This window comes from Chiloscyllium plagiosum, unplaced genomic scaffold (assembly GCF_037043375.1).
Source record: "Chiloscyllium plagiosum isolate Xiang-an unplaced genomic scaffold, Cpla_swu_hap1 HiC_scaffold_49, whole genome shotgun sequence".
In the NCBI taxonomy this organism is placed as follows: domain Eukaryota; kingdom Metazoa; phylum Chordata; class Chondrichthyes; order Orectolobiformes; family Hemiscylliidae; genus Chiloscyllium; species Chiloscyllium plagiosum.
Window position 1 is genome coordinate 11,927,410 of NW_028270187.1, and position 72,089 is coordinate 11,999,498.

The following is a 72,089-nucleotide window of genomic DNA, read 5'->3' on the forward strand; positions in this document are numbered from 1 at the left end:
CAGTAAATCACCTATGAACCCTTTCCAAAGCTTCCACATCCTTACTGTGATGTGGGGACTACAACTGGATGCAATTTTCCAAGTGCGGCCACACCAGAATTTTGTAGAGCTGCACCATGACCTCATGGTTCCAAACCTCAATCCCTCTCCCAATAAAAGCTAACTACCGTATGCCTTCTGAACAACCCTATCAACCTGGGATCAATGTACATGTACACTGAGATCTCTCTGCTCATCTATGCTACCAAGAACCTTACCATTAGACTAGTACTCCTTCCAAAGTGAATTATCTCACACTTTTCCACACTAAACTCCATTTGCCACCTCTCAGCCTAACTCTACAGCTTATCTATGTACCTGTGTAACCTGTAACATCCTTCAGCACTGTCCACAACTCCACTCTAATTATGGAGAACCCAATAACGAATGCACTCTTCCTCTCTACCCCCCCTCCCAAGTAACAGGGACAGACTCTTTGCCAGAGACCTGTACCCTGTGGCTTACTGCTGGTAAGTTTTCTCCCTCCGCCCATCAATAGTACCCAAAACAGTATATTTGTTATTAAGGGGAATGGCCACAGGGGCTCCTTCCCCTTCAGTCCCCTGACTGTAACCCATTGGCCATTTTTCTTGTACCTGAGGTGTGACTATGTCTTGGTAACTCCCCACAAGATAACGTAGATTACTAAAGCTGCTCATTTTTCTTTTTACAAGAAGAATTCAAAAGTTTCATTCTTCAAAAAGTTTAGTTTGGCTGTTCCAATTTGCACCACAGCATGAGAGAAAATCATTGCTTCCTCCTGCCCTCTGTAGAGCCACACAAGTGCCCCAATCATGGTGAGCACCATCACAATACAGTGCAGGGTAATTAACACCTACCTTTACTTCAACAATCTTCAAGTGCACTGAAAAACAAATATTAATTATGACCTTTGTCGGGTGGGCCAAGAAGTGACAGATTCAGTTTCATTTCGATACATGTGAGGTGTTAGATTTTGATTCAGGCAAACCAGGGCAGGACTTATACACTTAATGGTGGGGCCTTGGCAAATGTTGCTGAGCAAAGATACTGAGGGGTGCAGCTGCATTTTTTCTTGAAAGTAGAGTTGTAGGTAGGCAGGGCAGTGTAGAAGGCATTTGGCATGCTTTTCTTCATGGTCATAACATTGAGTGTAGGAGTTGGGATGTCATCCGGTGGCTGTACAGGATATTAGTGATGCCACTTGAGATTGCGTACAACGTTCATCACCCTTCTCCAGGAAGGATGATGTTAAACTTTAGATGCTGTAGAAAAGATTTACAAGGATGTTATAGTGATATAGTCATACAGCATAGAAACAGATCCTTCAGCCCAACATGTCCATGATGTCCAACAAACACCAAATTGCATTCATCCTATTTATCTGCACTTGGCCCACAGCTGACTATGCCCTGGTTTCTTAAGGGCATATCCAGATGCTGCTTAAATTCTGAGAGAGTATTCCATCACACTCTCAGCGAGCACAATCCAAACTTTACCCACCATCAACATCAAACTATTTTTCTCAGATATTCTCTAAACTGCTTTCCCCACAACTTCAACTTTTGCCCTCTGGTCTCAGACACGTCTGCCAAGGAGAGAAGGATTCTCACAATCTACTCCACCTGCATCATTCACAATTTAGAATATCTCAGTCAGATCCTCCCTCAACCTCCTCTGCTCCAAGGAAAGCAAACCCAGCTCAAACGGTCTCCCCTTTTAATGGAGACTTTCCAACCCACTGCATCCTCTCCAGCCAATCCCATCCTTCTAATTGTGTGGCAATCAGAACTGCACACAGTATTTGATCTGTTTTATAAAGTTGGAATAAGACTTCCTTGCTCTTATATTCCACAGCTCCAGAAAACATTCTGTATGCCGCCTTCAGCTGCCTGTCTGCCTATGCTGACACCTTCTGGGATCTATAGACTTGTACATCAAGGTCCCTTTGTTCCTCAGTACACCCTCGGGACCAATCCTTCATTGTGTAATTCTTTCCCTTATTAGAACTCCCAAAATGCATTACCTCATATTTATCAGGATTTAAATTCTGTCTGCCATTGCTCTGCCCAATGTCCTCATACTGTAGCCTGAGACCATCCCCCTCACTGTCAATAATGCCACCAATTTTCATGTCATAAAACAAAGAACAATACAACACAGAAACAGGTCCTTTGTACACCAAGATTGTACTGAAATATTTAATACTTCCACACGAAAAATTAATTTGCAGGCTTACTGATTATATTTTCTATATTCACATCCAATTGTTAATATGTACTTAACAAGCAGCAAGGGTCCCAGCACTGATCCCTGTGGTTCACTGCTGGTCACAGGCTTCCAGTCACAAATGCATAATAGTTTTCACCCTGTCTGCAAGCTAATTTCAGCTCCAGTGCACTTAAGACTCCAAGACCCAAGCTTGGACCAGTCTTTTATATGGGACTTTGGCCTTGTCAAACGCTATTGGGGTGGCCTGTATCTGGCCAGAAGTGAGTGGCTCATGTCTGTTAACACAAACTGGCTGAGAAGTGGAAAGTAAAATTAAGCAGCAGACTGTGAAACAGAATGGCAGGCAGAAACTAAGGCATACAGCCGACTCACTCAGGCAGAATGATACCATTGAACAAGTCACTCCAAGGACCCAGCCAGTTCCCATTCAAAACAGTTCTGACAAGCAGACCAAAGGTCTGATAAATGAGTAATTCCAGCCACATTAAATGAAAGGGTAATTGTCCCAGTTAATGAACAATCACCAGGTGCTAGTAACAGCCCATTAACGCCCTACAACAGCCGAGGGTGCAACAGCTTAAGTTATCTTATAGTACTCAGTTTCTTGAATTAAGGAAAAGGTTCTCGTAAAGAGTCTTACCATCATCACCATAGTTTTCAGCATAAAAAAAGGTGCATAATACCAAAGCATAAAGAGGAAAAGAAGCATTTAAACCTGGAAGTGAAGGTTAGCTAGCTTGAAGTAATGCTTTCTCTTATGCCAGTACAAAATAGATTGCTCACAGCCTATTAATCAGAGTGCTAACAATTGGGGCAAATAAATTTACACTTTGTAGCTAACTTTGTATAACAAAAATTAAAATTACAAGTCGATGGCAAGTAAGTCAAAACAAACTGTCCTTTGATTTTTCTTCATATGTTTCCCACTGCCCTAATTATATCAGAGGAGCAATTGAACTTGATAAAATGGAATACAATGAATAACAACATTCAAGCTGTCCTGAGAGACAAGCTAGCCTGAGAGAAACCCAAAGGCGTATCGCAAATAACATTGGAATGTGAATGAATAGAAAGATCGCAAGACCTTGAGATTAGTTTCCATGAAACTGAGAGGTCAGGGATCCTGGGATTTTCCAAAGAAATGCCCACCATTGATTAGGTGTCTCATTGAATAGGGTATGCAAGGTAAGATCATTGTAATCAAGTTTATGATTATAAATTTTCTGATAACAAAACAATATTGCTTTTTATTGTAAAATCAGAGAGTGTCCTGGACCTCTGTTCTGAGGCCAGTCTTAGAGGACAATCCTTTGGCCCTCTGCCTGCGCTAACCAGGTTCTGGTTGAATAAACACCGACCACTTGCTTGAATCCTGCCTGCCTGCCGACTCTTTCATCCCCAGTCGGAGGTTATGCTCTGACAAAGGCCTTACAGAAGTCCGTGTAAACCACATCAACTGCACTACTCTCATCAGTATGTTTCATTGCCAGGATTGGAGGATTTGAGTTATAGAGTCATAGAGATGAACAGCATGGAAACAGACCCTTTGTTCCAACCAGTCCATGCTGACAAGATATCCCAACCCAATCTCTTCCCACCTGCCAGCACCCGGCCCATATCCCTCCAAACCCTTCCTATTCATAAACCCATCCTGATGCCTCTTAAATGTTGCAATTGTACCAGCCTCCACCAATTCCTCTGGCAGCTCATTCCATACCCGTCCCACCCTCTGTGTGAAAATTTAGATTAGATTACATTACAGTATGGAAACAGGCCCTTCTGCCCAACAAGTCCACACCGACCCGCCGAAGCGCAACCCACCCATACCCCTACATTTACCCCATACCTAACACTATGGGCCATTTAGCATGGCCAATTCACCTGACCTGCACATCTTTGGACTGTGGGAGGAAACCGGAGCACCCGGAGGAAACCCACGCAGACACTGGGAGAACGTGCAAACTCCACACAGTCAGTCGCCTGAGCTGGGAATTGAACCCGAGTCTCTGGCGCTGTGAGGCAACAGTGCTAGCCACTGTGCCGCCCACCTAAGGTCGCCCCTTAGGTCTCTCATATCTTTCCCCTCTCACCCTAAAACTATGCCCTCTAATTCTGGACTTCCCAACCCCAGGGAAAAGACTTTGCCTATTTACCCTATCCATGCCCCTCATAATTTTGTAAACCCCTGTAAGGTCACCCCTCAGCCTCCGACAGTCCAGGGAAAACAGCCACAGCCTGTTCAGCCTCTCCCTATAGCTCAAATCCTCCAAACCTGGAAACATCCTTGTAAATCTTTTCTGAACCCTTTCAAGTTTCACAACATCAGAATGCAGAGACGAGAACTGCACGCAGTATTCCAACAGTGGTCTAACCAACGTCCTGTACAGCCACAACATGACCTCCCAACTCCTGTACTCAGTACTCTGACCAATAAAAGAAAGCATACCAAACGCCTTCTTCACTATCCTATCTACCGCGAATCCACTTTCAAGGAGATATGAACCTGCATTCCAAGGTCTCTTTGTTCAACAACACTCCCTAGGACCTTACCATGAAGTGTATAAGTCCTGCCAAGATTTGCTTTCCCAAAATGCAGCACCTTACATTTATCTGATTTAAATTCCACCCGACACTTCTCAGTCCTTTGAGTTATAGGGAGAGGCTGAACAGGTTGTTGCTTTGTTGCCTGGACTGTCGGAGAATGAGGTGTGGCCTTTGTACTGATTGAAAAAATCATGAAGGGCATGATAGGGTGATAGTGAAGGTCTTTTTCTGAATGTGGGTGCATGCAAAAATAGGGGGCACAGTTTAAATTGTGGAAAAAAGATTTAAAAAGGACCTGAGGGGTTACTTTATCACAGAGGATGGTGCTTGCATGGAATGAGCTACCAGAGGAAGTGGAGGTGATGGGTACAACTACAGCATTTTATAGGCACCTGGATACGTGTAAGAATAGGAACAGTTTAGAGGGATATTTGCCAAATGGGACTAGCCATGATGTGGAGGTACCAGCGTTGAACTGGGGTGGACAAAGTTAAGAATTACACAACACCATTTTATCGTACAGGAGCTTTATTTGGAAGCACTAGCTTTCAGTGCATTGCTCCTTCATCATTCTGAAAGCTAGTGCTTCCACGTAAACCTGTCGTAGAATGACCTGGTGTTGAAATTTTTAACTTAAATGGAACTAGGTCAGATTAGGATCTCTGCTCAGCACGAACAACTTGGACCAAAGGATCTGTTTCTGTGCTGGAAAACTGTATGACACTGAAGGCCACACCTTGATATCATTACTCCCAGTTAGACTCTGCACTATCGGAGTTGACTCTGAAGAACAGCACAGAACCTTTCTGTGACAATGTGTTGTGGTTTCACTTGCCTGTGAATCTTACAGACACAAACAGTCAAAGAAAATAAGGTCTTTCCCATTCACTTCAGGAAACATGAACTGAAAACTCTCTCCTTTGCTAACTGGCTGTCCACTTCACAGCAAGCATTTAAACTGCTCAGTAACACAATGCAGGAAGATTGAAGCAGGATCAATCAAGTGTGGGCATCCTTCCTATATCCTGTTTCTTTCAAAAATGTTTTTTCTACATAAAATCAGTGCATGTACACAACAGCCTGCGTAGTCAAGTTTAAATTTTCATTTCCAAGTTTTTCACTAGACAGCATGGCTCTAATCTGTTCACAGTCTGTCACATCTGAGCAGAGTTTTAAAGGACAATAAGCCAAATCCATAGTCCCATTGAATAGCACAGACTGACAGGTAAATAGTAATTTCTAAGCACACAAACCTTACAAGTAAATGGAAGAAACAAGATGAGTTCTGCACTCGCAAAAGAACAAACAGTTGCAGACTGCACCAGTTATTGTGCTTATTCATGTCATGAAGGACTTGAAGGAAACTGATAATTTCTGGACAGAACAAAGAGTGAGATGGTGCCAATACACAGTGGGTACAAAATTACTTGCAACATACAGAAATACTGTCAGGTTAATAGGTCTATAGGTAAAAATAGAAAAGTCATGACCCCAAAGATGTCACAGGTGGGAGAACTAGCATTTCATTAAACAAGTTATCCAGGACAGGGTGACAGTGAGATATGTCAGTCCCAGTGTACAAGTCAACTTCCTATAGAATTAAAATACATGGTATCACCTTGGTCAAGAAGTAAATTCTACTTGTTTCTGAGAAAATACTGAACCTATTGGTTGTTCACAATGTATTCCGCTTAAGTAGGGAAAAAATAAAAATTCAGACTAATTATTCATTCAATTACCTCACCATGGTTTAAACTTGCTATCTGACTCACTGACTATATGTAATTCATGTATCAATTCTTTTTGTCCAAACTGGAGGAACTAAATAGCAGACCACGTGCCAGATTGAAACAAATATTGCAATTTAATTTGTTTCCAAAAGGAGAAAACAGAACACATCTCAGACAAAATGACTGAATAAATACTTTGTTTTCAAGTGGTCCAAAGGAAAATCAAACATGAAAAGGTACACATTTAAACAGATACACAGACATTATAGGACACTGAATGAAAAAACTTTCATATTCAAAGTACACATTCAGACCAGAAACTGACCAATCCAGAAAATAGCTTACAATCAAACCGGGCCATCGAATAAAAGTTGTGGAAATTATCCAAACTGCTTGAGAGTGTCAGAGACTGACAATGGTCTAAAAAGTCTCACTTTCATTTACAGTACATAGAATTTCTCCAGTGCAGATCGAGGTCATTTGGCCCATCTGCCTGCAACAACTCGTCAAAGCGTATCCCACCCGGATGTAGACCCCACCCTAATCCCCATATCCACATATTTACCATAGTTAACCCACCTAGTCTGAATATTACAGGGCAATTTACCATCACTAATCCAGCTAAGCTGTACATGTTTGGACTGTGGAAGGAAACTAGAGCACCCAGAGGAAACTGTTTTGAAGATGTGGGTGTACTGTACCTTTAAGAAAGTTATCAGCCAGTAGAACTACCAGACATCACCAAGTGTTCTGAAAACAAAAAGTAACATTTGGTCGAACGGAAGTAGCTGTTTGCCTGGAGACAAAAACATTTGAATCAACCAATCAGTTTAAATTAAATCCTGAAAATATCAATATCCAATCCAGTTCGAATTGAGTACATTGACAATCTTAAAAGCCAATGACACCGTCCGATGCTCTGGAGGTATAAAACCAGGGAAAATTGAACAGTTGGAAAGAGAATTGCCAAGCCACCAGCATGTAAAAAGACTGCCTGAAAAATAGCTCTCTTAAAGGTCCATTCATCATTAAGTAACCTGTGAAGCAGAATCCCCAAGAAGAACAAAAGACAGGAATACAGAAAAGAACCGAAAGCTGCCTGGTTTTGAGAAAAGAAGTTTTGTTTTGTAAATCTTAATCAGGAGTTTTATCAGACTAGTATTATAGAAGATAGGTTAGAAGAAGGAGTTGTAAATAGTTTTTAGTTAATCACTCTCTGCTATATTTGAAGAAATAAAGTTGTTAATCTTTACTTTACCTCGTTCTTGGCTTATCATTTTTCCACAGATTACTGCATGGGATAAACCTTTTCTGTGTTGCTGGTTTTAAATTAGTTTACCCTGTGCCATAACAAAACCAATGCAGAGGTGGGGAGCATGTCTGAGTGCAGTTTGCACAAGGAGCCAAGGCTAGTACTGAAACTGGGTGCCTGGCAACATAGAGTCAGAGAGATGTACAGCACGGAAACAGACCCTTCGGTCCAACTCGTCCATGCCAACCAGATATCCCAACCCAATCTAGTCCCAGCTGCCAGCACCCGGCCCATATCCCTCCAAACCCTTCCTATTCATATACCCATCCAGATGCCTTTTAAATGTTGTAATTGTACCAACCTCCACCACTTCCTCTGGCAGCTGACGGCATACATTGTAAATATATGACTTACTTATAAATATATGGCTGGCTGCGAGTGTAAATAAACTTGGCATTCGGAAGCCTTTGGGGATGCTCCATTATGCGCGCGCGCAAAACAAGGTCACGCAATGCTCGGTTTCATGCGCCGGAGGCATGCAGGGAGGTCACGTGATGCTCTGTTTCACGCGCTGGAGGCGTGGAAGGGCAAAACAGGGTCACGTGGTACTCCGTTTCGCGGGCAAAACAAGGTCACGTGGGGTCGGGCATCGTGGAACACAAGGAGGCGGAGAATGGAGTCAGATCAACAGCCAATCAGAAGACAATCCCACCTCAGTGATTGCCTGACGTTTTTTATTATATAAAAAGACTGGGTCAGGGACAGAAAGGTGTGGGATTTTCTGAACTGACACACTATATAGTTTGTCAGGGACAGAAAGGTCTAGACCCAGAGCTCTGCATGCTTTATCCACTTACTGCTAAAATAAACTAAAAGTGTGAGACCAAATATCTTCTGCTATTGCTTCATTTAAAGAACATGCAGGACTTGGCTCACACATAGAAGAAAATAAGTTGGTAGATTGAGCCAAAGTCCAACAATTTGGTGACCCCAACGTGATGAAGACGGAGAAGACAGAAAAATAGAAACAATGGACAACTGACGTCTGATGACAACAACAAGCGGCGCTGCATAAAAAAAAGTGAGCAGACACCTGTTTATATGGAAGTTCTGCAATTGGAAATACTAAATTGATTGTTGTCATTATACTGCAAGTGTCCCAGTAATAGTAAGTGGATAAAGTATTGACATAGTACGTACAGGTTTAAGGTCCCTTGGGGTTAGAGTCCCCATAAAAGCAACACGGTACATACGGGTTTAAAGTCCCTTGGGGTGAGAGTCCCCATAAAAGCAACAAGGTACGTATGGGTTTAAAGTCCCTTGGGGTTAGAGTCCCCATAAAAGCAACAAAGTATGACACGTACAGGTTTAAATTCCCTTGGGGTTAGAGTCCCCATAAAAGCAATAAAGTATGATACGTACAGGTTTAAAGTCCCTTGGGGTTAGAGTCCCCATAAAAGCAACAAAGTTTAATACGTACAGGTTTAAAGTCCCTTGGGGTTAGAGTCCCCATAAAAGCAACAAGGTACGTACGGGTTTAAAGTCCCTTGGGGTTAGAGTCCCCATAAAAGCAACAAAGTTTAATACGTACAGGTTTAAAGTCCTGTGGGGTTAGAGTCCCCATAAAAGCAACAAGGTACGTAAATGTGAGGAGGTTTAAAGTCCATTGAGCAGGATCTCATAAAAGCAACGCTCACAAATTGTGGTGTATGATTGTGTTGTATGTTTTAAAGCTTATATTGGGGAATGTACGGAGGGTGGCAGAAAAGCCAGTCGTGTCTTGAAGACAGGGACGGTGGTGTCTCAGCGAGAGAGAGTTGGCAGTGGAAACCTAACGGTGACACTAACGACACTGCTAATAAATCTCGCTGAAAGGGTCAGTTGCTCGGGTGTACTCCATACAAACTGACTGGCCATCGGATTTGTCTCTGATTGGGTTAGTTGCTCAGTTATATTATATCCAAACCAATTGACTGCTAGACGGGACGATTAAAACAAAAATACGTAAAATGGAAGGGGAATTTGATAAAGAGTGTGAGGAATACGGAGGATGTTCTTTCAACTTAATGTTGCCCGTAAAACAGCAGTGAGGTAAAGCTAGAAGTCAGTTAGTTACTGGGCTTGCAAAGGACAAACAAAAAACAATGATGGAGAAGTATGATAAGATTTGGGAAGAATTATAACAACAGGGCAAAGTCCCTAAAGATGAGGAGAGGGAGAAATTGTCACAGTTTTTAGGAAAAGCAGAAGAGCAAGCTAAATTAGAAGTTGAAGAGCACATGAAGGGAAAGAAAGGGTCAATATTAGTTAGAAGAAAGTGGCCAAAAGAAGGCGAGGAGAAAGAAGAGAGGAGGATTCGTTTGCACAACATGACGTTAGCCTGTATGGCGGTAGAAACATTACAACAGAGGGTAGGTGGTGCCTCTAAGACAAAACTGGCAAAGGAGACAGAAAAGGCAGGACTATCCGCGCCATTATATTCTAAATCGTCTGGGTTACAATCACCGCCCGCATATCCTGTATCACAAATGCCACTTATGTATGTTCAAGAAGGGGTGTTAGATGTGCAAGAAGTAGGAACAAGAGAGTATGAAGCAGTAAAAGAGAGACTGGCGGAAGCAGTAGAAGAAAGCATCAGAAAGGTAGAAAAACTAACACTAGAAGCTGAACGGAGAGTTAAAGAAGTGGAGGAGGCAAGCAGGGTGATAGTGACGCACAGCAGAAACAAGGGAGACATTCATTATTGGAAGAGCCAGATGCTCACTCGACACCGTATTGTGTTGAGAGCGGAAGGAGGGGAAGATTACATAGGTCAGCTCAGTTACTAGATGACGGGTTCTCAGACAGGAGAAGGAGAGATTTGAGGGACGAGCGAGATAGAGACAAATTGGATGGGGGAGGGGGGAGTCTGAAAATAGTACAGATATTGAGGACGAAGAATCCCTGACAGAGGATGACCCACACACTTACCCCGTCACTTTGAAAGGCTCACTCACAATGCATACCGAACATGGCCCTCCAATGAAGCCCCTACCTGAAGCAAGTTACAGCCTGCGTCACAGAGACACATTACGACAACCCGTACAGTATCAGCACCACCAAATGCCATTAATTTACAGAGGATCTTATTTGGGAGATGTTTATTAGTCCTCCACATTTACTGACATGAACTGCATCCTGGATAAAACGCCCCCACCCATGGAGGGAGGTGGGCCTTGGATGACTAAATTTTGCCAATATACACTAGGGTACAAGTTAGCTATGGGCGATTGGAGAGCATTGTTGGGCAAGCAATTGAATATGTGGGAAATACAGCAGATTCAAGCGTCTGTGGGGACCACCTTACTACCCGATTCGGAACCGTTTGTGCAGCATGCCACCTGTGTGGGAAGGGCAATGAGGGATTGATTTCCGATTCCACCGGGAGCAATGCACTCGCTCACCTTCACAATGAAGGAGGGTGAGGATATGCCTGCCTTTTTGGCTAGGTGTAAGGGCACGTCGACAGATACTGCGGGGAGCCATCCAGGGTCGGGTCACCTACAGACCACATTATTTAGGAATGCCGTTATGGCAGGGATGCCTAAGGAGGTAAAAGAGGCAATGGAGAGTAATCCTGATATCCCAGGTTGTTCTACAGAACAGTGGGAGATACACTTGAAGCACTACATGAAGCGTTACAGGACAAAACAGGATGAAGATAAACAGAGTAACGAGTCAGCTCAAGTGCAGTTGCTGAAGTTACAGCTCGATGAGGCTAGAAGGGAGGACAGGAATTGATCCGAGGACAGTATGTCCACTCAAGTCAGCCTCTTTTTCAATAGGCTGCTCAGCCTTACCAAGCCACAAATGCAGCTGCAGCCCCGGTGCAAGGAGAGTACCCCCAGACTATGCCGGATGGGCAGGGGTACGAATATTGACGGGGCCCGAGAATCCAGGGGCATGTGGCGTTGGCAGACCCCTATATGCAAATGAGGATAATGGACAAGAATCTGTCTTTTTTGGTTGACATGGGTTGAACTGACTGCAGAACAGTTGGAATGGTATGAGATGCCTGAAGAAGCTATACCTCATCTCACATTGACCGTGCATGCTAACTATCAGGCCAAGGATCTGGGACCTATGTCCAAACGTATGATGGCGCTACATGATTGGGTTTGGACTCAGCTTCCCGGTTTACAATATTCACATCAGAGGAAGCCTACAGCATTATGTATCGGACAACTGACAAGGTACTGCTGGAACATAGGCAGACTGAAAGGTTTTGTGGCAGGGAGAAAACAGACCATCCACAGGCTGCAGCGATGCTTGACACTCTACCAGACATCTTGCGGTCAGCAGGTTCAACGGACGTTGGTCACTGCAAACACGTCACACCGATCACATTCGATTTAATTGACCACACTCCAATTTGGCAGAGAGAATATTCACACAAACCAGAGGCTGAATCCGGTGCTGACACAATTGAAGGATTGTTAGCAGCAGGGGTGCTAGAACCCTCCCAGTCAGCCTGGAACACTCCTATTTTACCTGTAGAGAAGCAGAATACCGGTAAATATCGGATGGCGCATGATCTTAGACGGATTAATAACGTTGTTTCTACTCCAACAGTTCCAGTTCCAAACCCCTACACTGCAATGTCTGTCCTGACCCCTGACCATAAGTGGTTCTCGTGCATTGATTTGGCCAAGGCGTTCTTCTGTTTGCCCTTAGCTGATCATTTGAGGGACATTTTTTCGTTCACCTATAAAGGCCAGCAACTATGTTATACAAGGGTCCCTCAAGGGTTCATTTTGTCGCCGGGGGTGTTTAATCAGGTACTGAAACAGCAGCTGAAGGACCTGACACTCCAAAAGGGGGTGATATTGATCCAGTATGTGGATGACATTCTTTTGGCGGCACCCGACCATGTTTCTTGTCTGGCAGCCACAAAGACGTTGCTGCTTCGTATGTATAAAGTCGGTTTCAAAGTCTCACGGGCTAAATTATAATGCTGCAGACAAACGGTGTATTTTTTGGGTAGAGTGATTTCCATTAAGGGGACAGATGTCTCTACATCCCATAGATCCTCCATTCTGCATCATACCGAACCAGTCACTGTCAGAGACATGCTCTCATTTCTTGGGTTGGCAGGATACAGCAGACGATTTGTTGCATCATATGGGGAGCTCACTTTCCCTCTCAGAGCCATGGTCAATGAGCAAGGCATGAGAAATTTGTCGGCCCATTTGCAGTGGACCACGGAGACAGACGAAAGTTTCATATCTCTTAAACAGGCCCTAACGCGGGCTGCTGATTTAGCGGTCCCGGATTACAAAGAGTCATTTTTTCTCGATATTTCTGAAACATTACACACAGTAAATGGTGTTCTTTTTCAGAAAAAAGGGGGAGGCAGGCAGGTGCTGATGTATGTAAGTGTTATCCTTGACCCAATAGAGGACAAACACCCTCCATGTACAAGAGGAGGGGTAGCAAAAATTCTCCAAAAGGTAGCACATATAGTCATGGGTCATTCACTAACAGTACTGACGACAAATAGTATAGTGGCCTATGTGAACTCAACAGCCTTTACAATGACGTCACTGCGGCAAACCAGGTTAGAGAAAATCCTGAATGCACCACATATAGGAATTAACATGGCTGACAACATGGGAGACGGAGAGCCACACATGTGTGAGGAAAGGATACAGAGAGATGTCAAAGTTAGGGCAGACTTACAGGCAATTACGCCAGTAGACCCAGAAGAAGTGCTGTTCACAGATGGTTGCTGTTACAGACATCCAACTGAAGATCTTAAAGTGAGGGATTTGAGGAAGTGTTGACAGGAAAAGTGACAGGCAAAGAATCAGCCCAGTTGGCTGAACTACAGGCAATGATTGCTGCGTTAGAATGGTCAGAGGGAAAAAGAGTAAATATCTACACCGACTCTGCATATGTGGCAGGGGCTATACAGGTAGAACTCAGTCAATGGATTAGAGCAGGATTCTTAGCAGCAGCAAAAACCCCAATTAAACATGAAAAAGATATGAAAAGATTAGCGGAGGCCCTAATGAAACCTGCGGAAGTGGCGGTGGTCAAGTGTCGAGGACATGATAAAGCAGATACAGTAGTAGCGAAGAGCAATCAAGAAGCCGACTCAGCAGCAAAGAAAGCAGCAGGGTATACAGCACAGTATATAATGGTGCAAACAGAGAGAACAGTGTATGACCTGCTGCCTGCCTGTGATGCAAATGTGTTAATCAAAGAGCAGCAGAAAGCCTCTCCTCATGAACTGACAGTTTGGAGAGAGAGAGGGGCCACAGATTTAGAAGGGATTTGGAGGTCACTGTACGGTAGACCAGTCCTACCCCCAGGTTTGATAGCTTCCATGCTCCAGGAAGGTCATGGGTTGATACATTGTGGAAAAACACAGATGCAGAGGTGTCTGACACATTGGCGGCATCCGTTCCTGCCAGCAATGATTGAAAATTACATCAGAGAATGTACAACGTGTACAGAATACAATGTGAGAACAACAGTGAAACCACACGAGGGAAAATTCCCTCTCCCAAGAATGCCAGGTCAGGAAATAGTGATTGAGTACACTGACATGATAGAGAGAGTAAACGGATACCGGTACCTTTTGGTTGCAGTGGATGCATACACTGGTTGGCCAGAAGCGATACCTGCGAAAAAGGAAGACGCAAAAACAGTGATCAAATTTTGGATAAACCAATACATTCCAATGCATGGGTTTCCCAAAGAGAGTCAGGTCAGATAATGGCACACATTTCAAGAACAAAGACCTGTAAGAAGTTGAAGAAGCTTTAGGACTGAAACATGCGTTTGGAACAGTGTACCATCCTCAGTCACAAGGAAAAGTGGAAAGAATAAATCAGTCCATAAAAGGAAAAATAGGAAAAGTGTGTGCCCAAACAAAGTTAAGTTGGGTGGAGGCCCTACCCTTTGCTTTACTGTCCATTAGAAGTTCAGTAAACTCCATCATAGGGTTTACCCCGTACGAGCTAACAACAGGGCAGCAGTTCCCTGGACCAGGAGCTGGAATACAGATGTTAGAGGGAGGAAGAGCCTCTCTGAGGTACAAACCTTACTATGATCAACTAACAGCTTTGGTGTCAGCTTTCTCCAAACAGGTTGGATTGGAAAAGGGGGACCGACAGGTGCCACCTACCACGGACTGGGTCCTGCTGAAGGTGATCATACGGAAGTGGTCGGAGCCAAGGTGGACAGGACCTAACAGGGTGGTGGAGGGGACACCCCATGCGGTCAGACTGCAGGGGGTAATCATCACAGCAATTGAAGGGAAGGCTCCCCCGCCCTACCAGATGGAGATGGAAACCATGGCTCCGGCAAGAAGGGAAAACTATGTATCGGAGAGCGAATGTGATGTATAAAACTGGTTTGTTAGTCTCATTTTCATGAGACCAAAAGGGGGACTTGTAAATATATGACTTACTTATAAATATATGGCTGGCTGCGAGTGTAAATATACTCAGCATTCGAAAGCCTTTGGGGATGCTCCGTTATGCGCGCGCGCAAAACAAGGTCACATGATGCTCTGTTTCACGCGCCGGAGGCATGCAGGGAGGTCACGTGATGCTCTGTTTCACGCGCCGGAGGCGTGCAAGGAGGTCACGTGGTCCTCCGTTTCATGGGAAAAACAGGGTCAAGAGGTCCTCCGTTTCGCGGGCAAAACAGGGTCACGTGGTACTCCGTTTCGCGGGCAAAACAAGGTCACATGGGGTCGGACATCCGGGAACGCAAGGAGGCGGAGAATGGAGTCAGATCAACAGCCAATCAGAAGACAATCCCACCTCAGTGATTGCATGACGTTTTTTATTATATAAAAAGACTGGGTCAGGGACAGAAAGGTGTGGGATTTTCTGAACTGACACACTATATAGTTTGACATGGACAGAAAGGTCTAGACCCAGAGCTCCGTATGCTTTATCTACTTACTGCTAAAATAAACTAAAAGTGTGAGACCGAATATCTTCTGCTATTGCTTCATTTAAAGAACATGCAGGACTTGGCTCACACATAGAAGAAAGTAAGTTGGTAGATTGAGCAAAAGTCCGACAACATGCATCACCCTCTGCGTAAAATGGTTGCCCTTAGGTCTCTTTCATATCTTTCCCCTCTCATCCTAAACCTATGCCCTCTAGTCCTAGACTCCCCCATCCAGGGAAAAGATCTTGTCTATTAACCCTATCCATGCCCCTCATGATTTTATAAACCTCTCAATTAATGACCCAACCCAAAGCTTGTTTTTGAATGGATCTGTTTTCTTTCCTAATGCACCTGTTGCCGTTTTAGAGCCCACCATATGCCCCACCTACTGTGTGTGGAAGGACATCTGGCTATTCTAATGATGTTGTGACTGGCAGATTTGGTGCATGGTCTAGCAGTGGCAGATTTGGTGCATGGTCTAGCAGTCTGTTCAGCTTCACTACAATCAACTCTTAGAGTATTTAGAGCCTTTACTAAAATCTGTCTTGGAATGAATTAGATAAGATAGCTTGGCATTAGTGATCAGCTCCATCACAGCAAACAGTGTGCCACCATGCTACTCGGACATGGATGGCAATAGATAAAATCTTATTCATGTTGAGCAACAGATTTGAAGTAAAAAGAGCTCCTGCAGTTTCTGGTAAGTGTCATGTTAAACAGAACCAAATATTATAAGTACACTCACTTATTCACAGAGCACACACTGAAAGGTACAGATACTTTCAAATGCACTCATCCATTCATGTAGTTGGAACTCTCTGGTATAGATCGAAAACTGCACTCAAACATTCATATTGGAGAAACTGACAGGTGTAGATTTAAAACAATGTTCTCATATTCCTTAAAAAAACCGACAGGTACATTTTTGATAAGACATATTCTCAGAACAAAGTCTGTGAGAAGATTTGTAGCTCGGGTGCTCGTTGTGGTTCTGTTCGCCGAGCTGGGAATTTGTGTCGCAGACGTTTCGTCCCCTGTCTAGGGGACAACAGAATGAGGACATGCCACAACCCAAAGGACTAGCCACACTACCATACATCAAGAGCATTTCCGAACTGACAGCCAGACTACTGCGACCACTAGAACTCATAACAGCACACAAACCAACAGCCACTCTCAGACAACAACTCACCAGAACGAAGGACCCAATACTCAGCATGAGCAAAACCAATGTAGTGTACAAAATCCCATGCAAGGACTGCACAAAACACTACATAGGACAAACAGGAAGACAGCTAATGATCCGCATCCATGAACACCAACTAGCCACAAAATGACACGACCAGCTATCCTCAGTAGCCACACATGCAGATGACAAGCAACATGAGTTCGACTGGGACAACACTATTATTATAGGACAAGCCAAACAGAAAACAGCCAGGGAATTCCTAGAGGCATGGCACTCATCCACAGATTCAATCAATAAGCACATCGACCTGGACCCAATATACCGACCACTGCAGCGGACAGCTGGAACTGACAACCGGAAACGGCAGAGACAAACCACGATAAATGCCGGAGGAAACATCACAGAAGCACTTCACAGGAAGCTCCCAAGCACTGACGATGTCACCTAAACAGGGGACGAAACGTCTGCAACACAAATTCCCAGCTCGGCTAACAGAACCACAACAACATATTCTCAGAGCTGAGTACACACAGGCAAATAAAAATGTCAGTCTTCTCATTTTTCTTATTGTCTCCTGCTTTGAGACATTTTTTTAAGATTAGATTAGATTACTTACAGTGTGGAAACAGGCCCTTTGGCCCAACAAGTCCACACTGACACGCCAAAGCGCAACGCACCCACACCCATTCCCCTACATTTACCCCTTCACCTAACATTATGGGCAATTTAGCATAGCCAATTCACCTAACCTGCACTGGACTGTGGGAGGAATCCGGAGCACCCAGAGGAAACCCAAGCAGACACAGGGAGAAATTTGCAAACTCCACACAGTCAGTGGAGTTTGCACAAACTCCACACAGACAGTTGCCCGAGGTGGGAATTGAACCCGGGTCTCTGGCGCTGTGAGACAGCAGTGCTAACCACTGTGCCACCGGACACAATTCTGAAAGAAATTAATAACGAGTGTATACCCTGCAATTGCATGACAGAAATGAGAGGCATCACTCACCTTTCACTTTATTTCTAACTTACTTTGTGTGCTCACAGATCACATACTGACAGATTCAATTACAAGTCACCATAACATAACAGGGATGGAGTTAAAAAAACATTCATTTCATCTGAAAGCTAGAAATGTTGAGGTTTTTGCTCTCTCACATGCCAGTGATTGACAAACTGAGTAAAAACAAGATTAGAAACAACAAACTGGCAGTTACAGAATGAAATACGGAGTCAGTTACAAAGCACTAAATTGTTAGGATACAATGCAACTATCCATTGGTGAGAAACTGACATTAACAGTGTAACATCACTCGTAACATTGTTCTTGCCAATTTCTGCAATGTACAAGATATTTCCCCTTACCAAACGCTGCAGTTATAAATATAAACTTACTTTCAATTCGCAGAAGCTGATATTCAAAGAATATGGGTGTGGAGGGGACGGAGTCCTACCTGAGACTGTCCAAAGTGGTGTGTGGTCACACTCAAAATTGTAGATACTAAATGAGATACATTCTTGTGTTAATGACTGACACCTACAGAGTAAAAACAACAGGTTACACTTTAGAAGGTTTGAGTTACAGTCCAGTAACATACTGACATGTAAAGACTGTGAAATAGAGCAAACAAAAATGCTTTACATCCCAGAAATGGATAGGCACAGATTGGAGGAACATTTCCAAGTGGCATGCAAATAGTGTAATGTTTTATCGCTCACATCAGTGTTTGGTGGATACAGAATAAAACCTGTCTTGAAGTAACACTAATTGACTATTACACAGAGGACCAGAGCCTCAGATGTTGAGTTAATGGCAAATATATAAATAAAGACTGGACAGATACAAAATTAAAGTGCCACACATATAGCATGCTAACAGTTGCTGGTTAACAGGCATTTGTATGAGACAGAGAAATGCCCTAAATCTCTTCGTGAAACTGCAATACTCCGAAATAAAAAGTGCAGCAACATGGTTCTGGTACACTGTAGGTACTTGCAAAGCACACATTTACAGAACGGTCTCTGGGCCCACAGTTAACAATCAATTTCTCAGAAATATATCTATCCCACGGTCAAGACAGACATTTTCAATCCGAGACACAAAAAAAAACGCTTTAAATGGGGACTTTTTTCATCTCTCTCCAACTCCGTGCAGTTGAGAACTAGTTCCGTCAACCCAAACCTAGAAAACACTCACATTCTTAGAATGCCTAGTGTAGAATTAGGCACTTCGGCCCAACAAGTCCACACCGATCCTCCGAAGAGTAATCCACCCAGACCCATTCCCCATTATTCTGCATTTACCCCTGATTAATGCACCTAACCTACACATCCCGGGGCAGTTAGCATAGCCAATTCACCTTCCTGCATGTCTTTGAATTGTGAGAGGGAAACTGAGCACCCGAAGGAAACCCACTCAGACACGGGGAGAATGTGCAAAATCCACACAGACAGCCGCCTGAAACTGGAATCGAAGCAGGGTCCCTGGCATAGTGAGGCAGCAGTGCTAACCACTGAGAAAAGTGGCAAGCTCAGTTAATTCCAGCCCAGAGAGAGGACCAGAAACAGACATGTGGAGCTAGAAACACACCCTTCTATTCCCATATCTTCACAACAACGAGCAAAAGGAAAGCGAACCAATTCCACAGTCACTTTCTGTGTCACAGACAAAAAACAAATCTTCCTCAGTCAGGCTGATGGGAACAGAATCACCATCCACTTCATATTTCGTTGCAGATTCTGACAGCTCCACATTGGGTCCCACTCTAACCAATCACAGAAGGTGAGTGTTTGGGAATGACTCCGTGTTAACTACCCAATCAGGAACCAGACTTTCCTCCATCCCTTATTAACATTGATGACGCTGTCAGTCTATAAAAAGGGAGCTCCGAGCCAACTTTCTCTTATTCTGTGTCTGAAAGAGAGCGGCATCATGGCTGATGAGAAGAAAGCACAGCAAACCTCCAAGAAGGGCGCGAAGAAAATCATCAAGAAGACGTCAGCGAAGGGCGGCAAGAAGAGGAAAAGGACCAGGAAAGAAAGTTACTCCATCTACATCTACAAAGTGATGAAGCAGGTCCACCCCGACACCGGCATCTCCTCCAAGGCCATGAGCATCATGAATTCGTTCGTCAACGACATTTTCGAGCGCATCGCGGGGGAGGCTTCCCGCCTGGCCCATTACAACAAGCGCAGCACCATCAGCTCCCGGGAGATCCAGACCGCCGTGCGGCTGCTACTGCCCGGGGAGCTGGCCAAGCACGCCGTGTCGGAGGGCACAAAGGCGGTGACCAAGTACACCAGCTCCAAGTGAGGGACCGCATTGTACTGAAACACACATCCACAACCCAAAGGCTCTATTAAGAGCCACCCACAAACTTCCTGAGACAGCAGAACCATTTCTTTAAACATTTTGTTTTAGTTTAAATGTGATTTTATTTTAACTTTTAGCTTTTATCATTGCTTTGCAATTTGAGATACGGGAATGAAGGGGAAGGGAAGGGGGGGGGGGGGGTGAGGTAAGAAACAGCCTCAAACATCACATACAGCCTCTTCCCTTGTCAGTAGAGAGACAGCAGATTAAGCACCAGAGTCATTTTTAAGATTGATTAGTTCTGGTCTGCATGTGATTCTTGAGCAGGTATTTTTAGTCACATACTATATTTGATTTTATAAGTGAGTTGCAAATTGACGAGGTGGGGAGAGTGATTTCATAAACAGTTCAAATTGCTGAAAGCCCTGTTGGAAGTGCCCACAGCTTTCAGTCCCACTGATGTATTTTCATCTTTGGTGCTACATTGCCAATGCGCAGATTTAATCCGACTTTTCAGAATGTAAACAGCAATACACTTTCTGCTGTCGGTGAGAGGCTTTCAAAGTGAACCGAGAGAACACCAAAACAGCTGCCGGACTGAAATGTGGCGATTATTGCTGATTCTGTTCGAGACCGATAAGGGAGGACAACTTTAAAATGTCGTCGTAAACGGTGTTCGCCATCGATACTGAGCCGGAAGAATGTGTGCTGCTTTATTAGCATGCCGGCGTGCGACTTAAATATGAAGTGAGAAGACAGGTTGCAGACGGCAGTGTTTGGCCCGTTTTGTTTCAGCCTCTTTTCAAGGTTTAAAAAATAACCCACCCAAGATCAGAAATGGACAGATACAGGTGAGCAAATGAGGGAGAGGAAGACTGTGAAGTACACATTTGTAAACTAAAAGTAAATTAACATGAGTATTATTATTTTTTTAAACAGTCAGTTTTTTGCCCTTCATTTTTTAGTGTAAAACACACTTTGTTTGGAAATTGGCGGGCTTTTCAAGTTGTAAAAAAGCGGTTGATGATTTGGCGCTGGTACTTTCCGCCTTCCTCCCCGTGCCCTCCCCCGATTGGGGAATGAGGCAGATATCTGATTGGGAATTGAAACAACGTTAGGCGGGGCTGGACAATGGGACCAATCAGAAATGGCTGCCTCAATGCTGTATTATTGTCATGATTCTCTAGTTATCAATCAGACTCTGCCATCTCTGCTGTGTAAATATGTAAATATATTTACCATATACTGAAAGTTACAGTTTGATAACTACACCCACACATTCACCAAGCCGGAACTGACAGGTATAAACTCTCATATCCACATGGACACTTGCAATAGGTGCGGTCGGAAAAGACCACTGTGTAACTTTTGCCTGCCGAAGCACAGGGGTCTGACGCAGTAGGGGGGCTCTGCTGACCCCCAGCTAAATATGTAGATAGTAATCGTACAGACCTGTATATATGAATGATTATTTTGTCTCTGTATGCCAAGAAATTGAATGTTTACGTATATATGGCAAGACCAATTGTACAGATCATAAAATATTTTATGAATAAAGTATATTTTTGAAATAAAAATATCAGGTGGCCCCATTCATGGAGCTGTTTGGGTATTGTTTAGTTTCTGAATCTCTCTCAACTGGTGTTAGAATTTTAAGAAAAAAAATGGACAAGGAGCAGCTCAGAGCAGGAATGGAATCAGACCTGTGGTTCTGTTTAAATTGCTGGTGTTGAACAAAAAATCCTAATTATTAACTGAATGTTATATTGATGCCAGTCACAACTGATGTTGATTTACATGAGGTATGTCTTCTATCTTCCTCCAGGCAAGTACTCAAAGGACCGATACAATGTAATATTCTCTCAGTGCAGAGCCAAGTGTGACCAGCTGCTTCGAACAAACAACAGGTGTGTTACCACTCACAGCGAAGAACATCCTTTCCATGATCAGAGTGAATTGAGTCAGGTTCACATTGAACTCCATTTCCAGAGAGATATGTTCAAACCAAGAACTAACCACTACCAAGGAAATAGAAGTTTATATTTTTTAATCTATATTCTCAATGCATGCAACCATTTCCAATCAACTTGAATGAATTCTCAGCTGAAATATACACTGCATTAAATCTGAACATCGAATGGTACAGCACAGGAAAGGGTCCTTCAGCCCACGATGTTGTGGCGAACATGACACCGAATGAAATTAATCCCTTCTGCCTGCCCTTGGTCCATATCCCTCTATTTCTTGAATATTAATTTGCTTATTTTAAAGTTCCTTCAATACCTGTATCGTATCTGCCTCCATTACCACCCCTAGCAGTGCATTCTACTCCTACTACTCTCTACTTTAAATAAAAACTTCACCTTAGGTCTCCTTTGAACTTTCCCTCTCTCACCTTATATGTATGCCTCTTAGTTTTAGACATTTCAAGTCTTTGAAAAAGATTCTGACCATCAACCGTAACCATGCATCTCAATTTGAGAGACCTCTGGATATAGGTTTGTTTGCTGAACTGGAAGGTTTGTTTTAGACGTTTTCTACCATTCTAGGTTACATCATCAATGAGCCTCCGGCTGAAGCACTGATGGTATGGCCTGCTTTCTATTTATGTGTTTAGGTTTCCGTGGGTTGTGAGTGTGAGTACATATGCAAATGTGTGTGTTTGTGTGTAAGAGTGTGATGGTGTATCAGCCTGTGAGAGGGTGTGGGCACGGGTGTGTGTGTGAGAGAGAGTGTATAGTGTGACAGGAACCCAACGTCCCGACTGAGGCTGTCCTCGTGGGTTCTGAACTTTAGAAAATATAATTTTCACGTTACAATAGAGGTGAACAAATAGACAATGCTGTTAGTTTGAACAACCATAATAAGTAGATAGTGAGTACAGATATTGAAGGAAACATTTCCGCTATCAGTAACAAAGAAGGACAGAATTAATCTTCTGTCACAAAACTAAGCATGACCTAACCAAAGTCTTATAAAGCTGCAATATGACATCCTGACTCTTGTACTCAATTCCCTGACCAATAAGGCAAGCATGCCACATGCTGCCTTTCAGATACCACCCTGAATACTTGCATGGCCCCTTTCAGGGAGCAATGGACTTGAACCCCAAGATCCTTTTGTATGTCAATGATGAGTGTCCAGCCATTTACTGTCTACCTTTCCTTAACATGTGATCTCCCAAAGTCCACCCTTTGAAACCATGCCGGATTAAACTCAATCTATCATTTTTCCGCCCATATCTGCAAGTGATCTATATCTTGGGTATCCTTTGACAAGCTTATACATCACCCACAAATCCACTAATGTTTATATTGTCTGCATTTATTCACGATAGCTTTAATGTTAAAATCAAGGGGAACAAATAGCTGACGCAATTACTTTGAACAACCATGTGTAAAGTGGATCAAGGACAAATTGTTCTCGAAGGAAACATTTCAACTATCAGTAACCGAGAACGACAAGTAATCTTTTGTCACGTATATAGACACAGCAATCAAACAATATAAATTCCAAGTCCACATTCTACGTCAAAGCCTGACATAGAAGTACGTAACCAAATGTTTCCCCTCTCTGCCCCCACCCCTAACACACAGTGTCTCTCTCTCTGACTTATGATGACTTTCAAAAACATCCACCATCCTGACACACATTACAATGTCTAACAGCTATACTGTTCTATTGACATTGCAAAATGTTACATTCAAAATGATTTCTACCCACAAATCCCTGGTCAGAGAGGCCTACAGCACAGAATCAGGCCCTAGAAAACTTTTGAGTCTGCATGATCAGAAACAACCAGCTAACAATTTTCATCCTGAGCATGCAGCATCCAATTGCATAAATGTATCATGGTAGCAGAGGAGCTGCCATCCCCATCTTTATCACATCATTATTCTCCACTTCTTCATATTGCAGTAGAAGACTTTGTTTTGTCTGGTTCAGTCCAAGCAGAAACTTTTTGTTTTTAGATAATTATGTATTCTTTCAAAATTGGTTGCAATTTTCGACAAAGAGCTCTGCACTCCTCTTCCCCCTCCCTGGAACGTATCTCAGAAAAAGCATGACATCTATCTGCAATTTACAAAATGTATCAGTGGAATCTAATAACCACCCTTCAAAGCAGTGGAGAAAGGGAAAAGAAAAGGCAAAAATTAGTAGGTTTGTAGAACTACTCATTTTATTTTCAAGCAGAGTTGAACAGTGTTGATTGTTCAATAAATTGAATTTGGCAGTTTACATATTGTGCACTGCATACCAAAAAAAAAACTCCTTTTCTTTTCCTCCTTCCTACTATGGAGTAACCCAAAGAGTTGGGCCGAAGGGCCTGTTTCCACACTGTAAGTAATCTAATCTAATCTAATCTACTGTTAATGGTGTGTCATCACACGACAGAGCAGGGTGATGTTCTGTCTCCATCAGAAAATAGAAGTGAATGAATCAATTGTCTTTTCTGTACAAGGAACATTATGGTCAGTCAGCTCCAATGCAATTGAATTGTTTGTCACCTTTTCACTTAGTTGCAAATGAATTCAGTTTACACTGATTGTTAGTTCAGCAGTGTTCAGAAAAGTACATCAATATGCACTGAAACAAAAACTAATGGCATTCTGAAGACGGACATTTTAATATCATTACTGCCCGTTAGATTCCACACTATACAAGATACAAAAGGTTTATTGTGTTTCCGACCTTGACTCTGAAGAACAGCACGGAATCCTCTCTGTTGCACTGTGTTACTTTTTCACTTGCACATGATTCCTACTGGCACAAACAATTAAAGAACTTTGGCTGTTTTCCATTCACTGCAGGAGACGTGAACTGAGTTACAGAGTGGCAGCACAAGAGTAAACTCACTCTCACTCAGCCGCTGGATGCTGAAAGGTAAAGAATAAAATTTGACCTCAATTATTTCCAGATATGAATTGACTCAACATCATTTATCACAACTGAGGATATACAGTGCCCAGCAGCGCATGATAAAGGCTCATGTACAGGCAAGTGCACACACAATCTAACAATAATCTGAGACTGAAATGCAATACAATTAAGCTTCATTCAAAAGAGTTTATTCACAGAGTTTATGCTACACACAGACACAAACACACAACTGAACATAAATGAATGAGATCAAGTAAATCTCCAATGACCCTCTCTAGAGCTCGAGAATCCTCCCTTAAAAAGAGCGCCCAGAACTGAACACAAATGTGATCTTAAAATGATCTGTGATCGAGATTGTGGGAAATATCAAAACTAGCACTATAGTTATTAAAAGAAAGATGACAGCAGAACTGATGTCAAATTGTCAGTATCTATATAGATATTGACAATCAGTCGATAAAGTTCACATTCCCAACAATTACTGCAGAACTGATGCATAAGAGAATGTCCTAGTACAGGCACAATAGGCTGAATGGTCTGCTTCTGAGATGTACCATATCAGTGATTCAGATTTTGGTGAGAAAGGAGATGACATGCTGTTGTGTTGCATATGGTCTAAAAAATACCATACAAAAATGAACTGACATGCAGAATAAAACTCTTTCACAAAAAAACACCAACAATGTCTGGGTACAAATTAAAACTAAATGTCTCAGTGAAACCACAGATCCCAGACTCTCGACCCAAACAGGAAATGTGTGACCATGATTCAAAATGGTAGGCTACTGCAGAAAATACGGAGATATGGCATTGAGGGTGAGTTGGAGGTTTGGATTAGGAATTGGCTGGATGGAAGAAGACAGAGGGTAGTAGTTGATGGCAAAGTTTCTTCATGGAGTGCCGTCACTAGCGGTGTTCCGCAAGGATCTGTTTTGGGACCATTGCTGTTTGTCATTTTTATAAATGACCTGGAAGAGGGGTTAGAAGGTTGGGTGAGCAAGTTTGCGGATGACACGAAAGTCGGAGGAGTTGTTGACAGTGAGGAAGCATGTGGCAGGTTACAGCAGGATATAGAGAAGCTGCAGAGCTGGGCAGAAAGGTGGCAGATGGAATTCAATGTAGCTAAGTGCGAGGTGATTCACTTTGGGAAGAATAACAAAAAGATGGGGTACTGGGCTAATGGTCGGATACTTGGTAGTGTGGATGAGCAGAGGGATCTTGGTGTCCATGTACACAGATCTCTGAAAGTTGCCACCCAGGTAAATAGTGCGGTGAGGAAGGCATATGGCGTACTGGCTTTTATTGGTAGAGGAATTGAGTTCCGGAGTCCTGAGGTCATGATGCAGTTGTATAAGACTCTGGTACGGCCGCATCTGGAATATTGTGTGCAGTTTTGGTCGCCATACTATAGGAAGGATGTGGAGGCATTGGAACGGGTGCAGAGGAGGTTTACCAGGATGTTGCCTGGTATGGAAGGAAAATCGTATGAGGAAAGACTGAGGCACTTGGGGCTGTTTTCACTAGAGAAAAGAAGGTTTAGGGGTGACTTGATTGAGGTGTACAAGATGATTAGGGGGTTAGATAGGGTCGACAGTATGAACCTTTTCCCGCGTATTGAGTCGGGTATTACAAGGGGGCATAGCTTTAAATTAAGGGGGGGTAGATATAGGACTGATGTTAGGGGTAGGTTCTTCACTCAGCGAGTCGTTAGTTCATGGAATGCCCTGCCAGTAACAGTGGTGGACTCTCCCTCTTTATGGGCATTTAAGAGGGCATTGGATAGGTATATGGAGGATAGTGGGTTAGTGTAGTTTAGGTGGGCTTGGATCGGCGCAACATCGAGGGCCCAAGGGCCTGTACTGCGCTGTATTCTTCTATGTTCTATGTTCTATGTAAAATGGTTCTCAGATCAAAGCAATTTCCCTTCTGCCATCACCCTCTCTCCCCCATCCACCCCGACAGACTGACAGTCAACTAAAAGAAAATCACAAAGTGCAGAAAAGATTAAGACCCAGTCTCAGCACTCTCATAACAACTATCACAGAATGTATCACATAGACACAGAGAATATTACTAGCTTCCACTTTGACACACAAGAGTAGAAACTGACAAGTACAGGTTGATAACTACACACTCATTCATGTTGCAGAAACAGACAAACAAAAGATGACGACACAGTTAATGTGATGCAAATGGACGACTATCACTCTCTGTCGGTCAGTTTCTGTTAATTTAAGTCAGTCACAACTGGGTAGTCACACAGTCGCATTGCAATAACTGTCAGGGACAGATTAATAACTATACTCTAATTCACAAAACTAAAACTGACAGGAACAGAATTATAACTACACTCCCAGTTTCACACAGCGTAAGCTGACAAGTACACTGACAACGACACGCATATTCACAGAGCAGAACCTCACAGGTACATGTTAGTAACTGCACTGTTCACATTCATTAACGGGGATCTGATAGGTAGAAATCTATATTTGAATTCACGTATTGACAAGGCAGAGATTGAGGAGCATAGATTGGTAACTGCATTCACATATTGATATAGGAAAAATTGACAAGTACAGATTAATATTGACAGGATCAACTCACAGAAGGAACAGACTGGTAAACACACATTCACATAGGGGAAATGGACAGGTAGAGATTGATAGTTATATGCATATAAAAGGAACTGACAAGTACACATTGATAACTACATTGATTATATAAATGATTAGGAATTGGTGTTGAAGATGTGGGCGGCACGGTGGCACAGTGGTTAGCACTGCTGCCTCACAGCGCCTGAGACCCGGGTTCAATTCCCGCCTCAGGCGACTGACTGTGTGGAGTTTGCACGTTCTCCCCGTGTCTGCGTGGGTTTCCTCCGGGTGCTCCGGTTTCCTCCCACAGTCCAAAAGATGTGCAGGGTCAGGTGAATTGGCCATGCTAAATTGCCCGTAGTGTTAGGTAAGGGGTAAATGTAGGGGTATGGGTGGGTTTCGCTTCGGCGGGTCGGTGTGGACTTGTTGGGCCGAAGGGCCTGTTTTCATACTGTAATGTAATGTAATGTAATGTAATATAATCTCTAAATTTGCAGTTGATACTACCCAGAGAGATGAATGATTGGGAGGATGATGCTGAGTGACTTCACAGGGAGATTGACAATTTGGCCAAATGATCAGAAATCTGGCAGATGAATTCCAATGCAGAGAAATGTGAGGTAATGCATTTTGCTACCTGAAACACAGAGCAACAATGCAGGGTCAATGGTACGTCTTTGAAGGTAGCACTGGAACAGAGGGACCTCGGGGTTCACGTGTATCATTCTCTGAAGTTGGCCAGGCAAGCTGAAACCATTGTGAAGAAGGCTGATAGGATCCTAGTGGTTATAAATAAATAGAAGCATTGAGTATAAAACTGAGGAAGTAATGCTACATCTCTACAAATCATTGGTCAGATCACAGCTGTGTTCAGTAATGGACACTTTATTTAAGGAAGGAACTTCAAGCTCTGGAGAGCATTCACTGAAGATTTACTAGAATGATAGCAGGAATGAAGAATTTTACATAGCAGGAAGGATTAGTGATATCAGGCTCCTTTTCCTTGGAGCACAGAAGATTAAGAGAAGAGCCTTATGGAGGTGTTCAAAATTATGAAGAATTTTGGTAGGGGAAAGAAGAATATTTTGTTACCACTAGTTAGCATGTTCAGTAACTAGGGGTCACAATTTCAAGATTGTCAGCAAGAGAGCAAGGAGTGAGTTGAGGAGAAATGTCTTTAGAATTGTTAGGATTTTGGATTGCACAGCCTGGGATCGTGATGGAGCTAGATTCCATGTGAGGTATGAAAAGAGAGTTGGATGTGTATTGACAGTGATGAAGTTAGAGGGCATTGAAGATAGGGCAGGAAAGCAAGTTATTTCCACCACAATTTCAAGAAAAGATGGAGAATACATTCAATTCATTGGCTCCTCTGCCTGGACCCATTTGCCAGGAAATCAAATGGATGCTAAAGTTAGGAGTGAACAGCATAAAACTTAAAATCTCTGCCATCAATAGTTAGATTGTACTACAGTGGGATAAACTGACACATTGAGGGTTGGGAGAGACACAATTATTCAGATGGTTTCTCAAAACAAGTCCATCTTTGGAACTGACATCTTGCTGAGTGAATTGAGACAAAGCCTCGCCTGGTCGCAGAAGTGTGACATTGCTCTGCCTTCTCTTCCTTATTTGCTGGAAGGTAGGATTGTTATTGATCGATTTGTGAAGCTTCACAGGCTTCCTTCTGTGCTGTCTCACGATGTCCATGGATGGCTGGCATAAGCATTTCCCGCTTTCTCTTAACCTGGTCCCTCATCCCTCCTGTATCTGTGTGCCTCAAGGCGGCATATGTGATGCAGGGTGGTTGCTGCTCCACTTGATCAGCCTGAAAACAGGTCAACACAGAAACGTAGCAGATAGGAGCAGGACCAAATTTGGTGGCATTGTTATCTAAGGTTATCTAAGAGTACAATGGAAATTTGATCAACTGGGCCAGTGGGTCAAGGAATGGCAGAAGAAGTTTAATTTAGATAAATATGATGTGTTGCATTTTGGTAAGGCAAACCATGGCACGAGTTGTACTGTTAATAGCACAAGTCTGGGCAGTGTTTCCAAACAAAAAGACCTCCAAACAAAAAGTTCCTTGAATGTGCATTGCAGCTAGACACTCTGGTGAAGGTGGGTTTTGGCATGCTTGCCTTCAGTGGTCAGAAAACTGACGACAGAAGTTGGTGCATCATGTTTCAATTGTACAGGATATAGTGAGGCCACTTTTAGAATACTGCGCACAGTTCTGGTCAACTTGCTGTCGAAAGGATGTTCTTAAGCTTGAATGGGTACAGAAAAGATTTACAAAGATGTGACCACAACTACAAGGTTTGAGTTATAAGAAAAAGCTGCATAAGCTCTTCTCCCCTGGAACGTCAGAGGTTGAGGGGTGACCTTATAGAGGTTATAAAATCACGAAGGGCAAAGAAAAGGTAAATACGTATGGTCTTTTCCCCAAGGTAGGCGTGTCCAAAACTAGTGGGCATAGGTTAAAGTTTTTTTTAGATTAGATTACTTACAGTGTGGAAACAGGCCCTTCGGCCCAACAAGTCCACACCGACCCGCCGAAGCGCAACCCACCCATACCCCTACATTTACCCCTTACCTAACACCACGGGCAATTTAGCATGGCCAATTCACCTGACCTGCACATCTTTGGACTGTGGGAGGAAACCGGAGCACCCGGAGGAAACCCACGCAGACACGGGGAGAATGTGCAAACTCCACACAGTCAGTCGCCTGAGGCGGGTATTGAACCCGGGTCTCTGGCGCTGTGAGGCAGCAGTGCTAACCACTGTGCCACCGTGCCGCCCACTAGAGGTGAAAGATTCAAAGGGATCTGAGAGGCAAACTTATCACACAGAGGAGAGTGTGTATATGGAATGAGCTGCCAGAGGAAGTGGTAGAGGCAGGTACAATTACAACATTTCAAAGACATTTGAAAATGTACATGGATAAGAAAAGTTTCGAGAGATATGTGCCAAATGCAGACAAACGGGACTCGTTGTATTTGGGAAAACTAGTCGCCATCGGCGAGTTGGGCTGAAAGGCCTATTTCTGTGCTGTAGGATTCTATGAAAATGGATGAGAATAACAAACTTTGTCTGAAAGACAGAGTGTACAGGAGGAACTATAAATATCTGGGGTCATCATACAGACCAATTTCTCTTGGCAAATCACATGATTTGAACAAGCCAAAACTTGACCCTGACAAAGGGTATTTCTCTGTATTTTAAACAGGATGTGGCCATTTCTGCCAAGGTGGGAAGTGGATGCCATACCTAAATGACTAGTTAGCAAGGTTAGATCTCACGGAATACAGGGAGAACTAGCCAATTGGATACAGAACTGGCTCAAAGATAGAAAACAGAGAGTGGTGGTGGAGGGTTATTTTTCAGACTGGAGGCCTGTGACCAGTGGAGTGCCACAAGGATCGTTGCTGGGTCCTCTACTTTTTGTCATTTACATAAATGATTTGGATGCGAGCATAAGAGGTCCAGTTAGTAAGTTTGCAGATGACACCAAAATTGAAGGTGTAGTGGACAGCGAAGAAGGTTACCTCAGATTACAACAGGATCTTGACCAGATGGGACAATGAGCTGAGAAGTGGCAGATGGAGGTTAATTCAGATAAATGCGAGGTGCTGCATTTTGGGAAAGCAAATCTTAGCAGGACTCATACATTCAATGGTAAGGTCCTAGTGAATGTTGCTGAGCAAGGAGACCTTGGAGTGCAGGTTCATAGTTCCTTGAAAGTGGAGTCGCAGACAGACAGGATAGTGAAGACGACGTTTGGTATGCTTTCCATTATTGGTCAGAGTATTGATTACAGAAGTTGGGAGGTCATGTTGCAGCTGTCCAGGACATTGATTAGGTCACTGTTGGAATATTGCATGCAATTCTGGTCTCCTTCCTATCAGAAGGATTTGAAAGGGTTCAGAAAAGCTTTACAAGGATGTTGCCAGGGTTGGAGGATTTGTTCAATCGGGAGAGGCTGAACAGGCTGGAGCTGTTTTCCCTGGTGCATATAGAGGTTATAGAGGTTTACAAAATTATGAGGGGCATGGATAGGATAAATAGACAAATTCTTTTCCATGGGGTCGGGGAGTCCAGAACTAAAGAGTATAGGTTTAGGGTGAAGGGGGAAAGATATAAAAGAGACCTGAGGGGCAATATTTACACACAGAGGGTAGTACGTGTACGGAATGAGCTGCCAGAGGAAGTGGTGGACGCTGGTACAATAACAACATTGAATGGGTATATGAATAGGAAGGGTTTGGAGGGATATCGGCTCGCCGTAGGAATAGATTGGGTTGGGATATCTGGTCGGCGTGGATGGGTTGGACCAAAGGGTCTGTTTCCATGCTGTACATCTCTGACTCTGTGACTCAATTGACTCTGGGACCCTGGTGCGGTGAGGCAGCAATGCTAACCACTGAGCCACTGTGTCGCTTATTGTTTTTTGATTATAGATGACTCCGAAACAGATAGCAGTTTGGTGTACTTAGTTTTCACCATCTCAAAACTAAAATCCAGCCACTTTTGAACATCACATGGAGTGAAGGTCTGTTTCCTGTTCCCTGTTACCCTGACCCCCTGCCAACACCCGTCCATTTGGAGGATAACCTTCGTGTCTGTAAAGTTCACACCAAACCCTCACCATCGCAGTGACATCACTGTTGCTGTGCAGCCTCTCATTAACAACATCCCACCAATCCAACCCAGAATATTTGATGCTGAACTCAAAAGAGCACTCTGCATCCACACTGGAAATTATTGTCCCTCATTTTCACTGCCTACATATAATTGAGGCAAAGCTTCCGTGTCATCCATCTGTCAGTGGCAACTGGGCCATTCACAGAGAAACATCGAAAATACCATTGGGAGGAGGCCATTCGGCCCCTCCAGCCTGCTCTGCCCATTCAATGGGATCATGGCTGGTCACCCAACTTCATCTTGTGCCTCCCCGCACTCTCCCTTTAGCCCCAAAGAACTCAATCCAATTCTTTCCTGAATAACATTCAGTGTTCTGGCCCTGACTGCTTTCTGTGACAGAGAATTCCACAGGCTCCCCACTCTCTGGGTAAAGACATTTCTCCCCATCTCAGTCTTGTCAAGTCTCCTTTAGACAATGACACCCTGGTTCTGGATTCTCCACCTGGTCACCAGGAACACCCTCCCTGTGTTTACTCTGTCTCGTCCTTGTTCAAATTTAATAGATTTCTATGAGATTCCACCTTAATTCTTCTCAACTCCAGTGAATATCGTCCTAACCAATCCAATCTGTCTCCACCAGTCAGTCCTGCTATCCCAGGAATCACTCTGGGAAACCTTTGCTGCACTCCCTCCATAGGAACAATGTCCTTTCTCAGATAAGGAGACCCCAAACTGCACACACAGTTCTTCACCCTGTCCAATTGTCGCAAGTCATCCCTGCTCCTGGACTTTAATCGTCTCACTGTGAAGGTCTCCCTTATCTGAGCAAGGATGTTACACACACACACACACTCTCTCTCTCTCTCCCCACACAGCTGCTGCCAGACCTGCTGAGTTTTTTCAGCCCTTTGTGTTTATAACCTGCAACATTAACTCTGTCTGTCTGTCTCTCTCCCTCTCCCCACAGATGCTGCGAGACGGAGTGCCTGAGGCAATTTTGTTTTAAAGAGTGTTCATGTCAAGTCTTCAGTAGAACCCCAGTGAAGAATGAGCACAGATCATGGATGAAGAATGGATTACCTGGCATCGTGAGGTCGATGAATTTACTGGTCACTTGTTGATCAAGAGACACTTTCCAGTCCCAGCCATGGTGCTGGGACTGGAAAGATTCAATGGCCAGCTCTGTCCTGTCTGAGCTCGAGCTGTAATTCCCACTGGCATTGTTTAAGGCTTTCTGTTGAAAGTACCATTGAAAGTAAGGTCCAGTACCTTGGCTCAGTACACACTCTAGAACGAGATGACTGCCAATCAGGATCTCCATTTTATTGGCTCTGGGGGTAAAGAAATTCCCAGCAACAGGAACTGGAACAAAACAAGACAAAGAAGAAATAAAAGATCAGACGCTGAAATTGTCTCTTTTTTCACAGATGTTATCTTTGATGACAGGATAATAATTGATGGAAAGGAGAAATAAAACAAGCAAGATTTCACATCATTGCAAGGTCTCCCTATGTTGTAAAATCTATACTTCAAAAGGTTTGTGTTAAGAATGGATGGCCAAATCATCCAACCATTGCCTGTTGATGTTCAATGGTGTTACCATCACTGTCCCCACCCCGCTGCACTATCAACATCCTGAGGGTTACCGTCACTGTCCCCATCCCCACTATCAACATCCTGAGGGTTACCGTCACTGTCCCCATCCCCACTATTAACGTCCCGAGGGTTATTGTCACTGTCCCCACCCCCATCTCAATGTCAACATCCTGTGGGTTACCATCACTAACCCCAACCCTACACTACGATGAACATCTTTGGTGTTACCATCAGCCTCCCTCAGCTCATATTGTCTAAGCTCCTACCTTTCTCTGATGGATTGCTTAACAAGTAATTGTAGACTCAGAGGTCTACAGCCCAGATCTTCGGCCAACTGAATCCATACCAGTCAAAAGCAACCAATTCTCTATTCTCTAATACAACTTTCCCAGTCATCGGGTCATACAGCATGGAAATAGACCCATCGGCCCAACGCGTCCATGCTGACCAGGCCTCACTGACAAAACTAGTCCCATTTGTTTGCCTTTGACCCATATCCATCTGAACCTTTCCTATTCATGTATCTTTCCAAATCTCTTTTACCCACTCCTACCACTTTCTCTGGCAGCGCATTCCAAACAGGCAGCATCTGTGTGAAGAAGTACCCCCTCTGGTCACTTTTAAATCTTTCCCCTCTCAACTTATACCAACGCCCTCTAGTTTTGGACTCCCCTGTCCTGCAGAAAAAAACCTTGGCTATTCACCATATTCAAGCCCCTATTTCTGCAGGAAAATACAAGTGAAACTTCAAGGACCACTTAATCTCACTGTAGCATTGGCATCACAAGTGCACATCTAAATCCTTCTTCAACGTGATGAGGATTTCTGCCTCTCTCACCCTTCTAGGCAGTGAGTTCCAGATTCCCCACCACCCTCTGGGTGAAAATGTTTGCCGCCACATCCCTCTCTAAACCTCCTGCCCTTTACTTTCAACGTATGCCCCTCCCCCAGTCATTGATCCCTCCATCAAAGGGGGAAAAGTTTCTTCCTCTCTACCCTATCTACACCCCTCTTCATTTTATACATCTCAGTCATGTCACCACACTCTCAATCTCCTCTGCTCTCAGGAAAACAACTACAGTCTGTCCAATCTCTCTCTCCATCACCGAAACTCTCCAGTTCCCAAGGAAACATCCTGGTAAACTTCCCTCTGCATGCTCCCCCAGCGCTATCACATTCCTCTGATAATGTCGATTTGTATACAAATGCTTAAAAACTCACCGATCACTGAAATGGCGATATATTTGCTGTTCAGGAGAGACTCTGCCTGCTGGTTAGAAACAGCACAGTGCTAATTGCCCTCTTGACTTTTGCTGATGTTGATGATTGTGTGTACGGTTCTGCAGTGGTTGGAGTATTCCCAGTAAATCTCCTCACCATTTTTACAGAAAATATATTGAATTGGGGTCGAACCTAGCGGTTTAACGAGGTGATGTCTCCCTCCATTACCTAATTTCCAGGTGGGCATTCAGCTCTAGGACTGACACAGGGATGCCTGTGATTAAACTAAACTGTTAGGCACTTTTCTAAGGCAGGAACTGTTGTTGTGTTTAACAACAAACGGTACTCCGACTAGAGTCAGGGAGAGACAGAGGGTCATAGAGAGGCAGAGAGAGACAGAGGGACAGAACGTTATAAAGAAACAGTGATAGAGAGTCAGAGAGAAACACAAGATCACAGAGTCATCGACATTAATCAACATCGAGAGTTAAAGCAAGTCATGGACAGTCAAACAGTTACAGAGATAGATGTATAGAGAGAGGGAAACGGAAAGAGACCTCACGGTTTGTACAAAGTGCCTCACTGGGACGGGGAATCTCTCCTGTCCCCCTCCACCCCCCAATAACCACCATCCTGACCCTCGGGAACGGGACATGTTGACACAGTCCGCTCTCCCTCGGCACTTTTCCTTCCCGCGTGGCCCCGGCGCCATTTTAGCTTCAGGCCCCGCGCGAGATGGCGGTTAACGGCCGCCTCGTGCCCCAAGTGACCGTTAGCAGCTGCTTCAGGGGAAAGGCTCTTTAAAGGGACAACCCTTTCAGGAGAGAGAAACAACAGGGCCGGCTCCGGGACTCGCCAAACTCAATAATAATGACAAATACACACAGACAGAGAGGTGGGGGTGAACAAGAAATTGTGCGGCGGCATATCAAGACCAAAGGCCACTCTCCCGAAGGACGGCTGCCCAGAACTCGAAACGTTGACAGATGCTGCCAGGCCTGAAGCACAAACAAGGTCCTCGGGGGGTGAGTCCGAGTTCAGGATCCTATTAAAGTTTGGTTGGCAGATGGATGACCGTGTGGGAGGGTATGCAATGGGATTAGAAAAGTAGAGGCGGAGACTGTTTCCTAAATGGGGAAAGGTTTCGGAAATCTGAAGCACAAAGGGACTTGGGAGTCCGAGTTCATGATTCTCTTCAGGTTAACAGGCAGGTTCACGTGGCGGTTAGGAAGGCAAATGTAATAAAGAACAAAGAAAATTGATAGCCCAATGTGGGATATAGGTGAATTAATGTTATTTCTGCAATTATAAGTTCTGATACAGAGTAAATGAATTCACATTAGTTTGGGATTGTTTCGGACGAGAGCTGACTTAGCAAGAATGAGGAAATATATAATCCGTTAAAAATGATATATCAGCATGAGACGTGATTACAAAACAATGGTAGAAATACAGGCACTAGATAAAATGCTGTGAAGAGAGGCCTGTATAAACATCTGTTTTCCCACTTGTGTGGGGACACAGGAACAAACCCTAATTAAAGAGGACATAAAGGTCAGAGTGGACTCCGGAGAGGAATAAATGCTAATAAAGAAAGGATATGCCTAGCGGTGACCTGCAGTGAGATGACGTCAAACAACCTTATGGGGGCCAGAGATAGGCATTTGTCACGGACAAGGCCGGATAAACAGAAGTTGTGGGATCAGTCATAAGGAAATGAGTGACGTAAGCGGAGGAAGGAGCAAACAATGAAATAAGAAAAAAATATGGGGATTCAAATTGTATAAATTTCGAGAGTTTGTTGGATTTGGTGTGTATTTGTCATTGCCTTACCTGGCATTAGACATTGCACCCACTTGCAAGTGTACAAATAATCGGCTCTACTGCTTCAAATTTTTGGTCTCGGACTGAAATTATTGAAGTGAGTGAGCTTTTGTTTCTCACAATTGGGGGCTGTCCGGGATTTTCTTCCACCGCCAGGGGGAGTGGCTGGCCTTGGACACTGGGAAGACGCATCCTGTTCCCCATAGAGGAGCGGTCTCGTGTCCCGGTTTGGTCTGCTCCCTTGGGTGACTGGTGTGAATCCTACAAGAGAGACATCTGAATCAGACAGTGATAGGAGGTTGATAGACAATACGGCAAAAAGGGGCCAGGCAACTCTGTGCACAGACCAAGGTAAGAAAATTGACTTTTAAGTATTGCCTTGGTGGCCGGGATTGAGTTTTTGTAGTTAATAAGGGCCTAACGAAGGAACTCAATATGGATTGTGCTGTGGATGAGGAAAAAGCCTCTGGGAAAACAAAGTAAGGAAAAGACAATGGAAATGGAGGCGGGGTCCCTTACAACATACTTCCAGAAAGTCCTTTGGGCAGGATGTTGTGGAATTGGCAAAATAATACTTGTACAAGGAAGAAAGATGATTAAATACTGTTGTTTTGTATGGACTAAGGAATCCATTCTTCGTCCCGCTGTCTTCTGGCCAAAGTACAGATTGGACGAAGACTGGGTTTGTAAATATCTGAATTTATATGTCAATGTGCGAGAGAGAGAGAGAGAGAGAGAGAGAATGAAAAGAGCTGTACAGCTGGTAGGAAGTTTAACCCTTTGTGATTTGGTTTGAGTGAACATTTGTTTGTTGGTGATTGAATGTTTGTGTTTTATTCCCTGGAGCTTGAGTTCCAGGACTGTTTTGAATCTGATTTTTATTATGGAAACTTAACATGATTTCTTTTAAGGTTAAGGATTCTATCGAGATTATGAAGAAAAAAAAGAATGATAACTTCTGTTCTTTTTACAGATCATGACTGCCTTACGATCAATTTCTAACTAATCTCTTTTATCTTTACATAAAAGCGATTTATGGAGGACAGTTGAAGTTTCAGTTCAACATTAGATTGTAGTAAAAACAAAATTCTATGGTTAATATCCGTGACCTTGGATTCAGCCATTGTTCATGTATTAGAAGTTTTTTTTCAAAAACTTGAATAGACAAATTCTTTTAAGGCAGCTCTGATTATTTTACGACCCATAGTATTGTAATTGAGCAATGATTGGTCAGGACTATTTAAGAAAACTAATTTTGGATTTAAATTACAGGACTAAAACTGGGTAATTACAGTGAATTTCAAAATTGGGAACTGTATGCATTTTGCATTTTAAATATTAAATACTGAAGAAATGAACGTAAATATATAAATATATTTATAAGTTAGGAACAGGCTTTAAAGGTTAGTCAAGCATGAATTGATGAATTGGTGTTTGAATTTATGGGGAGCTAGAAATATTGCAATATTTCTTTTAAAAGAAAAAGGGGAAGAACGTAACGACTTATCCCCTTCGGGAGGTACCAATAGGGACAAAGAGATTGGGTTTGTAAATGCCCCCCTCACCAGTGGGGAGGTCAGAACATTTAAAAAGGAAATGAAGGTCCTGGTTGAGGATCCGGTGGGGTTGTCTGAACAAATTGATCAATTTCTGGGGCCCAGTCTGTATACCTGGGCTGAGTTAATGTCTGAAGAGAAAATGAGGTCTGCAGATGCTGGAGATCAGAGATGGAAATGTGTTGCTGGAGAAGCGCAGCAGGTCAGGCAGCATCTAGGGAACAGGAGAATCGACGTTTCGGGCATTAGCCCTTCTTCAGGAATGAGTTAATGTCTATTTTGAATATACTATTTACTGGGGAGGAAAGGGGACTTATACGAGGAGCTGCCATTAAAATATAGGACAGGGAACACCCGATTGGAGATGGGGATGCTGGACAGGGAGAGGTGAAGTTTCCCCTCAAAGACCCCCAGTGGGAAAACCAAAACCTGGAGTATAGAGAGGAAATGAGGGAATTGAAAGACTTGATTCTAAAAGGAATAAGAGAGGCAGTTCCGAAGTCACAGAATTTGACTAAAGCCTTTGAAGTTAGACAGGAGAACGATCAGACTCCCACAGCTTTCTTGCAAAGATTAAGGGACTCCATGCCGAAATATTCTGGAATGAACCCGGAGGACCCAGTGGCACAAGGTCTTTTGAAAGTACATTTTGTGGCAAAAGCATGGCCAGACATAGAGAGAAAGATAGAGAAGATAGAAGGGTGGAGTGAAAAACCATTAGATGAATTGTTGAGAGAGGCACAGAAAGTGTTTGTAAAGAGGGAGGATGAGAGACAAAAACGGAAGGCGAAAATGATGGTAGCTACGGTTGATGAGGTAGTTAAGAAAAGAATGGAACCAATAGTGAGCAACCGGAGCAGCGGGTGGCAGCATGTAGGACAGAGAGGAAGAGGGACAGGGAGAGGACAAGGGGGAGCATTTGATATAGGGTTTGGGTGACAGGGGCAGAGATGGAAGTCTCCACAGCAGGATGCTATTATTGCGGAAAGATAGGGCATATTAAGCGGGAGTGTCCTGATCTACAAAGGGAAGAAAGGGCAATTCCGCTTATGAATTTTGATGAAGAATAGGGTGTCAGGGGTTCCTGCCCTCGGGGGCCCACCAGGAACCCTTGATAAACTTGAAGGTGGGACCCTATAGGGAAGAGGCAGTCTTCCTAGTAGATATAGGGGCAGCACGGTCATCGCTGAATTTTAAAACAAAGAAGGTAGAAATGTCGACACGGTCAATTACTATTTCGGGGGTAAAAGGGAAGGATTTACTGTTCCAGTATTTTAACCTATGATGGTCGAAGGTCCTAAGGATAGGGTCACAGGGGAACTGCTGTACATCCCTGATATAGGAAGTAACTTACTAGGGAGAGACATAATTCTCCTTTTAGGACTGGAGATTGGAATTCAGGAAAAAGGAATTAGTTGTACAACTAGCGATGTTGACAGTGAATGCAGAGAGAGAGATAGACTCTATTGTATGGGCTAGAGAAGGGAATCGTGGAAAACTACATATCCCTCCCCTTTTAATAAATTTAAAACGGAAAGGGGACGTTGTCTGTGAACGACAATACCCTATTTCCATAGAAGGTAAACGAGGTCTGCAGCCAGTAATTGCAGGACTGATTAGAGATGGGCTGTTGGAGCCATGTATGTCTCCTTATAATACCCCAATTATACCAGTGTGGAAATCTGATGGAACTTATCGATTGGTGCAGGATTTGAGAACATTGAATCGAATAGTACAGATCAGGCACCCAATGGTGCCAAACCCCTACACGTTATTAAGTAAGATCCCTCATGACCACAGATGGTTTAGTGTGATAGATTGCAAGGATGCCATTTGGGCTTGTCCCTTGGCGGAGGAAAGATTTGGGACTATCCCCCTATGAAATCTTATTTGGATTACCTTATCTGGGAACGAATGGAGAATTACCAATTCCCGAAACTAAAGATTTGTTTTTAAAGAAGTATATGCTGGGCTTGTCCTCCTCTTTGTCTTTCCTCAGGAAACAGGGTTTATTGGCACAGACTCCGACCCTTGAATTCACTGTTCACCCCTCCGGCCGGGTGATTGGATCTTAGTAAAATCATGGACAGAGATTAAATTGCAGTCGGACTGGGAAAGGCCGTACCAGGCTCTTTTGACTACCCTAACGGCAATAAGGACGGCGGAAAAAGGCTGAACTCATTACACTCAGATCAATGGGCCTGTGGACCCTCCAGTTGAGGAAGAAGTCTGGATGGCCGAATCAACGCAAGACCCGCTAAAACTCAGACTAAAGAGACTTTGAGAAACTGACTATACAGTGGCGGCGCGAGCGCGGGATTATTTCTGTCAGATAGTATACAAAGTCTTTTTGTGCTTCAGCATGATGATTAGAATACTGGGAATGTTTAGAGTTATGATGCTAGCCTTCTTAGTATTGGGATTGTGTCAAATATCATTTTCATATATATTATTAACGGTTCCTGAGTCTGATAATCCACAAGTAATAGACACTGATGCATGCAGTTTAGTAAACTGTGGGGATGTAGCTAATCAAAGATGGTACCGCAGCTCTGAGATACATCTTAAGTCCTATGGGGATAGCCTTGGGGATGGTACTTGGTATAATGGTCTCGTCACAGTACACCGGGCCCCCTTCCGACCAGCTCGCGATTGTCTCGATAAAAAGTGTAACCCAATGTACTTAACGATAAGGAAAACCACATGGCACGAAGCAATTCTGGGGGGAGGGGGACACTTATGAGATACAATTAAATGAAACATTTGGGATTGAAATGAAAACAATTGGGAAGGATTTCGCGGGCTGTTGTTTTCAAATTAGTGTAGGACAGGGAAAACGGGTAAAATGACTGGGTAATGAGATACAACTCTTCAACCCTCCCGATGATCCTAAAGTAGTAAAAATTATAGAGATAAAGGACTTGAAACAGACCATCGAAATAGAAACTGGGTACGGGGATGCAAATGCCTGCGTTGAATGGGTAAAGTGTACTGTAAAAAGTCTGAACAAAAGCAATTGCTATGGATGTGCCTCCGGTAGGCCAGTGGCCCAGGTGGTTCCCTTTCCGCTCGGGTGGAACGAGACAGGAAGGGCATGAAATGTATGATAGCTCTGTACCATGATGAGACTGCATGGAATGATAGGAATTGTACCTCCCTATCTCTGATGCTCCCTCCCTTGGAGAAGAAAGATGCATAAGTTCCCCCCACATTTTCCGCCGCAGTTGGAAATCACACGTCGTGTGTGCGCAGGTGAGGTACAAGTCGGTCGAGAGATTTGGGGGAGCTGAAATTATGTACAGAGATGAAGAATGTTACCGAAACGGAGAAGGGAGGGAACTACTCAGCACTAAAGGTTCCCCGAGCGGATCTGTGGTGGTACTGTAGAGGCAAAATATTGAGACCCACTCTACCTCCGGATTGGAGAAGGATATGTGCAATTGTACAACTGGCAATTCCATTTACCTTGGCATTTGAGAAGGAAAAGATCGTAGGGAAAAAGGGAAGGGGTAAGAGGTTACTGTTAGATACTTCTTTTGATGACAGGATTTATCTCGACTCGGTAGGAGTCCCGAGGGGAGTGCCTGATGAATTCAAGGCTCGTAACCAGATTACAGCAAGCTTTGACTCTGCTCTCTTTTGGTGGGTAACAATTAATAAAAATGTAGATTGGATAAATAACATTTTCTATAATCAACAGCGATTTATAAATTATACAAGATATGCGGTTAAAGGAATATCAGAAAAGCTTGATGCGACAAGTAGAATGGCATGGGAAAACAGAATAGCCCTTGACATGATTTTAGTAGAAAAAGGGTGTGTGTGATGTTAGGAGGAAGCTGTTGTACCTTTATTCCTAATAATACTGCGCCTGATGGTTCAATTACTCGGGCCTTACGGGGATTGATGACCTTAGCAGAGGAATTGGCTGAGAATTCAGGAGTAGACACATCTCTCACGGGATGGCTTGAATCCTGGTTTGGAAAATGGAAGGGGGTGGTGGTTTCTATCCTTACTTCCCTGATAGTAGTAGTCGGGGTATTAGTGGCCATTGGCTGTTGTGTCATACCCTGTATACGAGGGCTCACCCAAAGACCGATTGAAACAGCCTTGATGAAACAGATGCCCCTAAGTGGGAATCAGACAGAGTAACTTTATCGGCTAATAATGAGGAGATGAGTGAAACCAAGATGGATGAAATCTCTGAAATGATGCTTGCGAATTTTGGGAACGATGTTTAAGGAAAAAAAAAGAGACAAGAATGCAGAAGATAACAAATGGTAATCAAAAGAAAAAGGGGAAATTGTGGGATATAGGCGAATTAATGTTATTTCTGCAATTATAAGTTCTGATCCAGAGTAAATGAATTCACATTAGTTTGGGATTGTTTCGGATGAGAGCTGACTTAGCAAGAATGAGGAAATATATAATCCGTTAAAAATGATATATCAGCAATGAGACATGATTACAAAACAATGGTAGAAATACAGGCACGAGATAAAATGCTGTGAAGAGAGGCCTGTATAAACATCTGTTTTCCCACTTGTATGGGGACACAGGAACAAACCCTAATTTCAGAGGTCATAAAGGTCAGAGTGGCCTCCGGAGAGGAATAAATGCTAATAAAGAAAGGATATGCCTAGCGGTGACCAGCAGTGAGATGATGTCAAACAACCTGATGGGGGCCAGAGATAGGCATTTGTCACGGACAAGGCCGGATAAACAGAAGTTGTGGGATCAGTCTTAAGGAAATGAGTGACGTAAGCGGAGGAGAGGGCAAACAATGAAATAAGAAAAAATATGGGGATTCAAATTGTGTAAATTTCGAGAGTTTGTTGGATTTGGTGTGTATTTGTCATTGCCTTACCTGGCATTAGACATTGCACCCACTTGCAAGTGTACAAATAAACGGCTCTACTGGTTCAGATTTTTGGTCTCGGTCTGAAATTATTGAAGTGAGTGAGCTTTTGTTTCTCACACCCAGGAACAGGTCCTTTGGCCATCCAGGCCTGAGCGGATCCAAATCCACTGTCTAAACTTGTCGCCCAATTCCTCAGTGTGAGAAACAAAGCTCACTCACTAAACAATTGCAGTCTGAGACAAAAATCTGAATCAGTAGTGTCCTTTATTTGTACCCTTGTAAGTGGGTGCAATGTCTAATGCCAGACAAGGCAGAGGACAAATACACATCAAATTCAGCAAACTCTCGAAATTTATATAATTTGAGTCCCTACATATTGTTTTCTTATTTCACTGTCCCCCCCCCCGCTTACGTCACTCATTTCCCTAAGACTGATCCCACAACTTCTGTTTATCCGGCCTTGTCTGTGACAAATGCCTATCTCTGGCCCCATAAGGTCGTTTGACGTCATCCCACTGCAGGTCATCGCTAGGCATATTCTTTCTTTATCAGTATTTACTCCTTCCATCTGGGCCTCTCCGGAGGCCACTCTGACCTTCATGACCTCTTTAATTAGGGTTTGTTCCTGTGTCTCCGTACAAGTGGGAAACAGATGTTCTTACCTACTGTTATACAAGCGATTGCATTCTCTTGCAACTTCTTATCTATTCACCCATACATCCACCATTGTTTTGTAATCACGTTTCATGGTGACATACCATTTTAACTGATTATATATTTCCTCTATATAGTGTCCATTCTTGTTGACTCAGCTTTTGGCTGAAACAATTACACACTGATGTGAGTTCATTTACTCTGTATCAGAACTTATAATTGCAGAAATAACATTAATTCACCTATATCCCACACTCAGCATCTGTATCCCTCTGCTCCCCACCTACTCATGCACCTGTCCAGAGGCATCTTAAATGAATCTACCTGCCTGCCTCTGCTGACAATGTGTTTTAGGCACCTACCACCCTCTGTATAGAGTAATTGTCGTGTATATACCCCTTAAACTTTTCACCTCTCTACTTGAATGTGGGAAAAAGCTTATCTGTATCTACCCTGTCTATACCCTTCATGATTTTGTAACCTCAATCAGGTCCCACCTCAATCTCCTACTTTCTAATGAAAACAGTCCTAACCGACTCAGCTTCTCTTCATAGTTAGCATTTTCCATACCAGGCCACATCCTCGTAAACTTTCTCTGCACCTTATCCAAAGCGTCCACATCCTTTTGGTAACGTGGCGACCAGAACTGGACACAGAATTCTAAATGCGGCTGAACCAATGTCTTGTAGAATTTTAACATGACTTTCCAGCTCTTATACTCAACACCCCATCCGATGAAGGCAAGCGTACCGTATGTCTTCTTGACCACTCTACCCACCTGTGCAGCAACCTTCAGGGTACAATGAACCTGAACTCCCAGATCTTCCTGCTCATCAACTTTTCCCAAGGCTCTTACATTTACTGTATAATTCGCTCTCGAATTAGACTTCCCAAAGTGCATCACCTCACATTTGCCTGGATTGAACTCCATCTGCCACTTTTCCACCCAACTCTCCAGTCTATCTGTATTCTTTGACAGTCCCCTATGCTTTCTGCTACTCCACCAGTCTTCATGTCATTTGCCAACTTGCTGATCATACGAACAGTGGCTCCGGCACTGATCCCTGTGGAACACCACTGATCACCTTTCTCCTTTACAAGAAACTCCCTTCAACTACTACTCTGTCTCCTGTTGCTCAACCAGTTCTTTATCCACCTGGCTCGAACACTCTGCACACCACATGACTTCACTTTCCCCATTAGTTTACCATGGGGAACCATATCAAACGCCTTACAAAAGTCCATGTGTATGACATATACAGCCCTTCCTTCATCTAACAATTTGGTCACTTCCTCAAAGAACACTCTTAAGTTGGTAAGGCATGATATCCCCTGCACAAAATCATGTTGCCTATCGCTGCTCAGCCCATTCTTTTCCAAATATAAATAGATTTTTTCATTCAGTACGTTCTTCAGCAACTTTCCCTCCACTGACATCAGACTCACTGGTTTGTAGTTACCCAGAATTTCTCTACTACCCTTCTTGTACAGGCAGACAATATGAGCAACCCTGCAGTCCTCCAATACCTCACCTGTATTTAATTTTCCCAATGTTTACTGGGATACACTTAGTACCAGAGGCCTGGATGTGGCAGAATTTGTAAGAAGCATCCAGGACAGTATTCTAGAGCAGTATGTCAATAGTTCAACGAGGGGAGGGGCCATATTGAACCTGATGTTGGGGAATGAGCCAGGCTAGGTGGAGAAGTTGCGGTGGGCATTCCTTTGGGAACAGTGACCACAATTCTGTAAATTTTAGTATACTCTTAGACAGACAAAAAAGGTAAGCATACTAAACTGGGCCAAGGCCAATTATATCAAAATTAGGCAGGAGCTGTAAAATGGGTATTGGACACAGCTATTTGAAGGGAAGTCCACAGTTGATATGGGGGAGGCTTTCAAAGATAGGTTGAAGATAGGCATGTCCCATTGAAAGCAAGGGATAGGGAAGGCAAGAATCATGAACCATGGATGAAGGGAGAAATCTTACAACTAGGCAAGAGGAAAAGGGAAGCGTACATAAGGTCCAGGCTGGTAAGAATAGAACGGGCCCTGGATGAAAATCGGGAGAGTAGGACCAGTCTTAAACGAGGAATCAAACAGGCTAAAAAGGGTCATGACATTGCTTCAGCGAGCAGAATTATGGAGAATCCCAAAGCCTTTTATTCTTATATAAGAAGCAAGTGGGTAACTAGAAAAAGGATTGGTCCACTAAAGGATAAGGAAGGAAGGCAGTGTATCGAACCTGAGAAAATGGGAGATTCTGAATCATAACTTTGCATCAGTGTTCACGGAGGAGAGGAACTTGATGACTGTTGCGATTAGAGATAGAAGCTTGATTACTCTGGATCATGTTGACGTTAAGTAGGAAGATGTGTTGGGTAAGCTAGACATTATTCAGGTAGACAAATCCCCAGGATCAGATGGGATTTATCCCAAGTTGCTCGGGGAGGCGAGAGAGGAAATAGCTGGCGCCCTGACAGATATCTTTGTAGCATCAGGTGTTCTTCCTCCAGGCTTCGGGTGGTTATGTCCAAGTACAGTCTTGAGACAGCCCAAGGAATCCCTTGTGGACTCGGACCTGTAAAGCCTGTCTCTTGGTTCATCTTGGAGATTGTACTCTTTGGAAGTCTGCAATAAAAACCTCTTACAGACCGTTTAGTTTAATTTTAGTCATCCCCTTTATTCACTAATAGCATCACTGTTACAACATCACACTGATACCTATAAGCTAAACTAATGAGTTTTAATAAACTAGGAGAGTGGGGTACCATCTTTTCAAGTGCCCCAGTAGTCCACTGCGATGTACTGCTACAAAGTGGCTTATTTTATACAAATGTTTACAAAAAAATTGCATGTTCTTAATTAGACAGGTAACAATGAAAGACAATAATTTGTAAGGAATAAAAGTTGATTGACAGATCTGTGTGCACTTGACTGATCACTCCTACAGGCCATGAGATATCCATCAGGTAGGAAAAATATACCCAGATGAGTTAAGCATCTGCTCGCGAGATAAGCTCCTATAAAGAAATACCAGTCTAAATTAAGTGGGAGATGTCATAAGGTAAGCTTGCATGTCTGATATCATTGTTTTACAAAATGGCTTCTGAGCAAAGGTGGCAAACTTTTGACCATAAAATGGCTTCCCGACAGATTGTGTCAGGAATTGTCTCTTCAATGTTAGGTTTAGAATAATTTTAAGCCGGAAGCAGATTCCTGCTTTTTATCTGCAGCACAAAATCATTCTGTATCTGATGCTGAAATGTTTCTGCACGGTTATATTTAAAATGATTAATTAGTCTTGAATTAAACACTCCTTCTTTTCAAGATTGTGATTCAAATTCAAATAAGACATAAGATCTGACTCGTTAGCATTGACTGTGGGGCAGTCTGTATGGTCTGTAGATAACAGCAAGTAAGTTAAAGCTTCATTAATATTACCTTTTGCAGAGTTTGCATTTAATAACTGGCAATGGCTACTCAATAGCATCATAGAGTCCCAAAATGTGGTTAAATTCAATCCATAGCAGATAAGCACTAAGTGTTAATTTTCTACAGGCTCCAATAGCCTCAGCACTAAAATAGTCTCTCTCCCTCTAATGGCCTTTTGAACTCTCAAGTCAGCAAAGATTTTTTTTTAAATTAACCCCCACACTACCACCTAAGTGCGGTAGTGCTTATTTTTTTTACCCCAGCACCCATGGTGTGTGTGTATACGTGTGAGACACAGTGAAAGACACACCGTGCACAAATCTTTATTCACTTTCCACCACCAGGAAGATAGGAAAACACCCAAGTGGCCAGTGACAAGCACTGCCTTTATTCCCTGTTTTAAAAAAAAATCATTGCTTATTATTTTATTTCCCCCAGCACCCATGGTGTGCGTGTGTGCAGGTGTGAGACACAGTGAGAGACACAGTGCATGAATCTTTATTCAAATACCACCACCATGAAGATACGAAAACACCGGGTGGCCAGTGACAAACACTGCCCTTCACATCAAAGGGCAGTGAGCAAAGATTTTATTCTGTCTCTCTCCGCCCCACTTGCAAGGGTTAATAAGAATTCATTATAATTGGCAGCATCCTGCCATTCATTACAAATGTTTTGATAGTACTGAGTTCACTTTCAGGGTCAGAGTGAAACACACTCATTAATTTCACAAGGGAATGGCTGTGAATGTTATCACTTGGTGTCCTGTTCACACAGATTCAGCGATGCTAAGGCAAATATTCTTAATTGCTCTACAGCATCCTGTTATCATTTGGTGAGCCCAGATGTCCCTATCTTTGGCATTCCCTGAGATCCCCCCTTTTTCTGAGCCTTCCTGCCTGTCTGATTTCTAGTGCAGTAAATGTGTTCTATAATTCAGCATTATATTTTAGTCTAAATGTTTAAAGACAGGTTTTAAGGCTATAGACTTTCTCATTCCCTTGTTTTGTCATTTCATGACAACTACTTGGCTTAAACAAGTATACTTAGTCCATTCAGTCAATTTGTATTCTTAATAAGTCAAGTGCCTCCTCTGGCAAGTCATCATCCGGAGGAGCAGAATCTGAAAAATACTGGATTTCAACATGGAAGTTCGGACATGGAGGTAGAGGGGGAGACATGGGTCGATTACTGAGATTCCTCTTTGGCTTAGGTGAAAAGCAATGTACAATCCATTTCATGCATAAGTGGACGGCAATGTATATTCCTAGGATGAGACCAAGGATTATCAGTACATCTCACACGGGATCCATCCATACAGCGACCATAGCCAACAAGTAATACTCCATCCACATGAATCGGATGACTGTGGGGCAGGTACGTTCCCTGCATCATGACCCATTTTGTTGATAACATCTGTATCGTCCAAAATGTCTTTCAAGAAATCAACGATGTGGATGCAACATTGCGGGCCAAGGACTGAACAAGCGTCTCCTTCTTTAGCAAGGAGAAAATCTAGCACTTGTCGATTGAGAAGCATCATCATCTGAGTCTCCTGTAACTCTTTGTTCACTAGTTTCAAAGCATGGGTGGTCGAGTTGGCAAGTGTTTTGATATCATACGCAAGGTTACTTATCTGATCTAGGGCCATCTCAATATCCCAGCCAGGAATAAGGCCTCCCAGAAACCTAGACCACCAGGTTTGTTGATGGAAGAAGTTGTGTAAGTCCCATTTTGTTTTTCCTCTATTTGTGGTTTCATACTGATTCACCTGCTGGTGGGTGTTCCATTCATGGGTCAGGGTGTTTAGCTTGAATAAAGAAACTATTAGTAACAGGAGGAAGATTGGGAGTGCATAGTATTTTTGGTCTTTCTTCATCTTTCCAGCTTGTCTTGATAATTACTGTAGCGACTGAATCCAGGAAACATGTAAAGATATTTCTGTCAGTGGCAGTAGGTTGGAGAGGATAGGATTCCATCAAGAAGGTATAAGTGGTCAGTCTCATAGCAGTAGGTGCCTTAGGGTTTGGTGATTTATGTACTATATGCTCAATACTGCAATCTGTATGGTTCATTTTGAAAAGGGAACAGACGAGCATCTCAAGGTAGCAATTTTCAGTTGACGGAATGGACGAGGTTATGGAATTGTGCCATCTCACGATGACTGGCATAGAAGTGTTGCAAGGATGACAATAAGGTCGAGAGTCATGTTTGGATACGCAATGGGAGTAGTTTAAATGAGTTTCAGCTGGGCAGCTGCATTAAAAGCTTCCAATGGTATTGGTACAGGTATCATACATACAGTCACATTGGAGTTTTAGCTGGTCTGAGTTATCACAGAAGGGTTGGTTACATTTGGGCACATGTACTTGGGTTGGGCTTTCATCGGATGCCTGTATCAGTACTAACACTAGAACTGTGACGGGGGCTACAAGCTTGCAATGGCCTTTGTAGACCCATGTTGAGCATCCTTCTACCTTTCCTGCAGTTTCAGTTGTTAGAAGAACTTGATAAGGACTTTTCCAGGGGGTCCCAATTTTCCACAATTAAAGTCTTTCAATAGTATGTAGTCACCAGGGTTAATGTCTTTAAATATTGGAGCTCTTTCTTCCTTCCCTGGTCTCTAATAGGCTTATTTGACCTGTTGATGATAAGACTGCAATGCCTTCGTTAGTTTATTCAGATACCTGTGCATCTATTCTGCCATGAAAGCACATCAACAATGTGTTGGGCAGTTAATGGTGCAGATCAGGGAGTCCTCAGGGGCTTTCCATATATTAGTTCAGCTGCCGAGAATCCTGTCTTTTTCTGTGTCATGGATCTCATATTAAAAAGGGTGATTGGAAGTACTTGCAGCCAATTAAGGCCTGCTTCTTCTACCAATTTGCTTAGCTGACCTTTTAGGGTACCATTGGCTCTTTCTACAATTCTCACTGCTTGGGGATGGTTGGCACAATGGAATTTTTGATTCATTTTCAAGCTCTTACATAGTTCCTTGTTTAGCTACACAGAGAAATGGGGGCCATTATCAGAAGAGACCGTTACTAGTATTCCAAATCTGGGTATGATTTCCCTTAACAGAATTTTACAAGTAGTTGTTGTTATGCAGTACAGGGATAAGCTTCAATCCATTACTAAATACATTGATTATCACTAAGCAATACTTATAACCGTGGCATCTAGGTAACTATAAAGTCTAACTGGATAATATCAAAAAGTGCACTTGGCAAGGGAGTTTCACTTGGTGGACACTTTATTCCTTTCCCGATTATACTTTTGTTGAATTAGGCAATTTGCAGCTACTTGTTTTGCTTTTTCTTTCAGGTGGGAATTCCACCAAGTTTGGAGAATTCTGTCTACCATTCCCTCCACACCTACGTGCATATGCGTATGAACATAATCAACTAGAATAGGCAAAAGCATGTCGGGCTGATGTCTGTCTTACCAGCATAACCCAAAGCTTGTTATAACTACTTACATAACAACCATGGTTCATCCAACGTTGTCTTTCCTCATTAGAGGCGTCCCCCACTGGGTCCGTACTTGCTCTCGGTCAGGCATGGTCGGGTGTCAGAAGAGGAAATAGGAGAGTCTCTCTTTGGTTTCCTATTCGTCATTTGAGTAACCATGTCTTTTTGCTCAAGAGCTGCTTTCTTAGCAGCTGCTGTCAGCAGAATTGTTGCCTTTAGTGACATTGGATGTATCAGATGAGTGAGCAGAACATTTGATACTTGCCAATTGAGGGCGAAATTGAATAGCAATGAGGAGATTAGCATCACAGGCATTGAGGGTCAGGATTCCTGATGAGCTAAGGAAGCCGCACTGCTGCCAAAGTTGAACAAAATTATGGGCACATCTAAAGGCATAATGGGAATCAGATATTAGCTGACTTTCTTTTAGCAAGTATACAGGCATGGATAAGAGCAAGGAGTTCAGCTTGCTGGGCAGAACAGGGTGGGTGGACAGAATAAGTTTCTAGTGTCTGAGAAAAAGTGACAATCGATATCCTGACATGCATTTGCCCTCTGGAGAGATAGAAGAAGAACCATCGACATAAAGTAAGATCTGGGTTCACTGAAGCTGATCAGTAAGATCAGGATGTGGTTTCGTAACAAATTAATTTATGAGAACACAATCATGGGGAGGATCAAGCAATTCAAGATATTCGTCCTGTACGAATGTAACAGGGTTAATGTGAGAGCAGTATTTAAGGAGAGAAGCGGATTCTGAGTGGAGGATGTTTAGAGGTAAGCGAGGATATTGCAGAATGGGAGGTACAGACGTCCACATTTTGATGCAAAGTTATATTAGAGGCAGCCAATCCCACAGCATGGATGGTTGGGAGAATCTGGGTGCAGTTTTAAAGTAATCATGTAGAAGTCATGTGTACTTTCATCTTGAATTATTTAAATATGGTGCCAGTAGAATGCCACAGGCTGTGTGTAAATACTAATTAGGGGGCAGAGTTGTAATTGTCAACTTTATAGTGGCCTAATCCTTCCAAGTGGAATTTTAAATTTTAGTAATTTGAATTTGACTTGCACTTCTGGTTGTTTTAAAGTTGAACTGAAATACCTTTTTTTCTGAAAAACTAGCAATGTTTGGTTCTTTCAGCAGTGCATCATTTTCTTTGACTATCTGGTTAAAGAGTACAAACTGATTTTAAAAGCAGCAGTTAGATTGATCAAAATCAGTGATCTTAAGTTCACTCATCTGTGCAATTGTAACACTCCTAAACACACTATGACAAATGATTAGTTGGGGGAAGGGCATGGGTCTCAGCAGATTGGTCCTCAGAGTAGGGAGGGGGGGTTCAGGTGACTTTGTTTTATGAAGCTTGTTCACCTTGACCGTACTGTGGGTGATTTTTGAGGAGGTCGGCTGATGGGAGGAGAGACATAAAATATTTCCTTCCCCAAATCAGAATCCCATTCCTTATCCACAGATGGATCAGGATTCTTTATGTATCTTTGGGAGAGGGGAGGATGGGATATAAGGAACAGTCTCTGTCATTCATCTGGTCCTGCAGCCTGTTCTTATTCTTATTTCCTTTTCATTGGGGCTCCTGACATTTCAGCTTAGGTTCTAAATCTTTGCTTTCCTTTTTTGCTAGCCAATTCCAATTCTGCTTCTAAGTCATATGCTTCGAATTTGCATTTTAGTTCTGTCCAATCTAATTCAGACTCTTCCTCAGTTAATGGACTAACTCCCTTTTTAATACAGTTTTGTCTTCATGATGATTGCATTGATTTTTCCCAAACTACCTTTTTCCACACTCATGGCTTCTTCCTGCTCACTTCCCTTTTTTCCCCAAATCCCTTGTTCAATTTTAATGAGTAGAGTTAAATCATGTGTGCCTCCTCGAGACCAATCCTTATTTTGTTGAGCAGCTGCAGCCGATTTTTCCCTTAATTGTTTCTCATAATTAGGATACAGACTTATTATTTCCGTTAGGGGATGTTTGTCTTTCATCTTATCTGGAGTTCACAGAACTACTGATCGACAGGGGCACCAACCCCAGTCACGACAGGGCACAGACACAAAACACAAACATTCACTCACCAACAAATAAATGTGCATCCAAAGTGAATCTCAAAGGGTTTCTTCAAGCTGCAGAGAGTTAGCATTAAGTCTCTGTGTGCCTGTCTTGCTTTCTCTCTCTCTCTGTCTCTCTGGGCGGCATGGTGGCACAGTGATTAGCACTGCTGCATCACAGTGCCAGAGACCCGGGTTCAGGCGACTGTCTGTGTGCAGTTTGCACATTCTCCCATTGTCTGTGTGGGTTTGCTCCGGTTTCCTCCCACAGTCCAAAAATGTGCATGTTAGGTGAATTAGTCATGGTAAATTGCCTATAGTGTTAGGTGAAGGGGTAAATGTAGGGGAATGGGTCGGGGTGGGTTGTGCTTCGGTGAAAATGATGCACTGCTGAAGGAACCAAACGTTGTTAGTTTTTCAAAAAAAGGTGATAGAGGAGACCCAGGACCTACATGTGTGGGAGGGGAGTTAGTGTTCAGCCACATGACAATGGGGTTGCTGGGTGCGGATATCCCAGAGATATTCTCTGAAATGATCCGCAAGTTTCCAACCTTGCTAGCCATGCTCCCATGAGGAACCTTATCGAATCCCTCACTGAAGTCCATATAGATCACGTCCACTGCTCTTCCCTCATCAATCCTCCTTGTTAATTCTTCAAAAAACTCAATCAAATTCGTGAGACATGATTTCCCATGCATAAAGTGATGCTGACTATCTGGAATCCGTCATAGCCTTTCCAAATACATGCAAATCCTGTCCCTTGGGATTCCCTCCAACTTACCCATCATAGTCAGGCTCACCGATCCTGGTCTTTTCCTTACCACATTCCTTAAACAGTAGCACCACGGTAGCTAACTTCCAGTCTTCCAACACCTCACCTGTGCCTGTCAATAATGGAAATATCTCAGCATGGAGCAATCACTTCTCTAGCTTCTCACAGGGTTCTAAGGTACACCTGATCAGGTCCTGATGATTTATCTACTTTTGTGCATTTCAAGACACCCAGCACCACCTCCTCTCTAATATGGACATTTTTCAAATGTCACCGTCTATTTCCCCACATTTTTGAAATTCCATGCCCTTCTCCAAAGTAAGCACTGATGCAAAATATTTGTTTAGTATCTCCCCCATCTCCTGCAGTTCCAAACATAGGCTGCCTTGCTATTCTTTGAGGGGCTCTATTCTCTCCCTAGTTACCTTTTTGTCCTCAATGTAGTTATAAAAACCCTTCAGACACTCCTTCACCCTATTTATCAAAGCTACGTCCTGTCCCCTTTTTGCCTTCCTGATTTCCCTCTTAAGTATATACTCCTACTAACTTTATACTCGAGGGATTCACTCAATCTCTTCTGTCTACCCCTGTCGTATGCTTCTGTCTTTTTTTTTGAACGAAAATCTCAATTTTTCTAGTCACCCAGCATTTCTTTTACCTACCAGCCTTTACTTTCACCTGGACAGAAATATACTGTCTCTGGACTCTCGTTATCTAATTTTTGAAGGCTTCACATTTTCCTGCCATTGCTTGACCTGCAAACATCTGTCACCAATCAGCTTTTGAAAGTTCTAGCCTAATACCGTCAAAATTAGCCTTGCTCCAATTTGGAGCTTCAACTTTTAGATCCGAGAGTTTGGGGCTGGAAAAGCACGGCAGGTCAGGCAGCATCCGAGAAGCAGGAAAATCAACGTTTCCAGCAATAGTCCTTCATCGATTTTCCTGCTCCTCGGATGCTGCCTGACATGCTATGCTTTTCCAGCACCACACTCTCTACTCTAATCTCCAGCATCTACAGTACTCAAACCCTTAAACTATGGCAGTCTCAGTCTATGTTTGGAAAGTTACAATTCCCTACCATAACCACCCCATTATTCTTACAAATAACTGAAAACTCCTTACAAATTTGTTTCTCAATTTCCGGCTGACTATTTGGTGGTCTATAATACAATCCCAACAAGGTGATCATCCCTTTTTTATTTCTCAGTTCCACCCAAATAACATCCCTGGTTGTATTCTTCCCCAAGTGCAGCAGTAATACCATCCCTCATCAAAAACATCACTCCCAATCCTCTCTTGCCCCCTTTTCTATCCTTGCTATAGCATTTATATCCTGGAGGGTAAGATCCCACTCCTGTTCATCTCTGAGCTACATTTCTGTAATTGCTATGATATCCCAGTACCATGTCTCTAACCATAACCTGAGGACATCTGCCTTCCTTGTTAGGCCTCTTGCGTTGAAGTAAATGCAGTTTAATTTATCAGTCCGACCTTGTTCTCTGCTTTGTTCCTTCCTGCCCTGACTGTTTTACTTGTTCCCTTTCCCAACTGTACCACTCTCAGATTGATTTCTGTCTTCACTATTTCCCACATTATTAGTTAAAAACCCTCTTGAGCAGCTCGAGCAAATCTCCCTGCCAGAATATTGGTCCCCTTTCAATTCAGGTGCAATCCATCCTTCCTGTACAAGTCACTTCTACCCCAGAAGATTTCCAAAGATCCAAAAATGTCAACCCTTCTCCCATGCACCAGTTCCTAAGCCACACATTCATCTGCTCTATCCTCCTATTCCTATACTCACTAGCTCACAGCACGAGGAGTCATCCAGATATGACTACCCTCAAGGTCCACCTTTTTAAATTACTGCCAAACTTTCTATATTTTCCCTTCAGAATCACGTCCTTTTCCCTTCCTCTGCCATTGGTTCCAATGTATACAATGACGTCCTCTGGTCACTCTACCCTTTGAGAACATTCTGCGCCATCTCCGTGACATCCTTGATCCTGGCACAGGGAGGTGACATACCATTCTTATTTTTTGCTGCTGACCACAGAAACTTGTTTGTGCCTCTGACTGGAGAGTCCCCATCACAATTGATCACTTGGATCCCAACATAACCCTCGTTGCATTAGAACTGGCTTTTCCTGCTCCCTGAGAGCCCATCACCCCCTACATTTTCCAAACAGCATACTTGTTTGAAATGGGGGTAACCACAGAAGACTCCTGCACTACCAGCCTACCCCTCCTACCTTTCCTGGAGCTAACCCATCTACCTGACTGTTTGCGGTTTTTCTCCCTTCTGATAACTGCCATCCGTCACAACCCCTACTCTGTGTTTGGAAAGTTAAAATCCATAACCATAACCACCCATTGTTCTTACCGATAACTGAAATCTCCTTACAAATTTGTTTCTCGATTTCCGATTGACTATTCAGTGATCTGTAATACAATCGCAATAAGGTGATTATCTCTTTCTTATTTCTCATTTCCACCCAAATAACTTTCCTGGATGTATTCCTTATTGTAATATTCCTCTTGTAAATTCCTCATTCCTCCATCTGATCCATGTGATCCAGTAGGATTCACAACCAAACAAACATACTGCAGACATAATCAACAGTAACATCGAAACTCTCCCGAAATTCCCACATCTGAAGGAAGAGCATATTACACTACGAAAGGCCATATTTCCTCGACAGTCTACAGAACCAGACAATAGCACCATTGTTTTGCTTTAAAAACCAATGCTCCAGGCTAACCTCGTACTTACAGTTTACATTTTTTACATTTAATCAAGGGACAGATTTCAATAAAACACATAACCAAGAAAGAACCCACTCTATACACTAGTCCAGACATACAGCAAGGTTACATGTTAAAAACTATGCACTTATCTGTTCCTGTACTGCGAGCTCTCCCACACAGGTTCCTCCAAAGGTAGCTGTGAATTTTGCTGTTTGTTAATTTTTCCTACACTCACTCTGATGTCCTGTAACAGCTGATTCACTGCTGTGTCAGTTAGCAGTGTAGGTTTCTTTCTCTCTCCTTTTGTTTTGGGCTCCTGTACCCTGGGGCAAAGATCTTGGCTATTCACCCTATCCCTGCCCCTTATACACTTCTGTAAAGTCACCCCTTAGCCTCCGATGCTCCAGGGAAAACAGCCCCAACCTGTTCAGTCTCTCCCAAAACCTCAAACCCTCCAAGTCTGAGAACAGCCGCGTAAATCGTTTCCAATCCCTTTCAAAGTTTCATAACATCTTTCCTATATCAGGGAGACCAGAACTGAATGCAGTATTCCAAAAGTGGCCTAACCAATGTCCTGCATGGCTGCAACATGACTTCCCAACACCTCTTCTCAATGCTCGAACCAATAAAGGAAAGCATACCAAACACCTTCACTATCCTATCTACTGGCCTCTGCACTTGCAAGAAACTATAAACCTGCACTCCACGGTCTCTTTGCAACAGCTCGCATTTATTTAAATTATCCATCTGCTGAGCCTCAGACCATCAGTACATCCAATCAATTCTAATTTATATCAAATTTTCTTTGCTTTCTCATTTGGATAGAAGTGTACATACATCTAGGCGGATAGACTGGGACTTTTTTCACTGGATCATAGGAGGTTGAGAGGTGACCTTGTAGAGGACTATAAAATCATGAGGGGTATAGATGAGGAAAACGGCAAGTGTCTTTTCCCTAGGCTAGGGGTTTCATGATTAGGGAGCAAATGTTGAAGGTGAAAGGAGAAAGATTTTTTCAAAACAACGAGGATCACCTTTTTTTTTAAAGAAAGCAGTTTCTATGTGGAATGAATTTCCAGAGGAAGTGGTGGAAACGTGGTGTGACAACGTTTAAAAGACATTTGCATAAGTTCATGAATCAGAAAGGTTCAGAGGGATATGGGCCAAATACGAGCAACTGGGACTAGTTTAATTTTAGAACATAGTAAACATGGACGAGATGAACTGCTGGGACTGTTTCTGGGTTGTATGACTCTAACTGTTCTGTACTGGTCATAAAACTATTTTCTTGCCTTTCCCCAGAACCATCCACTTCTTTGTTGTTCAAAAATCAGATGAACTCAGCCTTGAATATATTCAATGACCCCCTAACTGCAGGAAGACATCCTCACTTCTGAACTCCATTCCTCTTGCCAATCTCATTGCTTGCTGCACCTATCTGACAACTGACATTGACTGGTGTAGAGGACACATGTCATTCCTGACGAAAGGCTCAAACCCGATCCATCACTTCTCCTGCCCCTTGGATGTTGCCTGTCCTACTGCGCTTTTCCAGTGCCAAACTTTCTGACTCTGATCACCAGCATCTGCAGTCCTCACGTTCTCCACATCCCAATATATCACCATTAAACCTTACACCTCTTTTCTGCTTTTTTTTTGCAGCAAAGGTTATAACTTCATACTGTGGTCCTGCATTTGCCATGTGTTTGCCAATTGAGACCCAGAGCTGGACGACTTTTCCAGAGTCTGTCCCCTCCCTGGATTCACTCCCTTTTCTTTCAGTTCCTGCAAGTCAACAATTGAATCCCAGAATGAAACAAGAATTGGAAAACTGGGTGAGAAAAGAGACTGCTGTACACACAGATGTTGGCCAGAGGAAATTGCAGTCTGGGGTGAAGCTCAATCTTTATTCAGAGAGAGGAGCAGCAACTTCCAAAGCTCATGGTCCAATGGCCGCATTCAGACAAAAGAAGGGTTGTGACTGGCAGGAGGACCACACACCTTCCGGTTGTCCAGGGCTCCTCATTGGTCCATTAAAAAATGTCGCAGGCCATTTCCACGGTCAGCGAGGAGCATGCACATTATTTTGCTGACACCGGTGAACATTCACAGTGCTTGCTGACTCTGAGGAGCATGCGCAGTATGCAATGTGAAGATGCTGGTGCTACTGACAAATTTAAAGTGTCTAAATGCCAATCGTTTAGAAAAAGGGCTGCAGTCACAATTTTCTTTCCCTACCATGGCTCGATATTTTATTTCATTCTGTTTACATTTTGTCTGGGGGCTCAACCTTTGTATGTGTTTCCCCAGGGTGGAATGCTGTCCAAATCTAGAGGGGCATAGCTTTAGGGTGAGAGGGTGAAGATTTAAAAGGGAGCTGAGGGGTAACCTTTTCATGCAAAGGGTGGTGTGCGAATAGAATAAGCTGCCAGAGGAACTGGTAGAGGCTGCTACAATGATAACATTTAAAAGGCATCTGGATGGGTATATGAATAGAAAGGGTTTAGTGCGATAAGGGCCAAATGCTGGCAAATAGGTCACTATATTAATTTAGGATATCTTGTTGGTGTGAATCAAAAGGTTTGTTTGCATGCCTCACAACTCTATGGCCCGATTTCTACATAGTCGGAACCAATTGCACAAGACTTTGAATAGACCATTCATCCCTTACAGCCTGTCCTCAGCCGTGGCCGAACTGCGCATATTTCAATCCAATTTTTTCAAAGAATTCTGAAGCTTTTTAAAAAAAATTGAACATGCTTTCAGTCTTTTATGATGTTGCTAAAGATATCATTTTAGCTATTCTCAATTTTAAAGGCCAGCCATTTCTCATGCACTCCCATCTCCCAGGTAGAGTCATTACCATCCATTCTCCCTGTGTTCTTGAAAAGGGCTTGATACAGTGATCAAAGAGGGCTTGAAGCATGAGAAAGGATGGGGGTGGGAAGGGTGAGAGAATAGATGGGTGCAGAGGGTGGGGGGGAGACAGAGAAAATGGACAGAGGGATAGAAGGTGGGGCTGAATAGAAATTGGGGACAACAGTGTGGGGGAAAGAGAAAGATTGGGGGAATGCAGGGAGAGAGAAAGAGAGAGAAGGGGAGCAGAGGGTTGGAGTGAGAGAGAGTGGGGGGGATGCAGAGAGTGTGGGAGAGAGAGAGAGAATGGGGGTTGTGTTGTGGGGGTGGAGGGGAGTGGGAGTGGAGAGAATTGGGGGGGGGGGGCGGCGCAGAGGGTGGAGGGAGAGACAGCACAAATCTCACCTTCACCAGGACTGATGTCAAGTGTCCTACGAACTGGAACCCATTCTTCCCACAGCAGACAAGCTTCTGAACAGCATCCAACCTAGACCCACCCACTTACCCTGCAGTTCCCCATTGCTAATACATCCTAACCTGCACATTTCTGAACTGCAAATTTTTGAATTGTGGGAGGGAACCTGAGCATCCAGAGGTAACTCACACAGACACAAGGTGGAGAACGTGCCATAGTCCACAGACAGTTCTCTGAGGGTGGAATCGAATCCAGGTGCCTGGGGTCATGAGGCAGTGGTACTAACTGCTGAGCCATGCCACCCAGAGCTTTGAGGTTCTGCTTTGTCTTTGTAGCTTCTAACTTCTCGTGAGCCGACAGCAGAGGATCTCTCCTCCCGACATTGTTGCATCATCTCCAATGCAACCTCCCTTTCCCACCTCTCCAGCCCTGATCACATCTGTTCCTGAATCCTCCTACTAGACAGACACCGATGCCATCTGGAATCCTGCTGCTAGTTGCAGAGAACAGACAATGCCTGTCATTATTCTGTCCGTTACCACCACCACCACCACCACCCACTCCCCAGCATTGTCCTTCGTGTCACCACCCACCACCCAGCCAGTTCACTCCTCTGGCCTGCAGCCCTCTCTCAGATCTCCTTTACCTGTCCACTGACCCAATTAGAAGGCTATCTGGAGGGGAAAACCAACTCCCGGAATAAAGTGTCCAGTTAACTTTACCCATTTTCCTCCCAACATGTCTGCAGCCTGGCTATCAGCTCCATCTCTCTGAGCCGAAGGTCCTCCAACATGTGTTTGCCCTAGAACACAGCATCCAGATCCTCCCAGCAAATTGAAAGACAAGTCCCACCCAGCCTTCTCCGATGTGTGTTGTGTAACTGCTTAATTGTTTCTAGTGGCTGAGCAGAGGCTGATAGCCAGGTTCGGTACCCATGAGGATAGCCACAACCGGGATCTTGGGTTTATATCCACTGTATTGTACACTGACACACAAGCACATATACACACACTCATGCAGACAGACATTCTCTCTCATACACTTGCTCTCTCCCAGATACACAGACGTACTCTCCCCACATGCACCCACCCTTGCAAAGGCTTATTTTCCATCACACATTTTATCAAGCATGCACACGCACACACACACACACACATGTGCACGTGCAAACTGCCTCTGATGGATGCACAAATACATACAAGTCTTTGGAGTGACTTTTCATTTGCGAAATTACATTCTATTGTGCAATGTTTGAGCAAAATCTGCAGGCAGTCAATCCATATAACATTTTATAAATTCCTACTTTGGAAATTAGAACCAGTCTCACTCAAGATTGGGATATAGAGAAACTCTAACCTCACAACCTTCATGCATTTTCTGAGCTGAGATGTTATCTCGTTTTTTAAAACCTGAAGTTATGTCAAGAATATTACTTGAAGGAAGCTCGAGGATTAACATATTAAATGAACCAAAATTTGCAACCCATTCTAAAAGATGAAAGACTTAACAGCATTCTAGGTTTGTAAATTATATGGTATCAGTTGCATGACACTAATCTTTCACGATAAATTTGTTTCTTGTGATCCTCCTCCACAGCTACCTGATGAAGGAGCAGTGATCTGAGAGCTAGTGCTTCCAAATAAACCTGTTGGAATATAACCTGGTGTTGTGTGATTAACTTTGTCCACCCCAGTCCAACACGGGCTCTTCCGCATAATTTCCAGTGATCACAGCTCACACCTCCCCCGGTGCTGCCAGTAAACCTTACAATGCCAATGAAGCAATGGAATACCTGCACTCCTGAAAAAAATTACAATTTCTGATGATACTAACTACTCATTCACCGCTTCTTCTGATACAGGACAGCAGAAACTTATTGCTGGAGGCTGAAAGAAATGAGCAGCTTTGAAACAAAAGCCTGTTACATTGCATAGATTTCAAGGTCCGAGTACGATGGCAAGTTCAAGTAACCTTTGTTGCGACCTAGCTTTGCTACTGCTTCAGATCTTCGCAGTAAAAAGGTGTACAAAATATAGCTTTTTTAAAAAACTGCTCAAGGTCAAAGCGCATACTCTACCCACCCACCGTCTCAGACGGTGAGTGGGCTGTCCCCAGTGTGGACCTGCTCATTCATCCGCAGGCCGGAGGCATCAATTAATCCCTTCCAGCACTCGGGCAGGTGAATGGCTTCTCTCCTGTGTGGACCCACTGGTGTGTCCGCAAGTTACTGACATGACTGAATGCCTTCCTGCATTCGGGACAAGTGAATGGCCACTCCCTGGTGTGGACCTGCTGGTACGACTGCAGGTTACCCAACTGCCTGAATCCCTTTCCGCACTCTGAGCAGGTGAAAGGCTTCTCTTGTGTGTGGACCCACTGATGGGTCAGCACTGTAGATGACTCAGTGAACCCCCTCCTGTACACGGGGCACGTGAACGGCTTTTCTCCCACGTGAACCCGCTGGTGCTTCTGCAGCTGTCCCATCTGACTGAATCTCTTCCTGCACACTGAGCAGATGGAAGGCTTCTCCCCGGTGTGGACCCGCTGGTGGATCAGGAGTTTAGATGACTCCGTGAACCCCCCTCCCACATACTGGGCACATGAACGGCTTCTCTCCCGTGTGGACCCGCTGGTAGGTCCATAGGCTGGAAGAATCAATGAATCCCTTCCCGCACAGAGAGTAGGTGAATGGCCTCTCACCTGTGTGGACCCGCTTGTGGATCAGCAGAGCAGATGATTAAGCGAACCCTTTCCCACGAACCAAGCACGTGAATGGCCTCTCTCTGGTGTGGACCCGCTGGTGAGTCTGCAGGTTGGAAGAATTCACAAAACCCTTCCCGCACTGAGAGCGGGTGAATGAATGGCCTCTCCCTGGTGTGGACCCTGTTATGGATCAGTAGTGCAGATGATTGAGCAAATGCCTTCCCACACATGGGGCAAGTGAACAGCTTCTCTCCTGTGTGGACCCGCTGGTGCTTCTGCAGATGACCCATCTGACTGAATGCCTGCCCATACACTGAGCAAGTGAACGGTCTCTCCTCAGTGTGAATGTATCTGTGGGTTTCCAGCACTGATGGGGACGGGAATCCTTTCCCACAGTCCCCACATTTCCACAGTTTCCCCATTGGGGGCGCTTTCCTTGTGTCGCTCTGAGTTTGAAATTACAAACAGAATGTGTACACAGTTTCTCCCCACAGTGAGTAGTGTCAGTTTGATCCCCTAAGCTGAGTAAACGGTTTGAAGCACATTTCACAGACAGCGCACTGAATCTCCCTCACTCGGATGTCTCCGTATTCTTCCTGCCAGACCAGTGTCCAAAACCTGTCAAGCAGACAAAAGCAAACATTTCCTCTCGATTTGAATAGCTGCTGATATTCAAGTCCCAATGAATCAAGTGGTTCTGTCACAAATTGATGTATCATGTGCTTTCAGATTTCTTTCCGCATGTCTTCCTGCAAAAATAAATTCACAAAATGATTGATCACTGTTAGTACAGTTAAATGCACATAACATAGGTGGCAATTCTGCGAGATTGCCAGATGCCTGCTGATCACATGTTATCCAGGACATAAACCTGAAAATCCTTATGTAGCCCGATATGGAGGAAAACGTCATTTAGGTGACTAGGACCTGGAACAACCTGCCTACAAAGTTGATGGAGATGAAGCTGAACCAAGGATACGAAAATGAAAGGTCAAGGCTACTTGAGAAAAGAAAGCCAGTACATTTGCTGTCCTATTAAATTAAAAAGACAATAAGAAATACAGGACGTAACTCCATTCGAGGGTGAAAAATAATTGCGAAATAGCTTTGACAGTAAGTAGGGTCTCCGGTAATTTATGCTCTTCTATCTCCACTTCACGACAACCAGGCACAGAAGTGTGTGCTTGTGTGAGTGTTAGATGTGAAAATCATTCTTTGAGATAGAACATTGATGCAGGAAGTATGTTTCAATATGAACAACTAACAAGGGGTTTGTGTAATCGACAGCGAGACTGAGGGGCATTTCATGGACAGATGTGATGACGTCCTTGAGAATATTAAAACAAAGACGTTGCCAGACCCAATAGCAATATCGATGAGATTAAAGATCGAACAACACCAAGCTGCAGTCCAACATGTTTATTTGCAGATTACAAGCTTTCGGAGCTGAGCTCCATCCTCAGGGTTGGAGGAGGGACAAGCGCTCCAAAAGCTTGCAATTAGGAATAAATCTGTTGGACCGTATTCTAGCACAGTTTGATTTTTGACCTTGTCTGCACCAGTCAAACTCCAGCATCTCTATAATACAGATCAGTGCACAGTGTGACAGAGGGATGAGATTTAAGTGTCAGTTCAGAGACGAGCCGTGGAGTATCGACTCACAATTTCTTCTGCAGGTTTGACGCTGGGAGAGTCAAGAGCAGATTAGTGGTATCATTGAGGCTGTAGTTCATAGCTCAAGGTTCAAGTAGCAGATGGGATGATGCAGTGAAGTATATTCTGGAGGGGATGGCTGTTACAATTAGGAATGGTCAGGGTATTTTGTCAGGAATCAGCTCATGGCCAAAGAAATCACCACAGTTGTGATTCATCTGTCTCAGCATCAGATATTGGCCAGGAATGGTATGGAGTCAGAGCAAGGAAATGGAGATTGTAAGCAGAACAAAAGGCTTTTGGTTTCTCCATAACTTTATGTGCCAAAGCTACGTCATGTCCCATTTTTGGCCTCCCGATTTTCCTCATAAGTGCACTCCAACTGTCTTTAGATTCTTCTACGGTTTCACTTTTAATCTGGAATTAAGAGTCTAATGATGATTATGATTCAATTTTCGAATTCAGAAAACCCATCTGGTTCACTAATCTTCTGTGAAGAAGCAAGCTGCCACCCTTACCAGGACTGATTCTGGGTGTGACTCCGGATTCAAAGCAATCCAACTCACCCTTAACTGGCTTCTGGGCTTTTAGGGATGGGCAATGAAGGCTGGTCTAGCCAGCGACACCGTCATCCCGTGAATGGATATTGAAGAAAAAACTTGATTCCTACTCTCTCACTGACACATGCTTCCCCCTTATCTGTGACCGGAACCTGAATTTATCTAATCATCCAGCATTCCTAACACCAATTAACATAACCTTTCACCCTAACAGGAACATGCACTTGACATTTTATTTTTTGAAGACTTCACACTTCTCAGCTGGCCCCATATCTGCGAATATTTGTCCCAATCGATTTGTGAAAGTTTTTGATCAATATCATCAAAATTAACCCTCCTCCATGAATGACATCAAGTTAGTCTAAAGATGAAGCAAGTGATTTTGAAAGTAAATGGAATGATGTTGTTTCTTGCAAAGGGTATCGTGTATGATCTTCGGGATGATTTTTTGTATCCATACATAGCGTGGCTGAGACCAAATCTGATGTATTGTATGTGGTTGTAATTCCATGAAGTGAAAAAAAAAGCACTATTGCTTTCGAAACTTTTCAAAGATGTTTATGTTTACTCATTTGTGGGTTGAATACGTTATGCTCTGATAGATTAACAGTTTAGCCCTGAGAATGAGATGTCCTCATTGACCATAGAAGATTTTGTCAACAATATAACTGGGGACTACCTGATAGATATTGGAGAATAAAACTGGGGAAGTCATTAAAGGATGAGACATAATCGTTAAAACAGATACTGCGAAAATATATTTTTTTTTTATTTTAAAATTGTGCAGGTACATATAAATGTACTTTCAAATCAAGTGGGGTCATTAGTTATGAAATAAATAGCTCCGGGTATGGAGCAGGGGATGTGATAGAATAATACATACTGGACAATGTTAATGTGACCTTACGTGGTGCAGTTTGGCTTCAGATAACATTGAGTGATTCGACTGAAGAGGGAGACAATGTAATACTCCCGAGAAGGTACGGACTATTGTTCCCTCTCTGTTTCCTTCTTCCTCCTCACAGCAATATGTGTGAGATGAAAAACCCTAAATCAGTTTTACCACTCGTAGAGGGTTCCTGACGAGGATTCATTGGAATCTCCCCACTGCCGAAAGCAGAGCGAATTCAGGCGATTCTAACTGTTTCATGAAGAAATCCCATCACCAGCAGCTGATAAGAAAAGACTAACTGGATAAGCTGAATAGTGTTTGATGCAATCTTTCAATTTTCCTTGGTCATAATCTCAATTAATATTTGGTCGTACTTTTTAAAATCAATGCTCTGCAGAGACTTTGTTTTTCAGTTTGTCATCAAATGTGTGCATGTGTTAGTATTTTTAGAAAGAGAAGCATTGGTGTACATATTTCCAATTTCCAAACTGTTTGTCATTCTTCTTTCTATCACAATTTGAGTAACTTTGTTTTGGCCTTAAATTTGATAATTTTAACAGATTAAAAAAACCTACCTGACTTATTCATAACATTGACCGTGACCAGTCTGAGGTCCATGTTATTGGTCTTTTCACCAAACTGGTTCAATTAAACATTTGCTATGACCAATGGAGAAGTGCAACGAGGAAAGAAAGTTATGACCCAAACTATAGACTGGTGATCCTGACAAAAGTAATGGGTAAACTGTTGGAGAGGATTTGAAAGGATTGGTTGACATGTATTTGCAAATGCAAGGACTGATTAGGCATCATCAACATGGCTTTGTACATGGGAAATCATGTCTCACTATCTTGATTGCGTTTTTTTAAGAGGTGACAAAAAAAAACTGACGAAGGCAGTGAGGCAGACATTGTCCAAATAGACTTCAGCAAGGCGTCCAACAAGATTCCGGATAGCAGGCAAGTTAGTCAGGTTAGGTCATCAATGTATCCAAGCTGAGCTAGCCAATTGACTACAAAATTGGATTGAAGCTCGAAGTCAGATTGTGAGGCGAGAGGATTGCATTTCAGACTGAAGGCTGTTACCAGCGGTGTGCTACAAGGATCAGTGCTGACCTTACTGATTTTCCTCATATATATGAATCATTTGGATGCGAATATGTGCCTGTAGGTTTGCAGATGACATCAACATTTGTGATGTAGTGCAGAAAATTATCTCAGAGTACAACGGGACCTTCATCAGATGGGCCAATGGGCCGAGGAGCGGCAGATGAAATTTAGTTTTGATAAAAATGTAGTATTGCATTTTGTTAAAGTAAAGCAATGCAAAACTTATGCAATGAATGGGAAAGGGCAGGCTTGGAACTGCTGTTTATCAAAGGGGTGCAGGGCTGTAGTTACTTGAAAGTGGAATCGCAGGAAGACAGGGTGGTGAAGAAGACACTTCATATGCTTGCCTTTATTGGTCAGTGCATCGAGAATGGGAGTTAGGAGGTCATGGACGTTTGTGAGACCACATTTAAAATACTGCGTTCAACTCGGTTCACTCTGCTATAGGAAGGACGTTGTTAAACGTTCTAGGGTGAAGAAAAGATTTACGAGGATTTTGCCAGGACGGGAGGCTTTGGACTATCGCAAGAGGCTGGACAATTTGGGACTTTTTACTCTGGAATATCGGAGGCTGAGGTAGGACATTATAAAGGTTTATAAAATCATGAGCGGCATGGATAGTATGAATAACCAAGGCATTTTTCCATGCATTGGGGAATCAAAAACTGGAGTGCAAAGTGTTAAGGTGAGAGGGAAAAGTTTTTATACTTACTTTAGGGGCAATATTTTCATGCAGAGGGTGCTGTGTGTATAGAACGAGCTCTCTGAGAAAGTGATGGATTCAGGCTACGATATATTAAAGGCATCCGGTTGTTCATTTTAATAGGAAGGATTTAGAGTGATATGACTCAATTGTTGACAAGTGATATTAGATCAGATTGGGATGTCCGGTCACTGTGGACAAGTGCCGTGCAGTATGACTCAATAAGAGATACGAGGAAAAATCCTGAACGGGCTTTTCGAGAGGGAGTTCTCTTCCCCAGAAATTTGTGGTGCCCCTGTTTACATTTATTCAAACAGAGTTAGTTAAGTATATCAGAGAGAAGTGAGTCACAGATAATTGGACACAGACAGAAAAGTGTGGCAGAGACCATAACTTGATCTGCGGCAAACTTAGTGCCTGGTGAAAGTGTCAAGATGCTCAAAGTGTCTAATGACCCGGTCCTGCTCCTCAGTCCTATGTTCTTATGTTTTATTCAGCCCCTCAAACTTGCTACTTAGAAACAGAGGAGACCATTCAGCCCCTCAAAGCTCTTACACACGGTTTGGGTTAGTTTGGAAAAAATGCAATTGGAAAAGAAGCCCCTCATCTCTCTTTACAGAGACTCCACATTCTACGACTTTTACTTAATTTGCTGGTCATCTTTTAGATCTACAGTCACTGTGAATATCAACCCGACATCACACCCAGAATTGATTCACAAAATAGTCTGATCTCCCTGACTGCAACATTCTGAAGCAGAATATCCGAGTAAATAACATTGACTAACAGAATGTGAGTACATCAAAGACTTGATCACGTCGATCATCCCACCCACTCCCACCCCGAATCCTGCCTTGCCCTTCACTAAGATCGTGGTTGATCTGCGCGAGATCTCAAATCCACTATGAAGTCCAATTCTCAATAGCCCTCAAATCTCTGACAGGTCAAAAGTCTTCAAAGTTTGTGAGAAGATTTGTAGCTCGGGTGCTCATTGCTGTGGTTCTTTTCGCCAAGCTGGAAGTTTTTGTTGCAAACATTTCGTCCCCTGTCAGATGACTAAGGGAAAGACAACGGAACGAGGACATGCCGCAACCCAAAGGACTAGCTACACTACCATACATTAAGAACATCTCTGAACTGACAGCCAGACTACTGCGACCACTAGGACTTATAACAGCACGCAAACCAACAGCCACACTCAGACAACAACTCACCAGAACGAAGGACTCGATACCCAGCATGAGCAAAACTAATGTAATGTACAAACTCCCATGCAAGGACTGCACAAAACACTATAAAGGACAAACAGGAAGACAGCTAACGATCCGCATTCATGAACATCAACTAGCCACGAAACGGCACGACCAGCTGTCCCTAGTAGCCACACACGCAGACGACAAGCAACATGAATTCGACTGGGACAACACTATAGGGCAAGCCAAACAAAGAACAGCCAGGGAATTCCTAGAAGCATGGCACTCATCCACAAACTCCATCAACAAACACATCGACCTGGACCCAATATACCAGCCACTACAGCGGACAGCTGAAACTGACAACCGGAAGCGGCAGGGACAGGCTACGATAAATGCCGGAGGAAACACCATAGAAGCGCTTCACAGGAGGCTCCCAAGCACTGAGGATGTCACCAAGACAGGGGACGAAACGTTTGCAACAAAAACTTCCAGCTCGGCGAACAGAACCACAGCAGGTCAAAAGTCTATTTACTTTATCTTTAAAGATCTTTAAATTGAAACTTATCAGCTATGATTCAATGGGGGAGCAGACGCAATGGGCAGAATGGATGAATTTATGTCCCTTTGTCTTATCTTTAGATTAGATTACTTACAGTGTGGAAACAGGCCCTTCGGCCCACCAATTCATACCGACCCGCCAAAGCGTAACCCACCCATACCCCTACATTTACCCCTTACCTAACACTACAGGCAATTTAGCATGGCCAATTCACCTGATGTGCACATTTTTGGACTGTGGGAGGAAACCGGATCACCCGGAGGAAACCCACGCAGACACGGGGAGAACGCGCAAACTCCACACAGTCAGTCACCTGAGGCGGGAATTGAACCCTGGTCTCTCTGGCGCTGTGAGGCAGCAGTGCTAAACACTGTGCCTTATGGTCTTAAGGCTTTCTTACTTACAGTGATCTAGCTTTTCTACCTTTTTGGAAAAGCGAATTCATGACCTTAACTACTCTTCCTTTGAAGAAACCACCTCCTTCTCCAACACCAAAACTTCACTCATAAGAATCGATTGTGAACTCTCAACTGTTTAGAGTCATTCATAGCACAGGAGATGATGTTTATCTCAGCCGTGGGACATCACTGTACGAGATCCTCAGGGTAGCTTCCTTAGCCCAGGCATCTCCAATTTGTCTTCATAGAATCTCTGTAGCGTGGAAGCAGGCCATTAGCACATTGAATCCACAACCGATCAGAAAGCCTTAAAACTTGTCCATAAATACTTAGTAGAAATGTAATGTTGAATTATAGAACACAAGAAAATAAACAGGGCAGGCAGGGGGGTATCAGGCCACAAAAGGGGGACCTCGGATGTGCAGAAGATAAAGAACATCTGTGATAACAGGATGCTCGAAAGCAATTAAGAACATTTGCTTTAACTTCAATGAATCTGTGTAAAAAGGACACGGAGTGATAACATTCACAGGTTGTTAACTTGTGAAATTAATGACAGTGTTTGATTGTGATCTCGGAAACTATGTATCATCTCAGAATCATGTCAAAAGCCTTGTAATAAACGGTCAGGTCCTATCAATTATAATGGATTCTTATTACGTGTGTGTGCGTGTGTGAGAGAGCGAGAGAGATATGAATGTTTTGAATTTATTTGCATTTTGGGACTTTATGATGAGTTTGAGTGGCCATTGCTGTTTCTGAAATGCAAACTCTAAAATGTAATATTGATGAACTTACTTGGTGTTCTTATACACCATGACTGCCCCACTGTCAATTCTAACTCGTCAGATCTTATGTCGTCTTTGAATTTAAATCACAACCCTGAAAAGAAAGCGTGTTTAATTTGAGACTAATGAATCATTTAAAATGTAACCTTTCAGCCTCAGGTAGAATGATTTTGTGTTTTAGATAAAAGCAGAAGTCTGCTCCTAGCTTAAAAATTATTCTAAACCTAACATTGAAGAGATTCTGACACAATCTGTCAGGAAGCCATTTTATGATCAAAGCTTGCCCTCCTCACTAAGATGCCATTTTGTGAAACAATGATATCTGACATGCAAGCTGTGCAAGGTTACCTTATGACCTCTCCCACTTAGTTTAGACTGATACCTTTTTATGACAGGGACTTACCACACCAACAGGCAGTGACTCAGCAGGATCTGTTTTCCTTCCGATAGATGGTCGAGGGCCTACAGGAGTGATCAGTTCAGCGCACACAGACCTGTTAATTAACTTCTCTTCCTTACAAATTATGCCTTTCCACTGTCTGTCTAATTAAGAACATGCAGTGTTTTTTGTAAAGTTTTGTAAAAAGGAAGCCTGTTTGAGACAGAAGCGTGGAGTACTCTGCGAGGGCTCTTAAAGGAAGAGCTGGTGTCCTACTTTTCTAAGGTTTTAGAACCTCAGCCAGCCTGGCTTATAGGTGTAAATGTTATGTTGTAACAGTGATACTATTGGTAAATAAAGGGGAAGGCTAAAATTAAACTAAACTGTTTGTTTATTCCAGACTACTAAAGTGTATGATCTCCAGGATGAACCAAGAGAGGCTTATAGATCTGAATCCACAAGGGATTCCCTCAGCCGTCTCAAATCTGGACTTTAACAATATGAATAGGAAGGGTTTAGAGAGAGATGGGCTAAGTGCTGGCAAATGGGACCAGATTAGTTTAGGATATCTGGTCGACATGGACAAGTTGGACCGAAGGGTCTGTTTCCAAGCTATACATCTCTATGACTTGACAACTCTTCAGTAACTCATGCCCTGTCAGTGAGCACAGTTTCCCTCCATCTCTGTACTTAACCCCTCCTTCACGGATGGTTGTTGAAACGATGCAACAATGTGGCCTAATTGTCTATCTTCATTGTAACTTTGAAAATGCCCTTAATAACTGCAGATTTTAGTGCTGTTCCTGAATGTCTACTTTGGATGAGGATTCAGTTTATCTCTCTCCAACACTGGTGTGTAAACATCAATGGGCTACGTACCTGCTGTTTGTTAGAAGCAGCTGGTCACTCTGCTTTGAACTGAGGAAGTTTTACAGTGTCTTAGTCCCTCAGGTGTTTTTCTGAAGGAAGACACAGGGACACCACCTGTAACTCAACATGAGGCTAGTCTGATAATATTGAACTGATTATTGTCACATTCATTGCACCTTTGTTAGGATGTGTTTTGTCTTTTTCTTTAAAGCCAACAACCTAACCAGAACCACGGATCTGATTCCATTGTTGCCCTGAGCTGCTTCTTGTCTGGGGATTGTGTTTGTTTTTCATGTGATTTGATACCAATTGATTTGGAGATGGTGGTGTTGGACTGGGGTACACAATGTTAAAAATCACACATCAGGAGCTTCCAAAAAAAACTGGTGGACTATAACCTGGTGTTGTGCGATTTTTAACTTGATACCAATTGAGTGAGATCCAGAAACTGAGCAACAAC

The 72,089-nt window shown here is 43.3% G+C and overlaps 1 protein-coding gene and 2 long non-coding RNA genes across 7 annotated transcripts; 2 read left to right on the forward strand and 1 right to left on the reverse strand.

Annotated features, from left to right (window-relative positions):
* Positions 1-19,668: 19,668 nt before the first annotated feature.
* On the forward strand, positions 19,669-20,311 carry LOC148135580 (histone H2B 1/2-like). The gene has a single exon (XM_087984493.1). The coding sequence runs from the start codon at positions 19,773-19,775 to the stop codon at positions 20,226-20,228; it is 456 nt and encodes a 151-aa protein (XP_087840619.1). The 5' UTR covers positions 19,669-19,772; the 3' UTR covers positions 20,229-20,311.
* A 3,802-nt stretch (positions 20,312-24,113) lies between these two features.
* LOC148135581 (uncharacterized) lies at positions 24,114-36,107 on the reverse strand. Of its 4 annotated transcripts, none has more exons than XR_015754990.1 (4): positions 35,167-36,103; positions 33,430-33,711; positions 29,293-29,531; positions 24,968-25,105 (listed from the first exon to the last, which is right to left on the reverse strand). It is a non-coding gene; the product is annotated as an uncharacterized LOC148135581 (long non-coding RNA). The 4 variants fall into 4 exon arrangements; XR_015754991.1 differs by having other exon boundaries at positions 24,972-25,105; positions 29,261-29,531; positions 35,167-36,107; XR_015754989.1 differs by lacking the exon at positions 29,293-29,531 and having other exon boundaries at positions 24,114-25,105; positions 35,167-36,073.
* Positions 25,013-33,844, forward strand: LOC148135582 (uncharacterized). Of its 2 annotated transcripts, none has more exons than XR_015754996.1 (2): positions 25,013-25,112; positions 33,317-33,844. It is a non-coding gene; the product is annotated as an uncharacterized LOC148135582 (long non-coding RNA). The 2 variants fall into 2 exon arrangements; XR_015754995.1 differs by having other exon boundaries at positions 25,099-25,225.
* Positions 36,108-72,089: the final 35,982 nt, after the last annotated feature.

Excerpts from the sequence above, each read along its gene's own strand:
- LOC148135580 (XM_087984493.1), top strand. The coding sequence starts at position 19,773 with ATGACGCTGTCAGTCTATAAAAAGGGAGCTCCGAGCCAACTTTCTCTT.